Genomic DNA, 70,855 nt, shown 5'->3' with positions numbered 1-70,855 from the left:
AACAAGTTGGAAAACACTTTTTTAATGTTTAGTTATGTTATGAAAAATGTGCTGGAAAATAACGTATTAATATTTTTTTTCAAGTTTATTAAAATAATAAGAAACAAATCTTATAGATTAAAAAGTTAAATGTGAATGAAATTGAAAAAAAAACATTTAATAAATTATGTCAAATAAAATAAATTATAATCAAAATAATAGAGTTCAAATATAATAAATAAACAAAAATAAAAGATGATAAAATTAAAGTAATAATAATTACAATTTTATAAATTATTTCAAATAAAATAAGTAATAATCAAAAGAATGATGACCAAATTTAATAGATAAAAAATTTCAATTAAAAAAATTAATAAAAGAAAAGAAAATAAAAATCATAAAAATATGGATCAAAGTTAATATTAAAATTAAATTAAATCAAATTTTAAGGGATGAAGTTGAAAAAAAAAAAGAATTCAAACAAAATATATATCAATTAAAAGTTTGAGGACCAAATTTGATATAATTAGTAAATAATATAATATTTCTAAATTTTTTACAACTTATAAAATGTGTGTTTTACTCTTAAAATAAAAAGAAAAAACTTTTTTTAAAAATTAAACTAAAATTTTCTTCAACTAAAAAATATTTTTTATTGATCATTTAATAGCAAATAAATACCTCGTAATTATGCTAACCCATCAAATTTGGTACATAGCATAACGGGTCGGTTAAGGAAACGGGCTCCAAGGCTTCAGCAGCCCAGCATCGAAGGAAGAAAAAGGGCCGCAGCAGCCATCGCAAAACCACAAAACAAAACCCCTCCTCCGTTCTCTCGAGTACATTCTCCTCCTCCACTAAACGCTATCGCATAAGCCGCTGCTCTCTCCGATTCACCACACTCACTCACCTACCAAAATCTTAATCGTCAGCACATCCTGATTTGAAAAGGACGCCAACGCTTTTCGTTTCTCTCTAAGCTTCAAAGAAATGGCGACTGTAATGCAGAAAATCAAAGACATCGAAGATGAGGTAGTTTTTTATTTGGAAAAATATTTTGCTTTTTTCCCTACATTTCTCTATTTCTTCTGACGTGAGTTTTATTCTCTTTTGCAGATGGCAAGGACTCAAAAAAACAAGGCTACAGCTCACCATCTCGGCCTGCTCAAGGTATCTGCTTTTATTTATTTAACGATTATTAACTAATAATTAAATGAATTATCGTGTATGGAATAACTCATTCAACGGCGTTCGCTGTATGGTAATTATAGGCAAAACTTGCAAAGCTACGAAGGGAACTTCTTGAGCCATCGTCGAAAGGAGGTGGTGGTGCTGGTCAAGGTTTTGACGTTACTAAAAGTGGAGATGCTAGAGTTGGTCTTGTGGGTTTTCCTTCGGTTGGGAAATCCACTCTTCTAAATAAATTGACAGGGACATTTTCGGAGGTATGCCCTTTTTTTTCTTTTGTTCACGCTGGCTCTTTCGCATCTTGTTTGAAATGCAAGTGTGTAAATAATACCTGATATATGCTTATTAGAGCAAGACTATTATCCATTGTCAAGCGTAGTGTTACCTTGAGGCATCAAGGCTAACGAAGGTACCACTTCAGTGCCTTAATTGCCTACAGAAAAGGCAGTTCAGTAAGGCGGTAATGGATAATTTATACTGATTATCGCACCTTGGGACTTTTCTTGAGTATTTTTTTATGGGCTTCCTTTCTTTTAAGTACTATATATATAAAATTTATATTCATATACAATTAGTTATTAAATCAACACGCCACTTCACTAACTCGAGTGAGCACTATCAAGCCTTGTTGCCTTAATTGCTCTATCCTTGTAACAACAATGATGAAGCAGTGTGTTTGCTTTGTTTAAAATGCAGACATGAATGTATGTTGATTGGACCTGCAGTGCAGGATATCTGCTATTCATATCTCTTTGATGAAGGATTGGCTTAACAGTCTTACACGTCTCTCATATTTTGGTTCCCCCCCTTTGTTTTTGATTTGTTGGGGATGGGATTCAATAGGGGAGGATTCACTGCTTATTTATAGTAAAACCTTCTGTTTTTGCATAGATATGTCTTGAATTTAAACTCCCATTTGGTTCTTATCTGATTTGGGATTTCAAGAATTTCTTTTCGAGGATTTTTGGTTTCCTTATCTTTTCAGTTGAATATTAAATCTTTATATTGTATGAAGACTTATGATCTCTGTAAAACTCATTATAGATTTGCATTCCATGGAAGAGAGCATTAGAGGGTTTTAGAGAGGGAGCGTGTAGGCGGGGTCTGGGTTTGTTAGAGGCACTGCAGCTTCTAATTGCCTAGTTTACATGGTGATTTTTTCACTGTTTCAGTCTTTGGAGTTGGTCAATTAACTGAATAACTTGAATCATTAATATGTTCCTTTCGCTGTCTTCTTTTTTGGTAAAGCGAGCTTATATTAAGTTCATATACAACATGCTCTGAAGGCTGATTTTTTTCAAACCTTATGGATTATAGGTTGCTTCCTATGAGTTTACCACCCTAACTTGCATCCCTGGAGTGATCGTTTATAAAGGAGCTAAAATTCAGGTAATATTAGCTGCAAAATCTTTTTAGGTTTTCACTACCTTTATGACATATTGATGGTTTTTATTTTCATTTTTTTTAAATGATCCGGATTTGAATGCTTGTCATCAGGTTTCAGAATGGTTTTACATACCACGTCATTGTCCCAATTTGTGCATGAAATGATAATTTAAAATTGCGTTCGATGTACTAGCTCCTTTTTTTATTTCTAAATATATATTAGCTCTTAATGCTTCTTCTCTTATGATTTGCAGTTGTTGGATCTCCCTGGTATCATTGAGGGTGCTAAGGATGGAAAAGGTCGAGGAAGGCAGGTAGATCATGACATGTTTAGCATAGCTTTCATTTTTTTCCTGTTTTTGAATATTGATATAGTAGTCTAAGGTCCGGGTCTTCATTAACGAGTAATGATCTTTGTCTATAAAATATAGTTAATACATGACATTTGTTATTTATATGAAGTTAAGATATCATTTTCTGCTTTTACTCTTCATCTTTTGGCCAACTGCCTCTTTTAGGTGGAACCATTTTTGACAAGCTCAATGCATCCTTTAGTGCTATGATTCCAAACTGTAATGGAGTGAGGTTGTGAGGGGACTAGGACATCTTCAGCTAGTTTGGTGAATTTCAGGCCATGCGCTGCCTAATTGTTTCTATTGGTTTTCTGTAAAATTATGTCTTGCTTGGAGTGCATTTATGGTTCATTATCAAATTGATAGTGTGGATTTGGTAGCCAGTAAATGCTTGAATGTCAGAGTAATGAATACTAAAGTTTTTGGGGTTATGTGTACCTGGACATAGAAGGGCTAACAACCTCTACCTTAGAGAGTTCTTGCTTCATGAATGGAGAGAATTCTGTTTGGTTCTAAAAGAAAGTTTTTTTTTTTTAATGAAAATTCCTTGGAAGGATTAGGCAACAAGACCATTGTGCGATACTCATTATGGGCATGGATGTGCTCAGTAACATGATTCTGGAGACTACCAAGATGACATTAAATTTATTTTTGAAGGTTTAGGCTATATCTCAAATGGACACCAGAAGTGTGTGGTATGTATTGGATGCTGGAAAAATGGATATGGTTATAGGATATTTATTGAAGCACTGGCAACTGTAATCTCACCTGGAAAGTGAGATCTAGAGACTGGGGCACCAAATTTATCCACTGCAGGCATCAAGATCCTCACAGATGTTCTTAAGTGGTTGATATTCTTTCAGCAAATTGGCTTTTTACATTTGGTTGGCCAGTCTTGGTAGCCAGTAGTTTAAGTTTCAAAAATTTCTTCTAGATGGGAAACATTTCTTTGGACCATTGTGCATTTTCATGAATCTTGTACTGGAACACTTTCCTTTGGTCCAAACACCATGGAAAATTATGTTGGTATTTCTTTTTTCTGCTGAAATGCTGATGATATAGAAGTCTTCTTGTGACATTTTAGTGAACATTTACATAGTTAGGGCTATCAAAATACTGATGATATAGAAGTTACATATGAATGCTCACAGTATGTCATTCTTTGGTTACCTTCTGTGAATGATTCCTTTAGCATTGTGATCACATTTGGCTCACATGCATTATTTATATGTTTACCCATTTATATCTTTATATTCAATAGTGCTGTCAATTTGATTCAGGTGATCAGTACTGCTAGGACATGCAACTGTATCTTAATTGTCCTCGATGCAATAAAGCCAATAACTCACAAGCGTCTGATAGAGAAAGAGCTTGAAGGATTTGGCATAAGGTAATGACTACGTAGTTTAAATTTTATGGTCCTTATTTAATTTGTCTGCCAAAGTTTTGTTGGTGCAACTGTATGAAATGTTACTTGGATCTCTTTATTTTTCTTCTTTGTATATTTCTCCTGAAAACATTTGGAGAGCTTGTGCATGCCTCTTAAATCATTTACCATTTGGAAAGAAAGAACAAGGAGATCTAATTTAGTATCAGGAATAACCATTGATCAAGCACCAATTTTTCAAAACTTCTTTTTGAATGCTAACAATGTTCCCAGAACCATTAGAATAATATTTTAGCCTTGTGGATTGAAAACACATAAAAATTGATTAAGTTCATCTAATTGTAGCTGTTCTGTTTGCTCTGTATCATTCAGCCTCCTAACAGAATGTTTTGATATTTCCATATCCTAGCATGTTTGCTCTAAAAGCATTTTTGATGCGTGGTACCTCCTTGATAGACACTTTCTTTGAGTTTCTACTTTATTCTGTGTGTGTGTATTGAGGAAGGGTCTCACATTTCTTGATATAATATTTCGAAGCTTTTGTTGTGTTGTTCCATGTGTTTATTTTGATGTTTATACCTCATGACTTGACTTGTTTTTTTACATATTTATTCCACAAAATTCAACCTTTCAACATTGCAAACATACAATAGTTGTAGGCATGGCTTACATGTTCTCCTTTTATTCTACTCTTAGTGTTTAGTTATTCTATATATCATTCACTATGTTTTCTGGAAACAGGTTAAATAAGGAACCGCCTAATCTGACATTCAGAAAGAAAGATAAGGGTGGTATTAATTTTACATCAACAGTTGCCAACACACACCTTGATCTTGATACTGTGAAGGCAATATGCAGTGAATACAGGATGCACAATGCTGATATTACTCTGAGGTATGATGCAACTGCTGATGACCTCATAGATGTCATTGAGGGGAGTAGAATATACATGCCTTGCATCTATGTGGTGAACAAAATCGATCAGATTACACTTGAAGAGCTGGAGATTTTGGACAAACTTCCTCACTACTGCCCTGTCAGGTGACTTTTTATTGGCTTGAATTTTCTTATTAGAATTATGGTTAAAAATATGGTCCAACTCTTACCATACCATTTTTTGTTTAATTTCACATGTGAAGAAAATCAGTCTCATGAATCTGTTTTCAATTATCTGGATTTTTAAACCCTGGCGTGATTTTTCTATTGAGAACCCAAGCACATCAATATAGATGTGTTGGGAAGTGTAATCTGAGAATGAACTTTCTCTAGCCATTGTTGCTTGGCTTGGTTGATTGGTCGTGTCTGTTGCCATTGCTTCATCTACATGTTTTCATTGAGCAACTTCATCCCCCCTCCCTCTTTCGCTTTTTGTGTACATAGAGGCTGATCTAAACTGCTGTTGTCTTTTTTGCTCTTGTAATTTATTGGATATCTGGCTACAATCCATTTAGTTTTAACTGGTCATCATGCAGTTTGTTTTGATTGAAAATTTTCAAAACTGGTAAGCTCTAAAATTAATGAGGATAAAGATTTTCTTTCTTTCTTATGACTTGTTATCTTGAATGCAATTGCTGCAAGGTCTGAACTATTATGTATAGCATGTAATGTAGCTTACACACTGGTCTTTGACTTCATATCCTGTGTGTGCATTTTCTCTGATTTATGTTGGTAACTTTAGGTGACCTTATGCTTATTTTATTCATTTGCACATTTTGCATGTTAAACAATTCCTGTCCATATTGTTTGTTATTTTTGTTGGTAATTTTGTATAATTTATGTTTTTTTTTTATACGCTATAGTGCTCACCTGGAATGGAACCTTGATGGTTTGCTGGATAAAGTGTGGGAGTATCTAAATTTAACTCGCATATATACAAAGCCAAAAGGGATGAATCCAGACTATGAGGATCCTGTGATATTGTCATCGAAGAAGCGGACAGTTGAGGACTTCTGTGAACGAATTCACAAGGACATGTTGAAACAATTCAAGTAGTGAGTGTCTCTTGAATTTCTGTTATCTCGAAAGTTGTAGTTTGTGAAAAATTCAAAGCACCAGCTTTTTGCATACAAGAAGCAGTTTCATTCATATGGCCTTGTTATGGTTGGGACTTATGACTGTGTATCAAATCATGATAGTCGTATTGGACATGCATGAAATAAAAATAAAACTGCTAGCTGGCATGTCTACATCGAAGCATTTGAGTGTCATGGATAGTGCTCTTCACAGTGTCATTTATCCCAGTCAACCACCCCCCTAGTTTAGTTGCCGGTGGCCCTTTCCTCATTCGATTACATCCTTTGCAGATATTGTTGGTAAAAATCGATTTATAAATGGGGTTTGATTAGTTTATACCTTTTCATTTGCATACATAACAGAAAAGGACTGGTTCACATATCCTATGAATCCTTCTTATCTTCTCCTTAATTTTATTTTATTTTTTGTTATTTTTTTTCCAATTAACCCTTGTTCATGAAAATTTACTTTTGGTGAATGATATAGTGCTCTGGTATGGGGGTCAAGCGCGAAACACAAACCGCAAAGGGTTGGCAAGGTTTATTCTGAAACCTGATTCAGCATACTTGGTTTTATTTTATTTTTACTTTTGTTCCCCTCATTCATCTCCATTCTGTTGGATTTTTTCACTTAATGTTTATGTGCTGTCTAATATTTCTTCATGATTTTTTGCATTTCAGGAACATGAACTGGAGGATGAAGATGTCGTGCAGATTATAAAAAAGGTGTGACCATCAACACCAATATTTGCAATAATTCTCCATCGAATTTTCTGCAATATGAAAGCAGTTGTGTGAAAGAGCATCGAATTCTCTGCATTAGTAAGGTAATTGGGTAAAAAAAAGCTAGCAGACAGCATGATATTTGTAATTAATCCGTTTTGACGAGGGTTTTGTGTTGTTTCTCGTGACTTAGTCTATAATGGTGTTGTATGCTACCTCTAATGAGATTGAACACAGCAAAGAAAACTAGTTGAGATAAATTGGAGAAATCTTGAGGGAAAGAATTATCTCTCTTGTGAACTTTCCTTAGAGAACTAATCAGACGAATTCATGGAACTTCTGGAAACCTTGGTCGCATAAACTTGTTGAATGTCATGGCAGCATATGTATTTAAGACTTCCTACTAATGAAACAGGTGCCGCGATAAGGTTTGAGCTTTGTTGCCAATGCAATCTTCTGATATGTTTACCTGCGAGCACATTTATTAAACCTAGCCTAGCAGGTCGATCCGGTAGGTGAACCAGTTTGAATTTGTTAAAAAACTGGCTGGAGCAACAACTCGGCAAATCCTGATCAACTTGGCAGGTCAACCTATGACGCAGGCGAGCTCGGATGAGATCTGATTTTTTTTTTTCAAATATGGTTTTTCTTCTATTTTCTTCTTTATATTTTTTTAGTTGGTTATTAATATTTTTAAAAGTTCACTATATAAATATTAAAAAAATATCTTATTTTTTTAATGTGAGATTTGAAATTCGTTCATATATGTATTCTATGTTCATAAGAAAAAAGTTGTTTTTTCAATGTGGAATTTTAAAATCCTTTAATATATATACTATGTTTTCAAGAAAAAGATATTTTTTTAATGTGGGATTTAAAGTTTTTTTGTATATATGTTTTATGTTCATAAGAAAATAGTTATGTTTTGTCGACGTGGGATAAAAAAGTTTTTTGGTTTGAATACTTTAACTTAAAATGATAACATAATATTTTTTCAACGTGGGATTTGAAGTTTATTAATATATATATTTTATGTTTCTAAGAAAAAAATTGTTTTTTCAATGCGGGATTTGAAGCCTTTTGGTATATATACTCTATGGTCATAAGAAAAAAGTTATGTTTTTTCAATGTGAGATTTGAAATTTTTTAGTATATATATTTTATGTTTCCAATAAAAAAGTTATTTTTTCAATGTGAGATTAGAAGTCTTTTTATATATATATTTTATGTTCACAAGAAAAAAATTATGTTTTTTTAATGTAGTTTAAATACTTTAACTTAAAAAGGATACTTTATATTCCTAAGAAAAAAAATTGTTTTTTCAACATGGAATTTGAAACCCTTTAGTATATATACTATGTTTTCAATAAAAAAATTATTTTTTTAATGTGAGATTTTAAAAAAAATATATACTTTTTCAATATGAGATTTGAAATCTTTTAATATATATTAAATTTATTGCCCGTGCTTTGTTGGGGGCGGGCGTTGCAACGGATTGAGACATTAGTTCTATGTTTATATAAACACAATAAAAGCAAAATGCATTATTATTTTTTTTAACATGTTCAAGGCTATAATGCAAAACAACAAAGTAGCAATATGAATTGTTTCAAACCCTTCAAAGCAAATTACATATTTGAATTGTCTTGCTCAATTAAGCACGTTAGTCTAGCATGGCATGAAGTTTCATAATGAATATACATAACAGCCGTGAAAAAGTTGATGAAGGCCACAATTGCATCAACAAATTTTTTTTTGGAGCGGTGGTGCAACCTCTCTAGAGTTTCAGTTTTCCTATATAAAAAAAAGGTGATGTTATTCATGGACATTAATGAGATGAGCAAAAATAAATGGAGTGAAGGATAAGGCTAATCCAATATCAATAGTAATAAAACATGAAGAGAAGGAAATAAATCTTTGAATTAAAAAGGGCAAAGCAAAAATAAACCACCTAACTTGTTCTCTACTTTCAAGCAATACAACCCACAATGGTAAATATACATTCTTATGAATGTTTAAGATCTTCATTGAAATTCTAATCCAAAAAGCTTAATGGTTGTTATGTGTTAGAAATCACAACCTAATACGAGCATTCATACATCTTACCTATATGTTCTTTTCAAATTTCACCTAACTTGTTCTCTACTTTCAAGCAATACAACCCACAATGGTAAATATACATTCTTATGAATGTTTAAGATCTTCATTGAAATTCTAATCCAAAAAGCTTAATGGTTGTTATGTGTTAGAAATCACAACCTAATACGAGCATTCATACATCTTACCTATATGTTCTTTTCAAATTTCTGGACCAAAAAGTTCAATGGTTGTGCTGTGTTAGAAATTAAAGGTTCATAGGAGCATGCAGACTTGTTTCCTACATGGCTTTCAATATATAGGACCATTGTAACATACTGGAAGTTCATTGCCAGTGATAGTGATAGTGTTGATTATAGGAAGACCAACTATAAGAACCTTGAAAGCCACCCTTGTAACAATGCACTCACCACCTTTGATTTAACAAAAAGATGCATAACATAGCATTGTACTTGCCAAACTTTTTTTACAACCTATTTTCCATCAATGACCATATATTCCATGTGGTCCAACGTTAATTGTTGATGGTGTTGCAAACACTCAAAGTGATTTTGTGTTAGGATTGCAACCCAACTAACCACCAAGTTATACCAGCCCTATCCAAAGCTATAGTATATCATGTAAACTACTTGTTTAATGGTGAAAAAAAAAAAAAAAAAGGCAAAGGTAGGAAGCCATCAAAATCTTGAAAAGTCCAAGAATTAATTGATCACATTCTCATTGTTGAATGAAGGAAAAAATCTGATTAACCACGTAATAAATTGCTAGTTACATAGAATGATGTACACCACTTACCAAGTTTTCTTTCTAATCAACTTGTGCAGATCCCTGCAACTATATTGTTGGTCTAAAGATCCCTGCAAGCAAAAGTTGAAAAAACCTTAGACCCTTCTCTTTTCAATCAACAAAGATCTCTCTCTCTCTCCCCCCCCCCTCTCTCTCTCTCACGCACGCACACAACCCTCAACAACCCATAAAAATCCAATCTTTCCCTCTCACACTTTTCTTCAGCTAACAGCCAGTGGCAACAACAAATCCTTCAAACGATTTCAGTTATCAAATATTGCTATAACATAGGTTCATTCATCTGGATATAAGACTAGAAAATAACCTCCTTGCAACCTCCGCGAGAAAGAGGTCCATCCCAATTCAAGAAATAATTTCTTGAGGGCAAAAGTAAAGCCAAGAAAGATATCTTGTGCATGGTTAAAAAAAAGTCATAAGTCTCTTTGATATGCATATGGATTAGCTTTGATTCAGATCACTTGAATAATCACACCTCTTAGCATAACATGAAGGTCAATGCTTAGTGCTTACGCCCACAAACTTGCCATCCGAGATGATGCCCCAATAATCTACATTATAAAAAACAGTCATCAGCATTAGAAAGAAAAACAAAATTAACAAAAGACTTCTCTGTCATTACATTTAGGCATGTAACATCAAAGAAAGGCACAATTAATGATCCAAGACAATAGCTTCCCTACAATGAGCTTGAACTGTAACACATTAATAGTAATGTAATAGATCACACATGTCGTACATATAGTTCATTCTTTACTTTTGACACCATGGTTTAAGAGCACAAAATAAAGTCAATATTGTTGTCAACTAAATTCATGAAGTTACATGGAAAAAATCATAAATAATTGTCGATCATGATACATACTTTTACACAACTCCATGTAATATAACTTTCAAGCCACTACTTTTATTTCTCCACCCTGACCCAATAGCTATGCTGCAAAAATCTTCAATCTGATTACTAAGTCTGACTATGCAAATTGTTTTTCATAAAAACCAAGTTAGGAATTGCAGAAGAAATAATCAATTTAAGCTTGGATTGTTAAATATACATGGAATTAATCAAGATCAATGGTAAGCAATATAGAGATGTCAACAAATTGTGCACTTGCTTATTCAAAGATAAAGAAAATAGCATAACCTAACTAACAAATTTGATTCATTGATTAGCGATTAATCATGTCCATCATCAAATTCAAATGAATTAGCATTCAACACGAAAAAATAAAAGATGGAATTTGAAAAGGCAAGCCTAACCTTGGCGACAAAAACAACACATGACTTGGTCTTGCAGATACAACGACGACAATCATCGCAGATGAAATAGAGTCATGCCATGCATGTGGAGCAAACTTCACGATGGCAGTAAAGAACCCATTCTAGAACTACTACACAATAATAAATAAATATGCATGCTCATAAGGGAATTCAATTAAAATCATGAAAAATTCTTCATGCAGGAAGGAGTTTACAATAATTGAATAGAAATAACAAAAAGATCAATTTGTTTTTGTGAATGGAAGAGAGAGAGAGCGCCTGGTGTGTGTGCTTTTTTTGTTTAAGCACATAGACAAAGTGAATGGATGCTTCTAGGGAGTAAAGAAAGAAGAATATTTTACAACAAAGAAGCCATGTGTGTGAGAACAAAAAAGAAGTGAGATTGAGTCAATTTTGAGAGAGAGAGAATCGATTTCTTTACCTTTAGCCTTTATGACTTTTTTTGTTCTAAAGGGTAGGGTGACAGAGATAGGAAAAAAAAAAATAAAGAAGACAAAAGATAACAAATTGATCTTATAGATTGAAACTCAACTGAAATGCAGCTTGATTTAGGTAAGCCTAGTAACCAGTAATCTCCAGGGTTACAATAGTACACAAATTGCTCAACAACAAAAATTAAAGCAAAATCCCCGACTAAATACAAATAAAACCACCAGCTTTTTTAGTAATACAAAATTAAATTTTATCAAGTGGGCGTCACATTTAATGCACATAATGAGAACCCATACAATCTAAAAGAAATGTCTCCCAAAATCACGCTGGATTTTCTAGGTTGGTGCCCATGTTTTTGTTCTTTTTTTAAGCAAGTTCTCGGCTGGTTCTTGATTGATTCCAGATTCATTTTGGAGAGGCTACTTTTGGTCTTGTAAATATGATTCCTATGCCATTTGATTGTAGTCTCAACCCCAACATCAGTCTCATCCCCTGCAAACCTCACCTAACCATCCTAGCCCCAATAACTATCTCATCCCCCACAACCCACACTTAACGAATCCAAGAAACCGCCAACAAATAAAACAGAGATGAACACAATCAAAGAAAAATTGAGACACATAAAAATAATTAAAAAAAAAGAACAAAATTTCTCATGAAATTGAACAAACTCGCCATGAAAAACACTGTTTGAATCCACAATGAATCCACTTAGAATCTACAGTGTTTTCCTGATCTCTTTTAGTTTTTTTTTTAATACTCTATGTTCATAAGAAAAAAGTTATGTTTTTTCAATGTAGAATACAAAACTTTTTAAAATATTTTTTTTAAACTTTATTATTTATAATATGTATAGTCTACATTCACATGAATTTTTTCTTAATTTTCTCATATAAAATATTATAATTTTAAATATATTTTTTTAATTTTTCCTGGTTGACCCATGAAACTCGGGACTTGGCTCCTTGACTGGGTCAATCCCCAGGTCGGGTTTGATAACTATGTCTGCGATCCCCTATCCCTATTGAAGCTTGTAAATGACAATATTTCATCTTCTATCATAGCTAGCTGGTATTTCAGCTTGGACAACTTAGTTTGTGTTTTAAATTTTAATGCATGATGTTTTTTAAAATTATTATTATTATTATTAGCATATTAAATTCATCTAAAAATGTATTAGATTGATAATTTTTTTCAAGTAAAAAAACAATTTATAAAGAAAAAACTAATTAATCCATGCCTTGAAGTGGGTTGGATAAAAAAAATAAACAAAAAAAATTATTATATATTTAATATTAATAAAAATTTTAAAAAGATAGTACATATTTTTTTTTATTTGTTTATATTACGACATTTTTTTTTTATAGATAAGAAGAGTACTAACTTCATTCAAACAAATTAAATTGATAGAATAACTCATTTTATTTTTATTAATATCTCTTATCTCTAAAAAAGAAAAGAAAAGAAAAGAAGAGAATCTTTTTGACTTTTTATATCATTTATTCAATAAAAATAAAAAGGTAATCAAAACAAACATAAAAAAATCTTGGTCATTTTAAAATAAGAATACTAAACTACGTTCCATGAAATTTAAAAAAAAAAATATTTGGTTTAAATTTAATTTTTTTATTTATGTTTTTAAATCGTTTTGATGTATTAATGTTAAAAATAATTTTTTTTAAATAAAAAATATACTATTTTAATGTATTTCTATACAAAAAATATTTTGAAAAAATAACTATTAATACACTCCCAAACACATACTAAAATCTCTTTATCTTATTAACATGGTCAATTTTATTTTTCAGCCTTTCTTTTTATAATATTTGTTTATGAACAATATCTTAACATGAGCATAAAAGCAAGTTTTGACTAAAACAAAAACATTTTGATAACTTTGACGTGAATGTGTTAAAATATCTAAAATTAATATATCGTTCATGCTTTGTCCTGTGAAATTCTTTGGCAACGTTATTGAAACTTGCTTGACTTGGTGGGTTTACGTGGAAGCTTGACTTGGATCTTTACTTAGTTTAGGTTTCAAATTAAATTGTGTGGAAGTTCATTTAATATAACCTAGTTGATTTTATAAATTTAATTGCGACTCAGTCAACTTTGGCAAAACCTGGTTTGATTAAAATGAATTCTAGATGTTATTTTAATTTTTTTACAAATATTAACACGACAACATTTTAGGTCAATTTGAGTTCTCATGTATAACACAACTATCTTATTTGACATAGCCAAAACCTTATTTGCCAAAAACAATATAATTAAAAATAACATTGACCTAATATTTTTTTATAAAAAAAAATACTAGGACAATAACATTTTGAATAGACCCAGGTAATTAATATATTCAATCTATGACCTGGGTCATAACCCTTACATGTCTTTTAAAATCTTTTTTTTTTTTAACTCTTGAAGAGGGAGAATATTAAATTTATTTTGAAATCGAACAATTAACATTTTTATTTTAAAAATGAGAGAGAATTTAATTAAATTTTATATTAATTAATTTTTTTTAAAAAAAAACCAAGAGATATTGGGCCTAGTAGGTCACACCTAGAAAGCAACCCATCGGGCACATCTCAGCCTAAGAATTGAGGTCTATATACTTAGTTTAATTTTATTTTTTTGTGTGATCTTTTCTTTCATAGAAAATAGAGGATATGTCGTCTTGAACTCTAGTTTTTTACTGGTGATTGGAAATCAGGGTCCAAGTTTTTGGACCCAAAACCTATATTTCAACCTCTTCATCTTAAAAATATCTTAAAAACACTTTAAGAACCTTGATAAGCCTATTCACAATCCCAAAATATCATAAAATCTCCCTAATAAATGAAAATCAATCGAATTGAAAATACTAAATGAACTTGATCAATTTTTTTTCCCGGCATGTATATAAAAAAATATTACCGTCATTGAACTTGTTTCGAGAAGATAAACCTATTGACACTAAGAAATTTTTTTTTTTTATAGCCATATGTTGTGAATTGAACTTTTTGTTTTTCTCCTTCATTATTTTTTTAAGTGACTCTTTCTTCTCTCTTAAATATATATATTAATATATATATAAAAAAAATAAAAGAAAATAGCATAACCTAACTAACAAATTTGATTCATTGATTAGCGATTAATCACGTCCATCATCAAATTCAAATGAATTAGCATTCAACACGAAAAAATAAAAGATGGAATTTGAAAAGGCAAGCCTAACCTTGGCGACAAAAACAACACATGACTTGGTCTTGCAGATACAACGACGACAATCATCGCAGATGAAACAGAGTCATGCCATGCATATGGAGCAAACTTCACGATGGCAGTAAAGAACCCATTCTAGAACTACTACACAATAATAAATAAATATGCATGCTCATAAGGGAATTCAATTAAAATCATGAAAAATTCTTCATACAGGAAGGAGTTTACAATAATTGAATAGAAATAACAAAAAATAACAAAAAGATCAATTTGTTTTTGTGAATGGAAGAGAGAGAGAGAGAGAGAGAGAGAGAGAGAGAGAGAGAGCGACTGGTGTGTGTGCCTTTTTTGTTTAAACCCATAGACAAAGTGAATGGATGCTTCTAGGGAGTAAAGAAAGAAGAATATTTTACGACAAAGAAGCCATGTGTGTGAGAACAAAAAGGAAGTGAGATTGAGTCAATTTTGAGAGAGAGAGAATCGATTTCTTTAACTTTAGCCTTTATGACTTTTTTTGTTCTAAAGGGTAGGGTGACAGAGATAGGAAAAAAAAATAAAGAAGACAAAAGATAACAAATTGATCTTACAGATTGAAACTCAACTTAAATGCAGCTTGATTTAGGTAAGCCCAATAACCAGTAATCTCCAGGGTTACAACAGTACACAAATTGCTCAACAACAAAAATTAAAGCAAAATCCCCGACTAAATACAAATAAAACCACCAGCTTTTTTAGTAATACAAAATTAAATTTGATCAAGTGGGCGTCACATTTAATGCACATAATGAGAACCCATACAATCTAAAAGAAATGTCTTCCAAAATCACGCCGGATTTTCTAGGTTGGTGCCCATGTTTTTGTTCTTTTTTTAAGCAAGTTCTCGGCTGATTCTTGATTGATTCCAGATTCATTTTGGAGAGGCTACTTTTGGTCTTGTAAATGTGATTCCTATGCCATTTGATTGTAGTCTCAACCCCAACATCAGTCTCATCCCCTGCAAACCTCACCTAACCATCCTAGCCCCAATAACTATCCCATCCCCCACAACCAACACCTAACGAATCCAAGAAACCGCCAACAAATAAAACAGAGATGAACACAATCAAAGAAAAATTGAGACACATAAAAATAATTGAAGAAATAGAACAAAACTTCTTGTGAAATTGAACAAACTCACCATGAGAAACATTGTTTGAATCCACAATGAATCCACTTAGAATCTACAGTGTTTTCCTGATCTCTTTTTAATTTTTTTTTTAATACTCTATATTCATCAGAAAAAAATTATATTTTTTCAATGTAGAATACAAAACTTTTTTAAATAGTTTTTTAAACTTTATTATTTTATAATATGTATAGTCTACATTCACATGAATTTTTTCTTAATTTTCTCATATAAAATATTAAAATTTTAAATATATTTTTTTAATTTTTCCGGGTTGACCCATGAAACTCGGGACTCGGCCCCTTGACTAGGTCAATCCCCAGGCCGGGTTTGATAACTATGTCTGCGATCCCCTATCCCTATTGAAGCTTGTAAATGACAATATTTCATCTTCTATCATAGCTAGCTGGTATTTCAGCTTGGACAACTTAGTTTGTGTTTTAAATTTTAATGCATGATGTTTTTTTAAAATTATTATTATTATTATTAGCATATTAAATTCATCTAAAAATATCTTAAAAATGTATTAACTTGATAATTTTTTCAAGTAAAAAACAATTTATAAAGAAAAACTAATTAATCCATGCCTTGAAGTGGGTTGGATAAAAAAAAATAAACAAAAAAAAAATATTATATATTTAATATTAATAAAAATTTTAAAAAGATAGTACATATATTTTTTTTATTTGTTTATATTACGACATTTTTTTTATATAGATAAGAAGAGTACTAACTTCATTCAAACAAATTTAAATTGATAGTATAACTCATTTTATTTTTTATTAATATCTCTTATCTCTAAAAAAAAGAAAAGAAAAGAAGAGAATCTTTTTGACTTTTTATATCATTTATTCAATAAAAATAAAAAGGTAATCAAAACAAACATCAAAAAATCTTGGTCATTTTAAAATAAGAATACTAAACTACGTTCCATGAAATTTTTTAAAAAATATTTGGTTTAAATTTAATTTTTTTATTTATGTTTTTAAATCGTTTTGATGTATTAATGTTAAAAATAATTTTTTTTAAAATAAAAAATATACTATTTTAATGTATTTCTATACAAAAAATACTTTGAAAAATAACTATTAATACACTCCCAAACACACACTAAAATCTCTTTATCTTATTAACATGGTCAATTTTATTTTTCAGCCTTTCTTTTTATAATATTTGTTTATGAACAATATCTTAACATGAGCATAAAAGCAAGTTTTGACTAAAACAAAAACATTTTGATAACTTTGACGTGAATGTGTTAAAATATCTAAAATTAATATATCGTTCATGCTTTGTCCTGTGAAATTCTTTGGCAACGTTATTGAAACTTGCTTGACTCGGTGGGTTTACGTGGAAGCTTGACTTGGATCTTTACTTAGTTTATGTTTCAAATTAAATTGTGTGGGAGTTCATCTAATATAACCTAGTTGATTTTATAAATTTAATTGCGACTCAGTCAACTTTGGCAAAACCTGGCTTGATTAAAATGAATTCTAGATGTTGTTTTAATTATTTTACAAAATATTAACATGACAACATTTTAGGTCAACTTGAGTTCTCATGTGTAACACAACTACCTTATTTGACATAGCCAAAACCTTGTTTGCCAAAAAAAATATAATTAAAAATAACATTGACCTAATATTTTTTTATAAAAAAAATACTAGGACAATAACATTTTGAATAGACCCGGGTAATTAATATATCCAATCTATAACCTGGGTCATAACCCTTACATGTCTTTTAAAATCTTTTTTTTTTTTTACTCTTGAAGAGGGAGAATATTAAATTTATTTTGAAATCGAACAATTAACATTTTTATTTTAAAAAATGAGAGAGAATTTAATTAAATTTTATATTAATTAATTTTTTTAAAAAAAAACCAAGAGATATTGGGCCTAGTAGGTCACACCTAGAAAGCAACCCATCGGGCACATCTCAGCCTAAGAATTGAGGTCTATATACTTGGTTTAATTTTATTTTTTTGTGTGATCTTTTCTTTCATAGAAAAATAGAGGATATGTCGTCTTGAACTCTAGTTTTTTACTGGTGATTGGAAATCAGGGTCCAAGTTTTTGGACCCAAAACCTATATTTCAACCTCTTCACCTTAAAAATATCTTAAAAACACTTTAAGAACCTTGATAAGCCTATTCACAATCTCAAAATATCATAAAATCTCCCTAATAAATGAAAATCAATCAAATTGAAAATACTAAATGAACTTGATTAATTTTTTTCCCCGGCATGTTTATAAAAAAATATTACCGTCATTGAACTCGTTTCGAGAAGATTGACACTAAGAAAATTTTTTTTATGGCCATAATGTTGTGAATTGAACTTTTTTTTTTTCTCCTTCATTATTTTTTAAGCGACTCTGTCTTCTCTCTCAAATATATATATTAATATATATATATAAAAAAAATAAAGTTTTTAATCAAAACGCATAATGAAAAACCTTGAAAGATGAAAAAATAAATTGTAAAAAATCTTAAAGGTATTTTTTTGAGAAAAGGCGCCAGCAAAGCAATAATAAAAAAAAGTGGATGCACTCTATTTTTGTTAACCAACAAAACCAAATCCCATCTTGCCAAATCAAACATTTAAACATCTTTTTTATTCCTAGAGAACTCAATAGGAACCTATTCAAAATAAATTACGAGCTCAAAATCCCATTGAACTTAATTTACAAGGACCCAACTGATAAAAAAAAATATAGCTAAAAAACTAAAGGAATAAAAAACACAAATCACTATATATACTGAGGAAATCCATCGTGAATCTCTCTTTTTTATGTAATTTGTAATAATGATAGCAGGCGTGAAAATGGGCATCGACCCAGTGAGTAGAAAAAGGCGAGTCTAAATTAAAATTACCCACCCAGTAGATTAATATAGTCCATAAAACTTCCATTTAGGAGGTCTTGATCACGTCAAGAGACGGGCAAGTGAGTTCACTCCATTAAATTCTCCTTGAAATGGACAGGTTAAAAAAGAAAGGAGAGGTTTCGATCAAAGAGTTCTTTTCTTTGTTGCTGACAGCGAAGATTGCTGCAGTCTCCACTGTGGAATCATGGCCCTTGACGCCTGTCAATTGCTTCCCCACAAACCCACTTCATAGCACAAATGTATGGCTTTCGGGCTTAAAAAAAACCCTACCATGTCCAAAGATCGGATCACTAAGGAAACCTCTGTATATAGAAGTTAAAGCTTACCCCACAGCCGAAACCTGCCGGAGCTGGAACTCCGGTGCAGTCACTTCCGGGCAGTGCTGGCTTAATAAAGCTGATGATCTGCCACAAACATTCACGGCTCTCATTTTCCAGAGGCCATCCTCATAGAACACCTCCCATAGCCAACAAGGCCACAAGTGTCCATGCATCAGCACCATAATCACCGGGTCAGCCCCATGATTTCATTCAGTGCAAAACTTCTTGTTCTTCCTTTTGTGGGAAAAAAAAAGTGTTTTTCTAGCTAATCTAGTAATCAACCATTGCTCAGAGAGAAGAGAAGATGCATTGGAGCAAAGAAATATCAATCACCATCACTTTACAAAGGTATCATATGTTTTTTTTTTTTCATAATATGGAGGTAACGGGATGAAGAACAAAAACGATACCAAAAGAAAAACTAAAACCATAAAAAAGGCTAAACACGAAATGGTCCCCCAAGTACATCATCGTCACATGCGACACGGCACAAATAATTTGTCCTCTTGCCTCAGGCCTTCACACAGCAGTTGAAGTAGCTAAAAATGCTCCTCCTTGTCTGCAAGGGAAACCAACAGTGAAAGTAAGCCCTAATCCGAATTAAAGATAAGGAAAAATCCAAAGTACTAATTCAAGTGGTTGCAGTTTCAACAATCCCAAGAACAGTATTTCTATTGATGTATCAACTGAACACTTCCTGGATAACAACATCTGTCATGTTGCAAGAGATAAACCAGCAGAAACATTATGTTTCTCAAATTGTTTTGAAAATTCACAAGGGCTAGCTAGGATTTTGTTCAATGTTTTTTAAAATGGTTATTGTTTGGAAATATATTAAAATAATTTTTTATTTTTTAAAAATTTATTTTAAGATCGATTCATTCAAATAATCTTAAAACACTAATAAAAAAATTAATCTGTTATAAAAAAAAATCAATTTTTATAAAAAAAACAAGTTAAACGGAACCCAAAACTATCAATACATGTGCACCACTCGCAATTGCGTACAGTCTAGGCATGTCCAGGATAATCCTCACTTCCGTCTGTGGGCACACATATCTATAATTGCAACAGATGAAAAGTACCTTACAGATTTTTTAAAGTCATATAATTTATTTAAATGCTTGCTTTTAATTCTAAAACCTGCATCCGATCAGACAATAAGCATCTAGAATCACATGAAACAATTATTTAACAATCCAGATGCTCAATAGCCGTACATGATTTCTTTCGAGTTCTTCCCTCTTCTTATGATCTAAGTTTTTATCGAGAAAGGTACTGATCTGTTTGAAGTTCTAAGAAGATGTGAGAAAATCAATGTGTTAATTATTCTTTTGATAATCAAGAGGTAACACAACATACCTAGTCACTTCGAAATAAATTACGTTGAAAAATCACAATAGCTTTGAAAACCACAAAGGAAGACGTGTTTGAACCGCTCTACATTCTAATCATATAACATTCATATCCAGTTAATCAACCTAGTCAGCCGTCCCATGTACTGTTGCCAACCAGGCAGGATTTTTCTTCTCCCTCTAACTCTCTCTCTTCTTTATTTGTCATGTTAGATGGACTCATGGGAGGATGATGCCATCGCCAAGTGGAGTAAGCTTTTTATCAATGGACTCTATATTACCAAGTTGCTATATTGACCCACCATGTTTAAGAGCACAACCAACAATTCCAAACAATTTTCTCCACCATCCCACCACATGCAGGCCACTATCATCCAAGTATTATTTATCATGTTACTCTCTCTATTTCACAACGACCACGATATCACTGTACTTGCTACATCATGTTCAGTAAATTTGTTCCAAATAAAGCTAAAGAAAGAATCTTACTGTGGGGGAGTGATGGTGGCCCTCATGGTAATCGTGGTGGTGGTGATGATCTTGAGTTTGAGCAGGTTTTGCAGCGGTTGCTGTTGGATTGATTAGCTCTTCTTCATTGCCAATACTGGCTCTTGACACATCCTTCTTGTTCTGCTTCCTCATTTCCCTTATTTTTGAGAAATCAAGGGAGTAGTCTGGCAATTCACCCTTCTGGTCCCAGTCCCCAAACTGTGGTACTGATAGCCATGGAGCATTTTTCTTCATGGAAAATATGAAACACGTTTGAGTTATGTTTGCTTATACATAGAAAGAATCGTTAACAACAACAACAACTCCAGCATTCCAATACGTTAAAAAAACGCGTTGGAAACAAAGGCAACATAAAGTGACCTTTGACTGTTTCGTGGTTCCCAGCTTTGAAAAAAGTGAATGATTACTTGATTGAATGTTTCAAAAAGGCCACAAAATAAGAACTCAATTTGAGACCAAAAACGACAAAAACACAGATCTGAAAACGGAAAAAAGGGGGTAATTACACTTGCTAAACCATGCGAGAAACTATCTAATAGCTACACATTAAAAACTAAATAATGAAACTTGAAGGTTCTTGTAGTTCATTGACAGCAGAAAAAAACTAAACCAACGATAAGATTGATGAAAAGAAAAGAAACAGTGACTTGTAGTGGTAGTACCTGATCCTTACGATCCTCCATGAAAGCTTCTAAGAATTAATGAAGTACTATAAGAATGAATGGATATATGATAGCACAAGAGAGAGAGGGGCTGGTTTCAGTGCTGAAAGTTAGAGCAGAGAAGAGGGGCTTGGTTTGTATAGAGAATCAAAGAAAGAACAGTTTGAAGAAACTAGAGAAAGAAGGTGATCGATGGACAGCAAAATGACAGCCTGATTTTTTGCAGTACTAGCTAGTCATCTTATCCCATATATAGGACACGTATTTTTGTTATTTTTGTTGACTAAAATGGGTTTCTGTTCTTGTTTTTATTACTGGATATGCCACTGGGTTTGGACACGCTTTTGCACTTCTGCATTTGCTAGGTGTTTTCTAAGGAAAAGAACACATCCTCCTTAACGCGGCTGGTGGTTAGGTTTGCCTGCGATGGCGTATCGTTTCTTCTTTTTTTCTCTTTCTCTTTCTTGTGTGTGTGTGTGTGTTTCTTTATTTTTTCTTTATTTTTGGGGGTTGTGTAGCACTATTCTATTTTCCAAGTTTCTTAGTCATGCCTTGTCACCTTGTACCATTGAAAAAATAATTTTTTAATATTATTTGAAAATGTGATGTAAATGATATTTCATAAAAAAATTTAAATTTTTTTAATAAAAATTAAATTTTTGGATATGTTTTGGATTATTTTAATACACTGATCTTAAAAATAATTTTTTAAAAATAAAAAATATTCTTTTGATATATTTCAATATAAAAAACATTTTAAAAAGCAATCAAACTATATTTTTAAATAAACTCTTAATAAATGTTACATTTTAAAATCGCAATAATGTTACGTGTTTTATGCTACTGAAATATGGTATGTTTATTTTGATTTGTTTTTTTGTTTATTCACATAAATCAAGTGGATCCAAGACTAGACTTCCATGTGACTACCTTTACGTGTGCCAATCAGAATAGCACAGCATGCATGTCTCCCCTAATTAATAGAAGAAGAAGAGAAAACAAGCATGCATGAAGATGACCAACTTGGCTCTACAATCTGTGTTTAATTTGATGTTGTGATTTTGAATTGTGATATGAATTAATTATTATAATTGTAAATCATGATTTTTTAAGTGTTTTAAATGTTGTTTGGGAATGCGGTGCAAATTATGTTTCATAAATTTTTTTTGTTAAAAATTATTTGTTTTTAGTATATTTTGGATCGTTTTAATACACTCATCTCAAAAATAATTTTTAAAAAATTAAAAATATTATTTTAATATATTTGATACCAAAAATATTTTAAAAAATAACTATAATTACAACTACATTTTCAAATAGATGCTTAATAAATGTTATATTTTAAATCGCAATAATGTTATGTTTTTTTATGCCACTGAATTATGATATGTTTATTTTGATGCCCCATCATTAAAGAATGAGGATCTTTTTTAGTTTATTCACATAAATCAAGTGGATCCAAGACTAGATTTCTATGTTACGACCTTTACGTGTGCTAATCAGAAGAGCACAGCATGCATGTCTCCCCTAATTAAAAAAAAAAAAAAAAAGAGAAAACAAACATGCATGACGATGACCAACTTGGCTCTATGTCTTGCATCCATGTTACAATCTGTGCTTAATTTGATGTTTTGGTTTTGAAGCTTGACATCAATTAATTACTATAGTTATAAATCTTCTTTATTGCGTACACTAGCTATTTGACTCATTTTTCATTGTGAGCCGATTATTTTTTTAATAAAAAAATTTATATAACAATATTTTCTACATGTTTTTTAACATAAAAAATCTTTAAATTGAAAATTATATATATATATATATATATATTTAATTAAATAAATTTAAAAAATTTATACAACTAAAACAAATTATGAATCTTAATTCCTGATCAATTGAAGTTAACCATTAGAACCATGACCTGATTTATTAACTCAATCGGGCCAAACAATTTATTTTATCAATTTTTTTAATTTAAAATAGATATTTGTACAATTAAAAACCAATTAAATATAAAGATATTTATTTGAGATTGAAATACATCTACAAATATTAAGTCGAAACAATTATATTGCCTAATAAAAAATCAATAAAATATTAATAAAAATAACATCATTCCTTTTATATTTTATTTTTTTCCCTTTATCTTAATATTTTTAAAAAGTATACTTTACATGAATGTTCAAACTAAAAATTCAAATTATATATATATATATATATATATATATATATATATATATATAGTACTTAAAGGAACAACAGGACACCCAGGGGTGTTGTTTGCCCGGAAAATAATTTCATATGTTTATTTTCTATTAGAAAAGTTAATCAATGAAAAAAAAGTTTCAATCAAAGAAAAATTTAACTTGATTTTCAAGAAAGTGTTTTTCTTTTATTTTGGATGAAAAATATTTTTTAGAAGTTGTGAAAAATTTAAAAATATTATATTATTTGTTGATTATATCAAATTTAATTCTTAAATTTTTTATTGATATATATTTTGTTTGAATCTTTTTTTTTTCAATTTCATCCCTTAAATTTTGATTTAATTTGATTTTTATATTACTTTAATTCTTATTTTTATGATTTTTATTTGCTTTTCTCTTATTATTTTTTTAATTGAAATTTTTTATATATCAAATTTGGTCTCTATTTTTTTTATATTTGAAATAATTTATGAAATTATTATTATTTTAATTTCATCATTTTTTAATTTTTTTTAATTTGTTAGATTTGATCTCCATTATTTTGATTATTATTTATTTTATTTGAGATAATTTATGAAATTAGATTTTTTTCAATTTCATTCCGATTCAACCTTTTAATTTGTAAAATTTATTCTTTATTATTTTAATAAACTTTTAAAAAATTAAAATATTAACAAATAATTTGTCACCTTATTTTTTATAATAATATATTTTTCAACTCTTTTTTTATCATAACATTGTAAAATATTAGAAATTAATAGACTTTCTCTCTGCCCTCCACCAAGGTGAAAGAAAACCCCAATCAAAAGGCATTGATAAGCAAATGTTCTTTGATTCAAAAACCACAATCATTAGAAAACTTATTATTATGCATTCAAAAACAAAAACCTTCTTCACAATTATTTACTCTTTCTCTAACCAAACCATGACAGCTATAGTATATTTGATTTTCAAACAAATGGGCATGTCCAGTGGTTGCTACTCCATGGTAGTTGAGAAAAACAATTGTATCCAACCTAACGAGAGGGCCATGAACGGGTTGAATAATCAATGGTGAAGAAATAATAGATGGAGTTTTTCAAGGCGGTGCAAGGGCACTTGGTTACCATGGGTTTAGATTTGAAGAGAGTAGATTTTCAAGCAAAGATCTATTGGACCACTTGCCGCCTCCGGTTGTTCCTGTTATCCGACATCCCCCACCTTTGGATCGTGATAGTTCAGCAGGGAGGAGCTCAGGTAAAAATTCTAGGCGTGGAAGAGATAGGAGATCGGCGTGGAAGTTCAAGGCAACGCCGCAAGGCCACCGCGGGTAATGGGGAGAAACAAGCTTTTTGCAGGAGAGGTAAATGTAGGTTTTTCCCCATTATAAAACGAGGGATGATGGATTTGGTCATTAAATTTTGTTGATTTTTTTCCGTCAAAACTAGAGGATATAAAGTGTAATTTTGAGGGTGTAAACTGTAAAGTATAATTTTAAAAAATATAGAGACAAATAAAAAAAAATAATCAAATTACAGCAGTCTCAATATAATTATTCCAAAATACATTATGCAAGAAAAATAAATAAAGATTCACCTGTAAAGGATATATATTGTAACATATATTAAAACTACTTATTTTTTTTTACTGTGGACTGTACAATATAGTTTACAGCAAAAGCTGAGCTTTTTTTTTTTTTTTTGTGTTTTGATTTGTTTTTTTTTAAATTGTTTTTTTCTTCTTTTTTTTCTTTGTGTTTTTAATGGATATTTTTTTAAAAAAAGTTTTTTGTTAATGTTAATTTTTTGTATTCAGTTCTCAAACTCTTATAACACGTATTTAAGGTTTAACAGGTTAATCGAGTTAATTCTGGGTTAACCGGAAATGTTTTTTTTCCTAATCAGTTATCAAACTTTCATGACACGAATCTCAGATTTGACGGGTTAATCTGGATTTTTTTTTTGTTTTTCTTTTTAATTATTTTTTTTCGTTTAAAAGTTGAGGTTTTTTTTTTTTTTTGGCGTTTTGCTTTGTTTTTTTTTTTAAGTTGTTTTTTTCTTTGTTTTTTTAATGGATATTTTTTTAAAAAAATTTTTTTGTTAATGTTAATTTTTTGTATTCAGTTCTCAAATTTTTATAACACGCATTTTAGGTTTAACGGGTTAACTCAGTTAATTTTGGGTTAACCCGAAATATTTTTTCTCCTAATCAGTTATTAAACTTTCATGACACGAATTTCAGATTTGACGGGTTAACCTGGATTTTTTTTTTGTTTTTCTTTTTAATTATTTGTTTTCGTTTAATTTAGTTTGTTAATGTTAAATTTGTTTATTTCGTTATTAAACTTTCATGACATGGATCTCGGGTTTGATGGTTAACTCGGTTAATTTTGGGTTAACCAGTAATTTTTTTTTCCTATTCAGTTATCAAACTTTCATTACACGAATCCTAGGTTTGTCTGGTTAACTTAGTTTGAAGGGTTAACTCAGTTAATTCATATTTTTTTTTCTATTTCTTCATTAGTTTTTTTTTTCTTCATGCAGGCTTTTTTTTTCTTTGTTTTTTTTTTAAAAATTAATCTTTTTTTTGTTTAGTATTTTTGTTTTATTTCTGCTTTTTTCTTCCTTTTTTTTTAAATTTAATTTGTTAATATTAAGTTTTTTTTTCTATTTAATTATCAAACTTTCATGACACGGATTTCAGGTTTGACAGGCTAACCTAGTTTGACGGGTTAACCCAATTAATTCAGATTTTTTTTTCCTTTTTCGTTATTAGTTTTTTTCTTCCTATAGGTTTTTTTCCTTTGTTTTTTTTTCTTTTTAATTAATCTTTTTTTGTTTAATTTAGTTCATTAATGTTATTTTTTTTTATTTAGTTATCACACTCTCATAACATGAATCCCAAGACTCGATTTGGTGGGTTAACCCAGTTGATTCAGATTTTTTTTTTCTTCATTAGTTTTTTTCTTCCAATTTCATCTTTAAATATTGTAATTAACTATAATTAAAAGGCATCAACCTTTTTTCTTTCAATTTCATAACATGAATCTCAAGTTTGACGGGCTAAACTAGTTTGGCGGGTTAAACCAGTTGATTCATATATTTTTTTTTTAAGTAGTTTTTTTCTTTCAATTTCATCTTTTAATATCGATTTGATTAAGAATTAAACTTTATAATTTGTTTTGTTTACTGTTCATTGGATTATTTTTATCCCATGAGGAGATTTTAATGTACTCCTCCTTGCAAAGCACTATTAATCGAAATAATGCTTTACTTTATTGTTTTTTTTTCTATTCAATTAATCTTTTTTTTTTAATTTCATTCTATAATATTAATTTTTTTTTCCTTTTTAATTATCACACTTTTATAAACAGTCAGACTCATATCTAAGGCTCCGAGTTTAATATTATAACCAAACGCACCTAGACTTAGGTCATGCAAGTTTAATATTATTATTAATATTATAAATATAACTTTTGGGTCAGGCGTAATAGACAGACCCAATGCTTTTAGATATAGCTTTGGAGAAATACCTAACAATCTTAGATCTTATTTTTTTTAATATTTTTTATACAAAATAAATTGACCCGCAGCGTAAAGTGTTTGGGCCTCTAAACAAAAGGCTCAGGCGTGGACTTGAAGCAACCTATACATCAAGCTTATTTAATTTTTTTTTTAGGGTAGATGACCTGTCTCCACTCCTAAATATTTTTTTATAAAATAGGTATAAGATTCTAGGTGTTTTAATCCAAAAAAAATTATTTTTATTATTTTTTTTTACCCAAAACACTTTTAATATCTTGAAAAACCTATACATAATCTAAAACAATCTAAAAATCAGTAAAATAAACTAGAGATCAAAATTCTTCCGGAACTCGAATATATAATAAAGCAAAAAAAGCCCACATTGGAGGTAACACTCAGCCCACCAGAACTAAGAAAGGCTAGGAAATAAAGTAGCCAGCTGGATTTGTCTAGCTTTTTTTAATTAAAAAAGGACAAATTAAAAAAAGAAAAACGATTCTGTCTGTCCAGGCAGTTCGTTCGTAACTTGAGCACGTGGTTGGTGCCTAATCATAAGAAAAAGACACAGGTGTCAGTAGCTGACTGGGTAAATAGAATGCTCAATATTGGGTCAGGAGAATTAGCGCCACAGAACTTAAGAGTGTTTGTTATCTGTTTCCACAGCCACAAAAGTTTGCTTGGAGAAAAAAAAAAAAAAAAAACAGAGAAATGCATTTTTAAGGCTTAAATTTGTCAGAAACAAAATTGAATAATAATAATAATTGAAGAGAATTAAGAAAAAAAGAAAAAAAGAAAATTCTTACAGACACTAAAATTTATCTCCTTTGCAATTAAAAGTTGAAAAGCCTCTCCAACACACAACAGTATCTCTTTCTTCATGGGCTGAGTGTTTCTCTCCGCTCCCCTCCACAGATTCTCACTGCCCTGAGAAACACTCTCCCGCCCGAACCCATCATTATTTCCCCTCCCTTTTCTCACTAACCAGTCATGGACTTGTCCACCAAACTCCACTCTACCTTCTTCACCGGCTCAACCTTTTTCAATCCTCGACAAAAATCCATTCTTTTTAAACCAAACCCGTCTCTCTTATCCACTAAATACAACACTAATTCCTTCAAATTCCCTACCAGAAGATCGAATTATAAAACCAAAGCACGCTTATCAACTGCCACGGTGGAAACATCTGGTGCTGACTCCAAAACTGACATTGAATCATTGTTTTCGAGCAATTCGGATGTTGAGTTCGACAAGAAACGCTCAAACAAGCAATCAAACGGTGGGGCTTCAGGGATATCTTCAGGTATTAAGCTAGAAAACATAAGCAAGAGTTATAAAGGAGTTACTGTTTTGAAAGACGTGACTTGGGAGGTGAAAAAAGGTGAGAAGGTTGGATTAGTTGGTGTAAATGGAGCAGGGAAAACGACCCAGTTGAGAATTATAACTGGACAAGAGGAGCCTGATTCAGGGAATGTGATTAAAGCCAAAGCGAATATGAAGATTGCCTTTTTAAGTCAAGAGTTCGAGGTTTCTATGAGTAGGACCGTGAAGGAGGAGTTTATGAGTGCTTTTAAAGAGGAAATGGAGATTGCTGAGAGGCTGGAAAAGGTGCAAAAGGCTATTGAGGGATCTGTGGAGGATTTGGAGTTAATGGGGAGGTTATTGGATGAGTTTGATTTGTTGCAGAGAAGAGCACAAGCTGTGGACTTGGATGAAGTTGATGCAAAGATTAGTAAGTTGATGCCTGAGCTCGGGTTTTCGCCTGAGGACTCAGATAGATTGGTGGCTTCTTTTAGTGGTGGGTGGCAGATGAGGATGTCGCTTGGGAAGATTTTGCTTCAGGTATAATGTTATTTTGTTTTCTCTTTTATAACATGTTGGTTATAGTTTTGAATGATAAGTTTGAGTTCATTTTGTGTAGAAGGTTCAAGTATGACACCTTTGCTTGAATTTGATTTATTGCCAAGAAAATGGTGTGGGGATGTATTGTTTGCTTCCAGAAAATAGATTGGCATTAGTGTTGGTGAAACTGTTTCTTTTTTATTTGAAAATTTCTGAATTTGCAGAGCTTTTTTTTCCTGCTTCACCTCAATCATTGTTAGTGTTTAATATGTGCGTATTCTTTTGGAAGAAGTGATGAGTAGTGGATGCAGCTTGGTCATGACTGAAAACCGGGCTACTTTTTTTGTTTTATTGCCATCACTTTATGGTGTAAAGTAACTTACATTGAGTTTTGAAGCGACAAACAATGGCTGCTCGTTTACATCTAAATATGTTTTGCGATCTTTGGAACAAATGGTCTATAGTGGACTTAAATTTTCAATTGTACATTTGCAGGACCCAGATTTGTTGCTTTTGGATGAACCCACAAACCACCTTGACCTTGACACGATTGAGTGGCTTGAAGGCTATCTCCAGAAGCAAGAAGTGCCCATGGTCATCATATCTCATGACAGAGCCTTTCTTGATCAATTATGTACGAAAATTGTGGAGACTGATATGGGCGTGTCAAGGACATTTGAGGGGAATTATTCTCAATACATCATATCAAAAGCAGAATGGGTTGAAGCTCAGCTTGCTGCTTGGGAGAAGCAACAAAAGGAAATTGAGCACACAAGAGAATTGATAAGTAGGTTAGGTTCAGGAGCAAACTCTGGCCGTGCTTCTTCTGCTGAGAAGGTACAGTGAGAATTAAAAAGCTCCATCTTTTTTTGATCGAATTTCACTTTGAAATATTTTTTTCTTGGTTATTATTCAAGCATCCTCTTGTTGTCTAATGAGCTACTGTATTGAAAGATTCAGTCTATGCTTTGGTATATTAATATGTTTCCCATCTATTAGAACAACTCTGATACATTTCTTACATTCATCTAAATGTTGAAATTACGTTGTTAACATCACAACGCAATTGTGGAGAGAAATATTCAGAGATAGGCCTCATACTAATTTTACAAAAAATGTGAACCTTTCATATCTGCATCCTGTTTGAAATCAAAGACAATGGAGTTCAGAAAATCATATGTAATCAGGATTCTTTAGTTTCTTAGATTGAGATGTCTTCTTCCCTTTTTAAGTTAGCCCACTACATGTGTAGTGGGCAGTTTCTATGCTACCAAACTCACAACATGAAATTTCGTTGTGTTTTTAATTATTTTCTTGTTATTATCTCTATGATTAGATCATTTTATGGTAGTAGATTGACTGGTAACCTAGTAAGAAAAATTGATGCTGCCCTTGTTCTTTTTTCCTGCCTTCATATCTAGATTGTTTTTTTCCCCACCAGGTGAGGTCCTCCTCTACAGCCTGGCTCCTGTATTTTTTCCTGGTTGCTTCAGTGTTCACTTAACTTTTCCAAAACATTTACTTTTCATCATTACAGAAACTGGAGAGACTTCAAGAAGAGGATCAAATAGAGAAGCCATTTCAACACAAACAGATGAAGATCAGGTTCCCAGAGCGCGGGAGAAGTGGAAGATCTGTTGTTGCCATTAATAATTTGGAATTTGGTTTTGAGGATAAGGTGAGCTACTTTACAGGGAAGATGATGTTTGAAATATTGAGTTCTCTATTTCACCTTGATCTTCTAGATACATTATTGATAGTTATAGCTTGCTTTTGTACCAGGTGCTTTTTAATAAGACGAATCTTATGATAGAAAGAGGCGAGAAAATTGCTATTATTGGTCCAAATGGATGTGGTAAGAGTACTTTACTGAAACTGATCATGGGTTTAGAGAAGCCAACAGGAGGCCAAATTATGATTGGGGAACATAATGTACTACCGAACTATTTTGAGCAGAACCAGGTGTGCTTTCCTAATCAATCAGATGCCATTTCCCATCCAGTGACTCCTTCATGGTTTCTTGCTAATTTTAATTGTTAGACAGATCAACTGAGTATAGTCTGTTCTCTTTGTAGGCTGAGGCACTTGATTTAGATAAAACAGTAATTCAAACAGTGGAAGAAGTTGCGGAGGACTGGAGACTTGATGATATAAAGGGACTCCTTGGTCGTTGTAACTTCAAAGCTGATATGCTGGATAGAAAGGTTTTACTTTTGAGTGGTGGTGAGAAGGTAAACTAAACTGGGATTCTCCTATTAAACCTTAAATCTCATATATTTGCACTCTCTATGCGCTATTGTTTCTTTTACCTTGTGTTTGGAATCCGCCGAATTTAATTCATTTGAGAGGTTTTAATGAAATCTTATTTTTGAAATCATTTTAAATTTTTGAGTGTCAAGATTGAATTCTAAATGGAATCCAATCTCTAAACATGGTAAAAAGGTAAATCTGATGTCAACCTTTTTGATTTACTACATTAAAAAGAAGAAATTAATGTTAAAACTAGCTTTCCAAAATACCTATCTACCCATCTCTTGTTTTAGAGACCTTTGAAGAAATAAGATGAAGGTGATGAGCGTGATATAGGAAACAAAATGAATTGAATTCTATTTCTTCCAAACATGTGAATTCAATTTATTTATCAATTGAACTCAATTAATATAATTGATTCTAAATAGCATGTAAAGAAATTTCTTTTGCATTTTGAATCTTTTATTGAAAATTGCTTCCATTCTTTAGTACATATTATTTTGCATGGAGCTCATGATACTAGACAGGTTTAACATACATTATCTACTGAAAAATTGGATGAGAAAACAAATAATACTTCCTTCAATCTGTCTCATGGTCAATATATTTTTCTATTCCTTTTTAATGAGATGGATACTTGGCTTTCTTTCAATGCTATGTATCATTGCTGATGCTTCTCATTATGCGCTGCTGAGTTCAACAAGTCAGTGCAAGCACCATATAATTTCCTTCCTCACATAATAACAAGATGAAGTTAGGCTATATTCATCTAGCTATAATGCATATCATGAGCTGCACACCACTCCTACATAGGATGAGGCTCTTGATACATATAAAATTATGGACCAAGGAGAAAGAAGCTCGGCGAGAAGAGGAGTGTACCATGAGAGAAACAAGGAGGTCTCCTCTTCACAATCATTAATGGTTATTTTTGTTGGACATGATGATCAGGACTGTTGAGGAATCTGCAGAAGAATTTTAAATTAATCATGGTTTCATGAATGAGTTGAGTTATGGCTTGGTGGGTTTACATCAGGGTTTGCTAAAGAAGGTTCACCTTTTCTTGTCCATGCTCATGAATGCTCAAATCTCAATCACATGTCACTGTGACATAAATCATACTCTGGTTTCTTTCTATCACACTATTGGTTCTTTCTTATGGGTGAAGGCCACCTCTTCTATACACATAAATACACTTCCTAATTACATCATTTTCTACAATACTGTACTGCTACTTTGGATATTATTGTATCCATTGGATCTGCCTAATATGATATCTCCTGGCTCCCTGTGCATCGTCACCAATCCTCACCTGTCATGTTTGATCTTCCTTTTCCTTTTGATGAATAACTTTGGGTATTGAAAGCCACGTTTGATCTTTCGAAGTATTTCTTGCACATTTTTTTTTAAATTTCATGTTTATTATTGCATTACTTGCATGCAGCATTGCATCACCTCAATAATTATTTAATAACCAGCTAACATGCCCTTGTGTTAAACCTGAAAATATTATTTATCATGAAAAAGAAGTGAAATTATTATTATGTTGATATCATTAGTAAGAAATCAGTCTAATTTCATGACCAAATACAATCATCACAGTTTTTGATATGCTAATAAACCATTAAATATATCATTTTAGAGGTTAGTCTTTGATTAAATGTAATCAAAACTTGTAATTCTGTTGGTCTTCCTAGAATTTAGTTGGTCCTTTCGCTTTTAATCTAACTTTTCATTCTCTCATGGACTTATGAATGTTAAACTCATTAGAAGTAGAGTACTCAACTGATAAAATCACAAAAATTACAAGCTGTTGATATCCCAGATTGAAAATATTTTAAACTCATTAAGGTGTAAACATATTTGCACTTCTATAAATAGCATAGATAAATTCAGTAAGGAACCCATCACCTTAATTAATCATATGCTTTTTGTGATGAATAGGCTTTTGTTACATGACATGACAACTAGCTTCTTGTTATTGGTTGAGCGGGTTCATTTCTACAACTTTGTATCACTGGAACACAGATTATACCAGCCATGATTTTCTATACTAATTCTTTTAATTTTGCTCTCTTACATTTTCTATTATTTTTTCTTTTAATGAAGCTTGAAGTTTTGAGTGTTGTTTTTCTGTTTCGTTCAGGCACGTTTAGCATTTTGCAAATTCATGGTAAAACCTTCAACTTTACTAGTTTTGGACGAACCAACTAATCACTTGGATATACCTTCAAAAGAGATGCTTGAGGTTTGGTCTTTTCCTTATTTCTTTCCATTCCTTCTACATTTTATTTTGCTTTAGACATTGCAGTCAATTTATGCCTGTTTATGACATCAGGAGGCCATATCAGAATACAGTGGCACAGTCATTACAGTTTCTCATGACCGGTACTTCATAAAGCAAATAGTTAATAGAGTAGTGGAAGTCAAAGACGACAAGTTACAGGATTATGCAGGCGATTACAATGTAAGTCCGTTTACTTCTCTCTCTTCCCTCACCCACAACTATACATCTTTGGGCGTGCTATTCACCTAGAGTAATGGTAGCAAAGTCGCAAGATTCACATCTAAAACTGGGTCGATTTATTTTTCAAGCCTGTTTCATGTTGAAATTGTATGTAACCACAACGAATATTCATATGAATGTCTGATTAGCGAGTTCAAAGTTTCTATTATGGAACTTTGGTGATTAGGCCTCATTTATTTTTACTCGGATCTTGATATATTGAAGATTAAGTAACCAGAGTTTCTTACTAAGGCGGCGCAAGTAGAAGTCTGGGGTTTATTTTAATCTTAGACTTCGGATGCTAATGGTTTTGTGGCTCAATTTTTGTGATCCACAGTATTATCTAGAGAAAAACCTTGACGCAAGGGAGAAAGAGCTTGAACGTGAGGCAGAGCTTGAGGACAAGGCTCCCAAAGTAAAGGCCAAATCCAAGATGTCAAAGGTGAGTTCTATCCTCTTGTTTACTCCCACTGCAAAGTAAACAATGGCGGTAATTTGAGCCATAGTTTTGTCGTCTTTTATTACAGGCTGAGAAGGAAGCTCGAAAGAAACAAAAAATGAAGGCCTTTCAAGCTGCCAAACAAAAGTCAAAAGGGTTGAAGAATTCCAAGAGATGGAATTGACAGCTATACACTAAAAGATTGAACATCACACTTTGTTAAACTAATTTTATCTTGTAAAGATCCTAGGAAGTGAGGCGGCCTGTTTTGTGCCCGGAACTCGACCTTTGTATATAAGATCAATAGAAAGGCAGGTCTTGGTTCAAAATTGTAATGGGAAATCTTGTGATCCAAGTTTCTGCTTTTGGTTTGACCATGTTATAAATTGTCTTTATCAATCTTATGTTACGGATTAGATTAATTTTTTTAATGCAAAAAATAAAAAAAAAATCTAGATGTTGTTAATGTATTTTCTAGTAGGAAAATTTTTAAATTATATGAGGGTTAACTTGATATTAACTAATCAACTTGATATGATTCAAAAATAACTCAAGACAATCATTAAAAATATAGTTTAAAAAAAAATACTTTTAAGATATTTTTTCTAAAATATTGAAACTAAAATATATTGGATTAATTTAGTTTTAACTTGAATTAACTTGTTAAATTTACGACTCGGGTAATGAGACCGAGATAACTTCATAGAAAACATATCAAAATAAATTATAAAATTTAATTCTCAATCAACCCAACATTAAAAATAAAATTGAAAAAAGCCTAAAAACAAACAATTTGAACTAATCTAGATTAATTTTATCAAACTTTAACCTCGTTATATGATTGAGACAATTCATAAAAAACAAATTAAAAACAAATTATGAAACTTAATTTTCAATCAATTTAATATTAAAAATAAAAATTAAAAAATAAAATAAAAAAAAAAAAAAAAAATCAACTCATAAAGTCAACTTAGTCAAACCACCAAACATGTAACTCGTGTTAATCCATCAATAAGAAAAAAAAAATCAATATTAAAAGTTTAATCATATGTCAAAGGATGAGAAAATTGCCAGAAATAAAGTAGTAAAAAATAAATAATTTACATCCTTAAGCTCTGGCACACATAAAAAAATCAATAAAAAATATTGAATTATTTACAGGTTTATTATTATATTTTATTTAACTACTAAAGAACTTTTATGATAATAACATTAAGACTTTTCTATTAAACTAAGATTTGATATGATTTCTTATTAAGATTTCTGTATTCGTAAAAAAAAAACATAACCCAGAAATTTACAATCCTACTATTTATTACCAATATAGAATAAAATTAGAAAAGGAGATGAAAAGGTTTATATCTAGAAAATAGCAGACAAAACAAGGAAACAAGTATAGTGCAAAATCATTAAAAAAAAAAATTGTAAGGACTCAAGTTTTTATTGTGGATTTCAATAGTAAATGTCAATTTTACCATGCCTTTTTTTAATGATTAAAAAGTCATTAAAGTGAGAAGCTGATCATTCTAGCAAAATTAAAAGATAAATGTAAATGTTTCACACTAATTATCTATTCTATTTTACCCATTTTTATTTATTTTAAGCTAGAGGTTAATTTTCATTGTTAATAACAAATATTTTTTGTTTAAATACAACTCTTTTATATATATAAATATAAATAATAATCTCTTCAAAGCATTATGAAATTAAAAAAATACATTTAAAAAGATTAATCACAATTTAAAAAAGTTGAGCCAAATAGTTTAAAAATAAAAAAAGAGCTTATTGATCAAATAAGAAAACACAATGAAAGAAAAGGAGAGACAAAGGTTCAATCCATGTTGAACTCGTAGGCTAGGCTTGCGCTATTTTAAATAAGTGACTATCAGTAGACTAATTTGGAATATTGAACTCTTTTAATTTTAAATCAAGTGATAATCACTTGTTGTAGCAGGATAAGACTTATTCGAAGAAAGGTGATTTAAACATCAAGGATGTTACAATGTTTTGATTTTTGAAAATGTCAAAACTATAAAACATTGTTAAAAATAAGTGAACATTGATAAATTAATTTTTAGTGAATTTGCTTCACTCACCCTTGAACGCGTTTTTTTTTCATTCTTGTACGTAGGTTTTACTTCGAAGTTTCATGTCTGAATCTAAAAATTTTAAAAAGTCATATGAATTGAATAAAAAATATTTCAAAAATTAAACATATATATTTTTTTTTTTTTTTTTAAATATTTTTTATAGTAAAAAAATGTAAACTATACAAAGGCTAATCTAATATGAACATCAACTTAACAGGTTCAAAATCAATTTAGATGATTGATAAATATATTTAATTAAATAAATATTTTAAAATATAAAAATAAAAAAATCTTAATATTAAAAATAAAATTTAAAAAAATAGCTCAAGTTAACCCGAATTAACCAACTAAATCTAAAAACTCAGTTTAAAAAATTAAAATATCCTTATAAAAATTAAATCCAAATAAATTATAAAATTTAAATTTTAATAAACTTCAATAAAAAAAAAACCCAAAATACTATTCCAATGGCCTATGAATTGTGAGGAGGTGAATAATCCTGCTATTTTAATTCTTTTAATTTTTTTTAATTAATTAATAATTAGTATACGATTCATAAAAAGAAAATCAAGTCTTTTAATTGAATAGGATCTGAATAAAGAGCAAAAATAAATAAATAAAGAAAAAAAAGAAGAAAAAAAACAGTGCTTAAAAATAAAACGGTGCGTTGGTAGCAGTGTTAAGTTGTTCTGATACGGAAACCAGCAGCAACCGCCGTTCTAAGAAAGGACAGAAGCCTCGAAGTAAACTTCGCTAGTTTCATGGCCATATTTAGGTCGTTTCTTTTGTAACGGAGGAAGAGTTAAAGAAAAGTAAAAGAGAGTGATGGGTGGTGGTGGTGGAGTACTGCTAGGCATGCCTGGACCATGGGCTGATGATAATCGTGAACCATCTGATTTTTACACTTCCAAAATCGGTGGACTCCCTGTAAGTCTTTTTTCTTTTTCTTCAAAACATCCCCTTCACTTAATCGTACTTTGCTATTTACTTTTTTTTTTTTTGATTGAATGAATTGTGAGCATTCTTTCTCTTACTAAACAGGATTGGCCTTTTCCTGCCGAGAACTTAGCACCCAATTTGCTTATTTGTGGTACTTGTGGAAGTAAGCTCTGTCTTGTTGCCCAGGTTTGTCTTTGTATATATTTTTGAAAGTGAATTGATGGGTCTTTTCTGGAGAATTATTTTTGTTAAAAAAGTTTTGTACTTTCTCTCTAGGTTTACGCTCCAATTTCTAGTGGAACCTTAAACATTGAAGATCGAACTATTTTAGTGTTTGGTTGTATAATACCAAATTGTGGGAACACCCCTCTTAGGTATTTTCAGTTTCAGTATTCTGTTAATCATTTGATTTTTTTCCCTATCTACAATGTTGTCTGATTTGATGTGGTAGTTATTAGTACTATTTGTTTGATTCTGTTGTTTGCAGCTGGCGAGCTCTTCGTGTTCAGAAAGTGGACGGCGAGAGCGAGTCATCTGTGAGTACAGAAGAAGTGGTCCCTTCAACTCCACCAGTGTCAGTTTCAAAAACTAACTGGCTGGATGATGATAGTGATGAAGACATTGATCTTGAAGCTTTGAGTAAAGCGCTTTCTGAGGCTGGAACATTGGCTTCTCACTCCAAGAAAAAAGATGGGAACCGACGATCCGAGTCTGTTGTAAAGAATTCCACTTTGGTGGCAAGGACAGGAGTAGACATGGAAACACCTGGTAAAGTTTTTTTTTATGAGATTAGTCTTGACATGTCATAAGAAACCCGTAGGCGTGTTGCGTGATTATAATATGTTAATTGGAGATTCATAACCTTGCATCAGCCTCATTCATTCTAACCAAGGTAACTTTGTTTGGAATGGGTCTGACAAGAGAGTGATTGCCATGGTTGATAAGGGTACTTACATCTTTTCTTTCTTCCTCATGCCAAGAGTCTGTTAAGCATTTGCTTCTTTTCAATATTTGGCGACTTCTTGTCTAACTTTTGCTTTTATCTTCCCCCCTTAAGTAATGACACTTTGTTTATTAAGTTTCTCCTTGGTTCATTTTTGTTTGGTAATTGCAGTGGTTCCTTGCTTTTATATGTATACCCAAGAACCATCCTCAAAGGACATTGTTTCTTCCATATGTTCAACTTACTCTGAACTTTCCGTTAAGGAGGAACAAAATTGCAATTACAATGATGATGAAATGGGAGATGCAGGGGAACAGGAAGCGTATGAATATGATAAAGCCTTAAGTGCTGACAGGACATACCTCAAGTTCAAGAAGCAGTTGGATGCAAACCCAGATCAATGCTTCAGGTATTGACTCGTGGAAGTTATATTTTGATTAGCAGACAGTGATAACTTGCCACATTAGCTATATTTGAGTACCACTGTCACGATTGATGATTGTATAGTCTCGGGTTATAGCTTGTTATCACTTAAGGAGCTTTGGGCTTCTTGAACAAGCAAAAATCAGGGAAGACATCCGAACAATGTTGCCTTTAACAGGTTGTGACATGAAGTTTAGACACTTTAGATATACACAAGGGGTTTCTTACTTTATCGAAAAAAATGTTGAACAGATATTAGGTTCTCTTTTCTCCAATTTCATCACTACCCTATATTAGGGATAGCCATCGCCATTTTTAGCATCACTCCTGGAATCAGGCTCCTTCTCATGTGAGGCGTCAATTGTTTGTATCTTTAAAAGATTTATTAATACTGTGGTGGAGTTGATCCGATGGAGATCCCATGAATTTTTCATTAATTTGGGTCTTTTGGCGCACCTTTATACCTGTTATGCTGACGGAGACATCCCCTTTTCACCTTGATCTGGTCAAAATATTAGAAATTTCTAGCTTGTCATGCTTATTTTTGGCACCTACTTGATGATTTGGAGTCTTCCACTATGAGCTGGAAATACAGGCAGCAAATAAGCCTTCTACAGTTTTACATGGATATTAGAAATTTGTTTTCTTTCCTGTAAATCTTTTCCTTGTGGGTTATCAATTACCATTTCTTGATCCCACAGCACATTTTACATCTCAGTTCTAATCTTCCCCTATCTCCTTGTAATTGTTCTTCGGTTGTTTACTCAGGCACTCGTATGGTGGAAAGCCACTTCTCGCCACAGCAGAGCTGGGAGACCCTGGCAACTGCAAGTTGTGTGGTGGTTTCAGGCACTTTGAGATGCAACTCATGCCCCAATTAATATCTTTTCTACTAGATGGGGCTGATGATTGTCAAAAAAATGTACTAGAGAATTGGAACTGGATGACCCTTGTCATCTATACTTGCTCCAAGGTGAGTTTTTTTTACTTTCCTTTATTCTGGGTTATAGTTTTTTTCTCAGATAGATTAACTTTGGTCCTGTTTGTCTTGTTTGAGAGCGTTGTAGAAGTTACTTTTCAAAAAGCTTTTCGTTAAAAAATGTATCAAAATAATATTTTTTTCTAATAAGAATCTAAATAGTTAAGTAATAATTACTTAATGCATCTAAAAGAATTAGGTGTCAACTCATCTCTTCATCATGAACAGTGAAGGAGTTTTTTTTTTTATTTCTCTTTTTTTTTTCTTGTTTCTCCCTTTTTTTTTTGTCATTCTTTTCATAATTTCGTCTTTAATATTTGTTTTATTTTGAATGTCTTCATAAATTATATCAGTCTACTTTCTATAAGGTTATTATAATCTGAAACAAACTTCCCGATATTTAATTTGTGCCTGGATTGTGCTCGATTTTACAAGTTTTTTTTTTTTTTTGTTATTGTTTATTTAAAATCTTTTTTTAAAAAAGTTTTTAAACTCGGATTATGGGTTTGATGTGTTAAGTTGTAAAGCCCGAGTCAATTTAACATGTCACTGTTTTAATATTAAAAAAAATTCATATTTTTTAAAAGCTAAACCATGTTTTTAACTGGTTGTTCGAGTTTATCTAGGGACTCTCTAAGTCGACTAGGCCATGTCGTGACAACTTTCACAATTTAATTTTAAAGATGTGCTAGTTAAAGAATCAGGTTAGAAAATTTCAAGGTAGATTTAATAAATCAAGTTTTACAACTATCAAGTTTTATGGATCTTGATTTCTTTTTTCTTACTTTCAAAAGAATTTGTTTGATGCGTAGAGCAGCCCTGGAAACTAGTGAAATTCAAAAAATCTTAAACTAGAAAGAAAAAAGTAATAACGCGCCTGTCTATTGACATATCATAACGCACTTGTAAATATGTAGGGCTATTAACCCATGCTTATTGACGCATTAATTACATGTCAAATAGAACACTTGCTCGTACACCATTGAGATTCCCGTGCAGTCTTTGGCTGATTGAGTTTTAAATCCTTACGTTCTATATTTATTTTTTCAGAGCTGTTCCAATTCATTTGATCGAGAAAAATCCACAACCAGTGGGTGGATTGTGGCAGAGGAAGCTGTTTTGGTACAATTTGAGAAAGCCCTGCACGAGTCAATTCTCCCTGGTTATTTCTCATGATGTGTTACAATACTGCTGGAGTGAAAGAGTAGAAATCCAAGATACACTCTTTTTTCTTCCTCTTCTGGGTGCGCTTGATTAGCATTAGTGATTTATCCTTGTCTGGTGTATTTTGTTCTCGGTTTCTGTAGAATTAAATGGTTGATGTGTAGAAAGAGGGGAGTGCCTGTAAAGAAAGGCTGGAAAGAGCTCCGATGCAGAGATTGGAGACTGGACTGGCTTTTTAAATTTTGATTGTTTTTTTGCTTAAAATAAATTAAAAATTTGTGTTTTTAGATAGTTTTGATTTGATGTGTTAATATTAAAAATAATTTTTAAAAAATAAAAAAAATTATTTTAATATATTTTTAAATAAAAAACACTTTAAACACCACAACTGCTATTACAATTCCAAATTAAAGTGGCTGTTGAAGCTCTGTAACTCTTGGTTTGGTGTTTTTGACATATCCTTACGTTGAAGTTGTTATGGTCGAAATCTCATTCTTGTTTCTCTCCTAGATTCAGCAACTTGTCTGTGAAAATCTATCCATTTATTAATAAAATTATTATTCAGGTTTTATCATTCAAGTTTTGAAATGAACATGTCTCTATGCTCCTTCGCAAAGGAGTGGAGTTTTGATAATCTATGAAACGCAAACGCGTCCACAGGGAGCGAGCATCATGTCTGCCTCCAATCAATTTCCTTTTAGCTGGAGTCAAAATTCGGAGAGAATAACCTCTCACCAAACTTCTCCAGTCTTGGTTTAGGGAATTGAAAGAGACCAGAAAACTCCAAGCTCTAAACACCCGTTTGTTTTTTTTGCAGGAAAAATGTTGATTTCTTCCATCAAAACCAAATAGCCAACTTAAAATAAGCAACAGTTTGTGAATTATATGTTCAGTTCGTCTTTCATCATATAACCATTAATAAACGGGCAGAATCAAACAAAACTATAATATTTGAGCATCATGAAGTTGATATCTAATACAAGTACTGTCATGTTAGAGCAGTATCACATCCCGAGCAACACCACACAGCCATAAGGATTTGATGCAGATAATATTTTGAACAATATTGATTGCCATCAATAGCTTAAATTATCCTCTTTCTAATAATAATTAAAAATCTTGAACATTCAGATGACAGACATCCAAATTTGAAATGGATGAGGATATACTGGCCACTATTCGAATTTCTTGATCAATGACAGGTCATTCAGCATTTTTTCGATTGCTTCATCATCATGAGCTCGGCCTTTGGTCTACATAACACAGACATTTGGTTAATTAACATTAAAATCAATTTTCTTAATCAATTACAGTTCATTCAACATTTTCTCAATCGTGTCATCATTTGGAGCCTGGCCCTTATGTGCACATTACAAAGGCATTTGGAGGACAAACATGCTTTGAATGATGAGAATCACATATTATAATGAACACAACACTTGTCAATTCCTTTTTCGAGTAGTGCCTTGTGATACTGTAAGAAAAGGCTGAAAACCAATAAAAACCCGACAAGATGATTAAACATAGCATGAGTTTTTGGTTTGATTTTTGTTCATTATGTAAATGGGAGGAGGGCGGAGGGATCCCGGATTGGTAACATGCATCAATTTATTTTGTTTGTCTCCACTATTAATATCATTATAACTCCATGTTGATCTATATAGAAGTACTCTTAAATAGAAGGACAACTAACCTTGATAGAAGGTACCATGGCAATAGCTTCCTCCACTGTTTCAGGACAAAGGTTGCCAAGAACACAAAGCTGCACCAAAAAGTATAATATCTAATGATTCTTTTACCAAGAGGAAACTTGAAAATTTCAAATCACAAGTAATTGTGCAATTTACCTCGAATTCAGCCAACTGGTATCGGCTAAGAATTCTGAAAATTGGTTAAGTTTACACACACCGCTGCAAGATACTAGAAATTTGAACAAACTATAAACCAATACATGCATCATCCTCGAACTAACAAATCCACCCCATCTTTTATTGATGAAAATCAATTGCCATGCTCCTTTGACCAGCCACTCAATAAAATCAAGTTCAATCATAGAAACTTAAATCCAAGGCAACCAAACACAACAAGACAAGCAAAAGGAAACCCTCAACTTTATAAAAAACATAAGTATTGGATGCTATTTAAGTCTTATGCAACATGCTAATATCATCATTTCTTTAAAGTTCAAGGATACTCTCGAACTTGTCTCACAGCATCGGGATTTTTGTAGCGGCTAAAGCGCTTCACATACTGCAGTGATTTCTCAAATACTCTGCAATGCAAATACAGACATCACGTAAACTTGTATACAAACAATACATAAACACATTTACTAATAGAAAAGGTAGTTTCAGAGCATGCAAAATGTTGACAGTTTTCATCCTTGCTTGAGAAACCACTGGGGGCAGATCTTGGATTTATTTATTTATTTTCTTTTTCCCAGCAGGGGCAAACTGCACTGGTAGTATTTAATTTTTACAATGAGGTTACCACAAAACATTGCATCATTGACCTCCTAGTTCTTACATTCACAATTTAGACTAAGCATGTATATCAAAATAAACAACCGACTCATCATAATTGAGGAAAGAGGAAATCTGGGATTAGCAGCTACATGAACATAAGCTTCTCACAGTCATTAAGATGAATTAGATAAACTCAACAAAAAAGGAAGAGATTGGAAAGAGATTTGCTCATTTAGCTAAATCAAACAAAAGAAAGAAGAAACTTTCCATGATTCTTTCATCATCTCCCTCTGAAATCAACTCATGCCATTCAACTTAGGAAGTCAGTTTGCAAATTTATGCTCACCTCAAAACAAGTTAAAAGCTACTCAAGCAAATATAATCCCTTATCACAAGGAAAACTTGAAAGCGTTGCATAGCGCGGTAATATACCAAGAAAGTAGCAATATAACTTACTGGGATACTTGATTCATAGGATCATCAGACATCTGTTGAAGCTGCTCATACTTATGCTCAAGAATTAAAGCAACCTCACAATTCATTAAGCACTTGGCCTTCAAAAAATCTAAAAAGAAAAAGAAAACCATCATTACAAATTTTTAAATTGCAAATAAAAAAATTGATATCAAAACACAAAGATAGATTATGACCATCTCCGATTTTGAGCTCGGCCGCATTCTCTTCCTCTTCTCCAGACATACTGTGACACAAATAAACCAAGCACAGCCAAATAAACAAAAAGAACAAGAGGAACAGATTTCTTATTTCAAAGCTCAATATTTTTCGAACTTCATCATGAACCCTAAAGACAACCGGTTTTCTAAGATTTCAGACACAGAAAGCTGTTTGATGATGATGTCAAGGAATCGAATCCAGATTAGATGAACTAAAATAGTTTTCAAAGATTACCTTAGACTATTCTTTTCAGGTTTTTCCCTTAGAGAGAGTGAGTGAGTGAGTTTGGGATGATCAATTTGGGGTTGAAAAGTGAATCTATATTTCTGTATTTGTGGGCAGGGAGGAGCACGTCAATGGCTTCTTGGTCCCTTTGAACACGTTCTTGCCTCTTCCAATAGTAACTTGCCCCTCTCTCTCGTGCTGTTGCATTTTAAACATTCTGGCGTAAACGGGGATTAAAATCAAAAGGGCTCAAAGCCCACAAATTCAAATTGGTATATAGCCCAACTAATAAACAGGCCTCAAAGTTGATTAATGTCTCCCCCCCCCCCCCTTAAATTATAAATAAATTTTTAGACCTCCCAAATCTCTCGCCGGTTGAATTTTAAGTACACAAAATCCTATTTTCTCGTCTTTTTGGGATTCATTAGATCTTCCAAAGAAGAACAAGGTGTTCTCTTGAATAAATCAATTCATTTGAGACCTTGCAGATCCACTCCTTCAATCGAACTGTGTGGTGCATTATTTTTTCTGATATGGCTATCATTTTTTTGATTTTTTTTGTCAATTTCTTTTTTTTCCCTTTTTATTTATTTAAGCTTTCAATTGAAAATTTTGGGTTTACCTTTAATTTATTTTTATTTAAATTTTTACCCTTATTTTTTTAATTACAATTTTTTTTTTTATTTTAGATCCTTTTACATAATTTATTTTTCTCCATTCATCTCTTAGCGTTTGATTTCTTAGAATTGGCCTTCATGATTTTTTCATATATATCACTTGTGGTCTAATGACCCAAGTCACTGATTTAAAGGGTCAATATAGGTCGGCATCCTTTTTTGGGTTTTTTTTTTTTTATTTCATCATTCAACATTAGTTTTATGTTTTTTTTAAAGAATGACTTTGTAGTTTTTTTTTCCATTAAGTTATTCTAATCTTTTAATCTGGATCATGGGGTTTTGCGGGTTAATCCAGGTTCGATCACCCTATATTGCCCAGGTTAATTGTCTATTATGCTACCTTGTGCTTTTTTTTTTTTTAATCTAGTTTTGTACTTTCAAAGGTTTTTTTCTCCAAGCTATCATTATTTTTTTTCCTAGAAGAATTTTGTTTGTTTACTATAGTTGCCTAAATTTTTATTGTTTAATTAATATAAAATCAACTTATTAAACTTGTTTTTCTTATTTCTTTGAAAGGTGCTTGCAACACCTGTATCATCGTTAACATTTTCTTATTTTCTTATTCTAATATTGATTCCTTCTTTAACATGTGTTATATATATATATATATATATATATATATATATATATATATATATATGTTTCAATAATATCTCTCCTCTATGATTTTTTTATTTTATTTTGCATGTTTAGCCTTTTTTTAATACAGTTTTTCTAAATTATTTTTATGCATTTATTTTTTGAAGATATTTTTCTGATTCAATTATATATATATTTTTTATTTTTATAAAAATAAAATTTAATTTCAAATAGAAAAATTTTATTTTTAGATAATATTTCTAATAGGTCCAGCCTTGCATATTTTTTTTCTTTTATTTTATTCGATCAATTTCATGTGTTTGTCTATTTCTATTATTATTATATTGAATATAAATTTATTTTCATAAATAAATTCAGTAAACACAATCAAATAAATGTCCCATATTATTTGATCAATTTCATGTGTTTGTCTATTTCTATTATCATTATATTGAATATAAATTTATTTTCATAAATAAATTCAGTAACCACAACCAAATAAATACGATCAAATATTTTAATTTTCACTTGATTTTTTTTCAATTTTCTTTTAAGTTATTGTTAACAACTTTTTATTTATTTATTTATATAGATAGTTCTTGATTTATTTAATTAGATGTTTGCATAAACTTTTTTAATTTACATTTTATAATTTATTTATGTAAAGAAACACATCATAAAAGCTTATATATCCAACATTTCTCCCATGATTTAGGTGCGTATGTTCAATAGCTAGTAATAATTAATTAATGTCAATTTTGTATTAAAGGGGTTGAAACCGTTTTACTTCGTTGTGAACTTTAAACATATTCCCAAGCAGAGAAAACATGTCGTTGATCCTTTGGCCATGAGTTTATTTTTATTTATCTCATAGTTATGTTTATGTTATGATTTAGCCAATTTTTCAAGTTTTGGTTTTATTTTGTATAGTATCCGATACTATGTTGATTGTTCTTTTTTCTCATTATGTTTAGCCATGCACTACCTTACTGGCTATAACATATAGCAACGAATCTCTCGCCTTTGATAACAAAAAATTAATTAATATAATATCGATGTCTGTAATGGTGGATATATTTATAACAAAAATTAAAAAAAAATTGTTTGGTTTCTTTGGTTTGGGTTTTTGATCAAGTATGCCCATCTACTATGAAATTTGATATCATAGATGTTAAACTTTTATTAATTGGTCATGTGTGATCCCTCTAACCTCATCTATAAAGTAATCAAAAGATGGATGATGATATTACTGACACATGAATAATGAATGTCACACGTATACGGTGTCGCGGTGAAATGGTTCCATTTCAAATCTAAATGTAAATATCTAATGTATCTGGCAAATATGGGAAGACAAGAAATTCTTGTCGTTTATCGGTGGAAAATAGAGTGGGAGTTATCACCTAGTATTTTGATAATTAGAAACCCTAACTGGTCTCAAAGATCGAGTACGGAGACTGATTGCGTAAAGAAAAAGTATTAGCACTCCAAATACGCCTTACCTAAGGTAAGCTGCATTGTTTGATTGTCTGATAAAAAACTTAAGTGTTATTGTATTTCTAGTTGAACAAAAATATTTTTTTAGAATTTTTGAAATATTGACCTCGTTCTCATGGCTCTAACAAACTTGTTATTAAAGCCAAAGTGCATGCTAAAACCTTTTTTTTTTTTTTTTTGAAATTTTTTGTTTCATGTTTAAAAAACAATAAGATTTTTTTTGAAATGAAAATACGATGTGATGATTTTTCTTATCTTTGAGAAACTTGGCCGTATGCATAAAAACAAAATATTTTTTTTGTTTTTTTTTAAACTTTTTTTGCAATGTTTTGATGAAAACCATATATTTTAATACTAGTTTTGTATCTTTACGGTATAAAAATACAAACCACTATTAAGCAATTTTGATAAAAATATGCAGGAAAATCAACAAATTTTTTAAAGGATTTTCAGAAATTTTAACAATTTTTTGTGTGTGTGTATTATAAGTAGGTGGGCTGGCCCGGCCCGGCCCAACTAACTGGGCCGGATTCAGCCCAAAAGGTTTGGGCCGATCTCGACCCAACAATTCTCTCTTTTTTAGTCTGGGCTAGACTCAACCCAGATAGCAAGGCAGGGCTAGAATCAGTCTGGTTCACAAAACATCAGGGCTGGGCTAGAACCAGCCTAACCCAGAGAAGGAAACCCATCAGTGCTGGGCCAGAACGAACCTAGCCCAACAACAAAAAACCAACGGGGGGGGGGGAATTATTTCCCCCCTTCCATCCTCCTGCATGCAAAACGAATGTTCTGCATACAGGAGGAAACGCAGGCAACGAAGAAATGCGGGGGAAGAAGAGTTTACCTGGCGCGGAGGAGGTGGTGCCTTGCTGGTCGGACTGCTTCGCTGGCGGTGTTGTAAAATCTGAATTTTAGCATCGCATTTCTACGCCTTATATCTTTAATACCTGAGGGTGTACTTTATTGTATAATTTCACAACCCATAAATATTAAAGTCTACATCTAGATCCTGAAACAAAAATTGGAAAAAGATTTTTGACATGTTGGCCAAATCCTAATGGATAATCATAAATTGGTTATGATATTCATTTTTGGATTTATTTAAACATGAAAAAGATGCAGTTTGTTTTATGAACAATATGCTTGTAAAAATTTCAGGATTTGGCCGTATGCAACAAAATATTATTATTTTTTGTTTTTTTGCAAATGTTTTGAAATTATTTTTTTTGAAATATTTTTTTTAAAAACCAATATTTTAATACCAGATTTATAATTTACAATGTAAATATACAACCCGATATTATGCAATATTGGTAGAAAAATATGCGATTAATTCACAATTGTTTTTGAAATGATTGTTTTGAAAATTTTTGAATTTTTTTTTTAAAAAGGCATAGTCCACTACATGAACAGTGGACGTGAATTATAATTCACACTCACTGTTCACTAAACAGGGGCAGCGAAAAAGAAGAAGAAGGGGAAAGGGAGAGAGGGCGGACAACCTGGCATGGTGGTGGTCTGGCCGAGGATGATGGTGTGCAACTGGTGGTTGCAGTTGTGGAGGCTGGCGTCGGCTACTGGAGGAAGAAAAAAAGTTGCAGAAGTGAGAGAAACACTGGTTTCTGGAAGGAGAAAAGGGAGAGAGTCGTGGAGGCTGTTTGGTGGCCGGTTGGTGGTAGAAATGGTGAGTGGCTGTCCTAAGGACGGTGGCTGAGGCTGTGACAGAGATGATGGCCGACGGCAGAGGAAGCAAAAGAAGAAGAAAAAAAACACGCGGGAGGGGCTGCAACGAGGAGAGAGAAACCGACGGTGGCTCTTGGTGGTCGGCTGGTGGTTGTGTTGGCTTTCTATGGTGGAGATGATGGTGGGAATACCAGTGATGAGGGTGGTGGTGGCTGAAGGCCACGGTGGAGAGAGAAAGAAAGAAGAAATGTGCAGAAATCGGAAGAAAAACTGGTTTTTTGGCTTAGTTTGGACCCTTTAGGTAAAATACTTTTTGCCTATTCAATAATTTTATCATAACCAGTCTCACTCAACCCATAATCTGACTTGATGGTGAACATATATGTAATGATTGATAATTTACTATGATTTGTGTAACCATCCTATAATGGTTCATCAAAATATTTCAAAAGATCAAAAAACCTGGTTGTATTTGTATTAGGTTTTTTTTTATCTATGATTGAATATTGACTGACATGATCCTGATTCATTCTCATTGTATCCATAACCATAGTCCTATAAGGATTGCTATTGTCATCTACAACTTCATGCATGTTGCTAGCACTAGAAGTTGACCCAATCATCATTTCAATCATGGTCTTATAAGGAACATATGGTTCTCTATATGCATACCAACACATGTATTGCTCCATAAGCTTTTTTTGTAGAACATGTATCGTTACAACATCTGGATCGAGAAACTTTTTTATTTTTACATCTCCTATATGGACATCTAATATCGCCTCCACTAATATTTTTTGAATTAGATATTGCGTAATTAATACAATCCCGAACCCCATTATAATAATACATCCTTTGCAATCCTTTGGGTGAATCTTGATACATCCATGAACAATCATCCATCACTTCTATTGAACTTAGATAAAATAATGATGACAACTTGTATTAATTAACAACATCAACTAAATAAATTTGCAAAAATATTGGCTCAACTCAAGATTATTCAATCTATTTTAATACTTCTCTTAATTTATTATCAATTATCTACATAAATTTAAATTTATACACATATACTGGAAATTACAACTTAGCAATAAAATTGACAAAATATAAAATGGACCCATTAAATAAGCCATTATTTAATTCATCACAAACACCTAAGTTAAATATTCGACATAAGTTTCATCAATTTATAAACAAATACAATTTTACAAAATCTAAAGCAAACCCTAACATGTACAAATCATAAATCCAAACAATAAATTTGTTTGAGAAAAATTATAAAACATGTAAACACCTAAACAAAATACATATACTAAAAAAATATACAAAAAAATTAACATTTTAAATTTTGTTCGAATAAAAAAATGGGTGTAGATTTGCTTACTTAAGATGGAGAATTCTCAATAAAATTTAAATTAGAATACGAATGTTGACAAATCAAGTATTGTGGTTGCCGAATTTGTTGTGGGAGGTTGAATTGTGTTAAGAATACATAAGGAAGAAGTAGAAATGAGGGAGGGAGAGAGGAGGGTCGAGCGCCAGGTCATAAATGCCCCATCATTGTATGATTTATCTTCTTGAATCCCACTGTAATATCCTATGTAATGTTATCGGTATATACCAAAAAAAGTTCTCCATCACCAAAAAAAGTTCTCCATCAGCATATTCATGGAAGAAGTTTACCATCAGGTTTATTTTGTTAGTAACTTCATCCGTAAAACTTACAAGTAATAGTATTGTTTGATTTTTTTTTAATTTCTTCTTTTTTCACCGCATTTCCCTTATTATATACCGTAAGAATATTCCTATCGGTGTTTGCTAATATATTTAGCGATGGAAAATTCAGTCAGTAAATGTCACAACAATATACCGATGATAAAATCCCTTTGGTATTTTCATTTATATTTGTCAATTTTCAGTGGTTCTTCAATATACCATATTGCTAAATTTTGTTGTGACCATCGGCTTGACAAGTTGTTGGTTATTGAGCCACACACTAGTATTTGTAATCAGAATATTTTATTACTTGTAGCTCTACGTGAAATGAATTTCCTTATAGAAGAAGAATTGTTAGATTAAATAATATGGCCACAATAAATGCCAAGACCACTACAATAACCATTTGGAACTATTATCCCACATAATAGCTAGATCATAATGATAAGCCACGCAGATCAACCAGGGCCATTAGGCCAAATTCCAAGTATATATGATGAAGGAAAGTAATTGCATAAGCCATGCAGCAGTAAGGAACGTGAACAATATTTACATGGACATGCAATTATACAGAAAGAAGAGGAGCGGTTTCAATACAAGACCGAGTCTTGTAATTTATCAGTTATTGCTTTTATTTTAGTTGTTACAGTTGTTGCGATTAATATTCAGCACGTTACAAACTTTTCCTTAATTATAGACGTTATCTGTAACGGCTTTGCTTACTTAAAGCAGCCGGCTTTGCTTATTTAAGGCAGCAAGAATTATGAAGAGGCAGTCAATTTGATATTAAACAATTTGTGGTTCTTTCTCACCTGAAGAGAAACAAACAGTTTCAGCAATTACTTGATAGATAATTGTTGAATCTATCATTGGTATCAGAGCAAGCAAAGGATCTTATGGGCATTAATAAGGAACGCATTGAGCAATTGAAGGAGGGGTTGCACCGAATGGAGCTGGGCATGGCTGATAAGCTGCAACATCTGGAGGACACGCTTAACCGACTTTCTGATGTATTGCTTGCAAATCAGGAGCCTCCAAACCAAACCAACCAGCAACGTGAAGGACAAGAAGGGGGATGATTAATTGTCTCATCCAAGACAACAAGGCTTGAGTTTCCTAGATTCTCAGGAGATGATCCCACTGAGTGGTTTAATCGTGTGAATCAATTTTTTTCATTTCAAAACACTCCAGAACTGCAGAAGGTTTCCCTGGCTTCTTACCATTTGGAAGGGGAAGCAAACCAGTGGTGGCAATGGGTTCGACGATTGACTGAAGAAGAAGGAAGAGTTTTATCATGGGTAAACTTTGAAGAAGAACTCGGGGCGCGTTTTGGTCCTTCAGAATGTGAGGATTTTGATGAGAGTCTTTCCAAAATAAGGCAAGGAGGTTCACTGCGAGATTATCAATGTGAATTTGAGTGCCTGGGCAACCGAGTACGCGGATGGACACAAAAGGCCCTCGTAGGTACATTTATGGGTGGTTTAAAAACAGAGATTTCAGATGGAATACACATGTTTAAGCCACAGACACTAAAAGAGGCCATTAGTCTGGCCTGAATGAAGGATGATCAGCTTAACCGACAGAGGAGGTTCAACAAACCAGCACCATCACCACCAATGAGATCTATCATTTCTCTTCCCAGTTTCAATCGAGCTGTCCCAACAGTTCCTACTACTCCTATTCGGCGCCTCACTTGGGAAGAAATGCAGAGATGACGAGCTCAGAATTTATGTTTCAATTGCAATGATAGATTTACTGCAGGACATAAGTGTCGTGAGCCTCGCATCTTAATGTTAGAAGGGTACGATGACAGTAATACACTGTTATGTGATAAGGAAGGTGACGACCAAGCATTTCAGGAGAATGCTGAAACAATAACCGAACCAGAAATTACACTACATGCATTGACAGGTTGGGCTGCACCTAAGACCATGCGCATCACTGCAAGAATTGGATTGAGCGATGTCATTGCACTTATTGACAGTGGATCAACTCATAACTTTATTAGCGAAAGATTGGCCAATGCATTACGTATACCAGTCGTGCCTACAACATCCTTCACCGTGCGAGTTGCAAATGGTGAAAAGTTGAAATGCCAGGGACGTTTTGAAGAAGTCAGAGTGGACCTACAAGGCACCCATTTTTCATTAACTCTTTATTCTCTTCCACTTACAGGGCTGGATTTGGTGCTGGGCATCCAATGGCTAGAAATGCTAGGTTTTGTGGTCTGTAACTGGAAACAGTTAACCATGGAATTTCAGTGGAATAACCAACTCATGCTGTTACGTGGAATGGGTGATGAAGGCATACAACTTGCGTCTATCTCTGAATTAACCAAAGCAATTCACCAGCACAATGCCATTTTTGCAATCTGTTTACAGATTAGTCCTGCGAAATAAAAAATACAGCCAACACATCCTGATATGGAGGCCATATTGCATGAGTTTGCAGACATTCTTAAAGAACCAACAGGTCTACCACCTGCCAGAGGGGTTGATCACTGCATTTCTCTCAAAGACGGCACAGAACCTATTAATGTTCGGCAATACCGTTATGCATATTATCAAAAGGAAGAGATTGAGAAGCAAGTTCAGGAAATGCTAAATTCCGGCCTTATCAGACACAATACCAATCCTTTTTCATCGTCGGTGCTGTTGGTGAAGAAAAAAGATGGAACATGGCGTTTTTGCACAGATTATAGGGCTCTCAATGCTGCAACCGTGAAGGACCGCTTCCCTATCCCTACAGTTGACGATATGTTAGATGAGCTCTATGGTGCTTCATATTTCACCAAGCTTGATCTTCGAGCTGGATATCATCAGGTATGGGTTAATTCTATGGATATACCAAAAACTGCTTTCCGCACTCACAACGGACACTACGAATATTTGGTTATGCCTTTTGGGTTGTGTAATGCGCCCTCGACATTTCAAGCTATCATGAATTCAATATTTCAACCTCATCTTCGAAAATTTATATTGGTTTTCTTCGATGATATATTAGTTTATAGTCCTACGTGGGACATGCATTTGATGCATGTACGGCAGACTTTTGACATATTACATCAACATCAATTCTTTGTCAAGGCTAATGAGTGTGCCTTTGGAAAGCAAGAGCTGGAGTACTTAGGGCACATAATCACCAACCATGGCGTGAAGGTAGATGAAAATAAAATTACAGCAATGGTGGCATGACCACGACCTACTAACATTTCAGAGCTTCGTGGTTTTTTAGGGTTGACAGGGTATTACAGGAAGTTTGTTAAAAATTATAGCATTATGGCGCGGGCTCTCAATAATCTCCTTAAAAAAGGCCAATTTGGGTGGCATGAGGAAGCTGAAACTGCCTTCCTCACGCTCAAACAAGCCATGACAACGACACCAACGTTAGCAATGCCTAATTTCAAAGATGTCTTCACTGTAGAGACCGATGCCTCAGGTGATGGTATTGGCGCCATCTTATCCCAGCAAGGCAAACCAATTGCATTTATGAGTAAGGCACTCGGAGTGGCAAAGAAATCTTGGTCTACTTATGCTAAAAAGATGCTAGCTATTCTTGAAGCAATAAGATTGTGGCCACCATACCTATTGGGCTGAAAGTTCTATATTCAGACGGATCAATGCAGTCTAAATTTTTTTCTTGAGTAACAGATCATCACACCAGAGCAGCAAAAATGGGTAGTCAAACTCTTAGGCTATGACTATGAGATCTGCAGCTGATGCTCTCTCTCGTAAACAGGGAAGTCCTATTCTTCATCATCTTGTGGTGTCTCAGGTTACTTTGTGGGAGGACATTAAACAGGCGGCAAAGACAGATTTATATATACAATCCATGAGTCAGTTCACCGTGGATCAGTCGCACAACAACTTTGTGTGGCGGAATGGTTTGCTTCGTTACAAGGAACGGGTCGTCATTCCTGCAGACCCTACTCTACGTGCAAAGCTGCTGCACGAAATGCATGATACAAAAGTTGGTGGCCACTTTGGTGTTCTGCGCACTTACAAGAAATTGGGGCAACAATTCTATTGGCCAGGAATGCGTAAATCAGTCCAAGACTATATCAAGAATTGTGTGGTCTGCCAGAAAACCAAATCAGATACATTGGCTCCTGCAGGTCTGCTCCAACCACTGCCCATTCCTTGCCAGGTATGGGAGGACATTACACTTGATTTCATAGAACGTTTACCCGCTTCTCAGGGCAAGGATACCATCATGGTTGTCGTCGATAGACTCATCAAATCAGCTCATTTCCTGCCATTAAAACATCCATTTATAGCTAAAAGTGTTGTAGAGAAATTTGTGGAAGGTATTATTAAGCTTTATGGCATGCCAAGGTCTATAGTCAGCGACCGGGATCCAGTTTTTATGAGTCATTTCTGGCAGGAGTTCTTTAAGATGTCAGGAACAAAGTTGCAGCTCAGCTCCTCATATCATCCGCAAACGGATGGCCAAACCGAGGTTGTCAATCGATGTGTTGAACAATATTTGCGATGTTTTGTTCATCAGTGGCCAAAGAAGTGGAGTCTCTACTTACCATGGGCAGAATATTGGTATAATACAACATTCCACATTTCAACCGGAATGACTCCTTTTCAGGCACTATATGGTAGGCTTCACAAATATTCCATCATACCATGACGGTCTATCACCGGTGCATCAAGTGGATCAGCAGTTGCAGGAGCGAGATGAGTTACTTCAACAGCTCAAAATCAACTTGGCACGCTCGATTAATAGGATGAAACAACTCGCGGACAAAAAGAGAAGAGATGTCTCATTTGATGTGGGTGATTTAGTCCTTCTGAAACTCCATCCATATCGACAACATACGGTTTTTAAACGAGAATACCAGAAACTGGTAAGTCGCTTCTATGGACCCTATGAAATTCTAGAGAAAATTGGACCTGTCGCTTACAAACTCAGGTTACCAGCAGAGTCACGTATTCATCCAATATTTCATGTCTCTTTGCCTAAACAGTATCACACCAACACAGAGGAACACAACCACAACACAAAGATACCGTCCTTCAATGATGATGGAGAAGTTCTGCTGATACCACAAGCTGTTCTTGATCACCGCTGGGTAAAACAGGGTGCCAAAATTGTCGAAGAAAGTTTAGTTCACTGGAAATATCTAACTGTCGAAGAGGCCACATGGGTATCTACCAAACAACTACTAGAACTGTTTCCAGATATCAACCTTGGGGACAAGGTTGCACGTGATGGGGAAGGTATTGATAAGCCACGCAGATCAACCAGGGCCATTAGGCCAAATTCCAAGTATATATGATGAAGGAAAGTAATTGCATAAGCCATGCAGCAGTAAGGAACGTGAACAATATTTACATGGACATGCAATTATACAGAAAGAAGAGCGGTTTCAATACAAGACTGAGTCTTGTAATTTATCAGTTATTGCTTTTATTTTAGTTGTTACAGTTGTTGCGATTAATATTCAGCACGTTACAAACTTTTCCTTAATTATAGACATTATCTGTAACGGCTTTGCTTACTTAAAGCAGCCGGCTTTGCTTATTTAAGGCAGCAAGAATTATGAAGAGGCAGTCAATTTGATATTAAACAATTTGTGGTTCTTTCTCACCTGAAGAGAAACAAACAGTTTCAGCAATTACTTGATAGATAATTGTTGAATCTATCATTGGTATCAAAGCAAGCAAAGGATCTTATGGGCATTAATAAGGAACGCATTGAGCAATTGGAGGAGGGGTTGCACCGAATGGAGCTAGGCATGGCTGATAAGCTGCAACATTTGGGGTTGCTATCTTTCTCTGGTTCTTCCATGAATTTGAGTCAGCAATAAAAAGCCCATCTCCAAAGATGTCAAATATTTTCTGGAATTCTGGTCCTTTAGGGTAGTTGGACAAGCTTGTGCTCATTATATGATGCACGTTGGCAGGATCTGTGGTGGCCATAATGTCCATGTTAAAGAACCAGGGACATCTGATGAGATAATTGCCGTTATTTCGCTCTACAAGTTCGGTGGACCAAGGGAGAAACCGGTGGACATTGAGAAAAAGATCAGGTAGCATCCCTACCAGAGGCCAGTCAATGCAGAATTCATTGCGGTTCCTAAAAAATACGAAAAATAAGTAGGATATGATAGCCAAGAAGATTTCGAAGATCCCTATGAAGGCCATGGCTAGCTGATAATATTGCTTTTAGAAGGAACTAAATTACTTACATACTGCTTATTTCTGTATATTTATGCGCAACAGATTAATGATTGGGAAATGTATATATATATATATATAATATAGAAGGCCTGAAAGTAAAAACGAGCACGAGCACTGTCGGCGCTTTGAATCATTTTTTTTTTAATTAAATAAAAATAAAAATATGCAATTGTAAATGTGTTTTCTAGTAGCAGTGATTATGAATTTAAGATTTGAAACATAAAAATTTGACCGAGACTTATATACTTTAATAAAATTGAAAAAGAAATTGTTAATGCTAATTAATAAAAGTAATGAAGAAATCTTTCACAGTACTGTTATTAAACTTATTTTTTCAGAAAAATGAATTTATGAAGAATATTTTTCATTACCAGAACATGCATGGTCAAGCAAACATTTTTTATCCTCCTTTTTTTTCTTGTCATTACTCTCTCTCTTCTCCCTCAAGCTTAAGGGCTATTATGTAAAGAAAATAAGATTTTAGAATAAAACACAATTAAGAAAAAGAAATGGACAAAAAATGAGATTCTATAATTAAGGGAATTTATTGAGGAAAAGCGCTAATAATATAGTTTAGGGGTGAGCAAAAAAATAAAAAAATCAATTAAACTGAGAAAACCATATAAAAATAATCAAAAAAACTAAACCGTGAAAAAAATCGATTAAACCGATTACAATTTTAAAAAAACCGATCGGTTTGGTTCAGTTTCGATTTTATAAGCCTGAAATCGAAAAAACCGAACTATACCCAAACTGGAAAAAAACCAAGTCAAACTGGAAAAAAACTAGTTAAACCGAGCCAAATCGGTTTGAACAGGTTTTTGTCCTAAAAAATCAAATCAAAACCGGTCGGTTTGAACAGGTTTTGGTTTTTTTATTAATTAAATTAAAAACATGTCCAAGTGACATAAATAAATTAAATGTCAAACACATTTGTAGTTTATAAGCTTAAATAAATTTATTTGAGGGCGAAGCAGAGGAGGGACTAGAAAGTACCCCAAGACCATGAGGAGAGGAGACCAATGGACGATCTGAACCTGCATCATAAGGGTTAGATAAGCAAGCATGGGATGATGGCCAAGAGATGGGTGGAGGCTGTGGTCGGGTGGCTGTTTGGAGTGGCAAAGCAGAGTGTTGTGGGCTGTTTGGGTGGCTAGTGAAAAGTGGATGGCGGGGGGTGGGTTTAAACAAATTTGGAAAGGTGACAAGTAGCGGGTGGGGTGGGGGTTGTTGTGGAGACCTTTGCAATCTGTTCAGAATTATCAAATGAAAACACATGTTCATGGAAGCGGACATGACGGGAAATATAAATACGGTGAGATGCAATGTCAAGACATCGATAACCAAGATGCGAGGAGCTATATCCAAAAAACACACATGGAGAGGAACAAAAATCCAATTTATGATTATTATATGGACGCAGAAAAGGAAAACAGAGACACCCAAAGGTACGCAAAAAATGATAATCAGGAGACCGTTGAAATAAACAATCAAACAGAGAGCGATGGGCAAGAATAGGAGTAGGCATGCGATTTATAAGATAAACAGAGGTTTCAAAAGCATAATTCCAGAATCGAAAAGGTGCTTTACATTGCCCTAAAAGAGTAAGACCTGTTTCCACAATATGCCTATGATGACGCTCTACTGTTCCATTTTGTTCATGAGTGTGGGGAAAAATCAGACGATGATGAATACCATTGGTCTGAAAAAATATGGATAGTTTTCGGTATTCACCGCCCCAATCAGTTTGAACATATTTTATTTTTAATGAAAATTGACGTTCGACAAGAGTCTGGAATTGATAAAAAACAGAGTAAACATCAGACTTGACAACGAGAGGATAATACCATACATATTTAGTATAAGCATCAACAAAGATAACAAAATAACGATAGCCATCTGAAGAAAAAAGAGGAGCAGGGCCCCATACATCACTAAAAATTAATTCAAGTGGAGCAGAAGTTTTGTGACCCGTAGGTCCTAAAGAGAAACGTGATGATTTTCCTAAAAGACAACTTTGACATTGAAAATTAAGACATTTATTGTTACAAATGATCTTATTTTTCAAGATTAACAATTGAAAAATACGTGAAGTAGGATGACCTAGTCGACGATGCCATAAATCGGCAGAGGCAGAAGTGCAGAGAGACCAATATGCTTGAGGAACTGACGTGCAGAGAGACTTGGTCAGGGCATAGAGACCATCTTTACTCTGACCTGAGAGAAGGACTTCATGGGTGTTGAAATCCTTGACATAAAACACACGAGGGTGAAATTCAAAATAAACATTATTATCAAGATAAAATTTCTGAATAGAGAGCAGAGGTTTTGTGATTGCAGGAACATGAAGAACATTAGATAAGGTGAAAGAACGATGTGGTGTATATATTTTTGTATGACCAAGATGAGATATAGGAAGGCCCTTACCATCACCAACATGCAAATTATCATTACCAAGATACGATTCTGAAGCGGTCAAGGTGGCAAGATCAGGTGTGACGTGTTGATTGACACTGGTATCTGGAAACCAATCAACAGAACTGGTTGAGGAGAGATTGCGCTATACCAGGTTGGCAGTAGGTTGTTGGCCATAACCTCGCTGCTGGAATTGAGGGCAATGGGGAGCTATATGGCCGAAATTCTGACACAGTTGGCAGCGTGGATTCTGCCGCCTTTTGCGCTGCCAAGAGCCCTGCCTATTGTCATCGAAGGAGGAGTTTTGGAAGCTGCAGTGATCAATTCTGGAGCCAGCAAATCGGTTGCCTCTGCTGTTGGGATGCCAACCACTGTTGAAGCGGCCCCTATTGCGGCCAGAATTGCCAAAAGTCTAGCGCTGCGCAACAAGAGTAGAAGATGGAATGCTGGGTGTGGGCAGCAGAGGAGCATGTATGGAAGCAGAAGATTTGTGAAGAAATTCATGTGTGAGATGGCTGTGAAGATCTGCATATGATAAAGGTTCAACCTTGGTAATAAGACTGGCAACTAAGTCTTTAAACTCTCCTCGAAGACCACGAAACACATATAAATTGAAATCTTCAAGTGAAACTGGCCGACCAACAATGACCAATTCATCAAATAAGGCCTTCGCTTTTTGCATAAATTGAGTTACTGATTCATCACCCTGTCGAAGATCCTGAAAAGAGTTGTGAAGTTGCATAATACGAGAGTTGGAGGTGGAAGCGAGAGCTCGCTCAAGAGTGCCCCAAGCTAAACAAGAACTTTGACAGCCAACAACAAGATGAAAAACTTCCATAGATAGGGAGGAAAGAAGAGCACTTAGAATGAGTTGGTCTTATTGTTTCCAGGTTTAAAAAAGCGGATTTACCTAAAGAGAGATACAATCATGGGTAAGAACATGTGTTGATGGACATGTGTTGGAGCCATCAACAAAACCAAAAACTCCTTGGCCTAGGAGATAAGGCAGCATTTGCATACGCCAATATAAATAATTGGTGTTTGTTAATTTGAGGGAGATGACTTGATGAGTGTGAGAAAGGGAGATAATGCTTGCGGCAGCAGAGGCAGCAAACATGGGTTGCAAGAGGAGGCGTTCACCAGCCATGGTAGAGGAGAATCCAAACGGTGACGCAACAAAGGAAAGCAAAGGAGGCGCTGCAAGAGAAAAGGACTGCACTGTCGGAGAAGAAGAAAGCTGGACTGCTGGTGCTGCAGAATTTGAAGATGTATGTGGCGGCTGTTCCATTGAAGAAGGGAGGCTGTGAGAAAATTAGGTTTAATTTATTTTAAGGTTTTGTGGCTCTGATACCAAGTTGAGAATAATGGAATGTGTTGGGTTGTGCTTTAGCCAACCTTCCTATTTATATAGAGGTAGCAGAACACTGCAGTAACTGTAATGATTACAACATCCTATATTAGAATCCTATTCTGATAGATACATGAGTAACTGTAATGATTACAACATCTTATATTAGAATCCTATTCTATAATAAAAATAATATAAGAGGAAATAAATGAAATGTGTCATAAATAGACATTTAAAATATTTATTTTTGAAGAATATTGAAATATGCTTCAAACAGGTATGCAGGATAATTGAGTTGAAGAGTAATGCAACACAGATGAGTATACAAGATTAATATAGTTGAAAGGAACAATTGACAGAGTCAATTAGGTGTTTAGAGGAATTCACATTATTATTTGTCAAAGAACCAACTCAACTCAATAGTTTAAACTGTTAGGTGAGGTTCCAGGATATGATTTATATTATTATCTAACACATCCCCTCAAGTGAAAGCCTTTTGGGCTTGAAACTTGCACAAATCCACATTACCTTGTGCTTAATTTTATCAAATAAATGGAGATTGTGAGATTTGAACTCGTGACCACTAGGTCATCAAGGCTCTGATACCATGTCAAAGAACCAACTCAACTCAATAGTTTAAACTGTTATGTGAGGTTCTAGGATATGATTTATTTTATTCTCTAACATTATTTGAATGAAATAAATTATATGATTGAAAAAAAAATCAGACGGCATTATAGTGTTTGTTAAAAATGGTAGAAAAAAAATGGAGGTGATATAAATTAAATATGTTGTGAATTAAATAAAGATGTGAATTAGATATGATTACACAATGAATTATGATATTCATTAAAAGTGGTCGAGAGAGGAAAAATATTATATGACTTGTATGTGTTGAGGGAATAAATTGTAGGGTAAATTCCATGTGTTGCAAATTAATAATGTTAATATAAACATAATATATCCATGAAGTGAAAAGAGTTATGAAATAAAGTAGATGTAAAAAGGAATGCTATATGAAAGTGTTTGTGTGCGACTAATCAATTTTAAAAATGAAAGGAATAATTAATATAGTGACGAGTTAAATTAAGTTATGAACGAAATAATTATCATAATGTAAAGATGATAATGTGATGAAATTTATATGAGATTGATGAAAAATGTATAATGTTGGGAATTGTTATAAGATTAATGTTCTTAAGGGAAAATCTATGAAATGAAATTTTTTTACCATTTATGCTTAGCAGTTGAGATGTAGCAAATGTTTAATATGCTTTGTTTTAAATTGTTATGTCTGCCACAAGTAAACTACTTCGAGGACGATATATTCTAAAAGTCACCGAGTTACCTAGTTTCATACAGAAATGACATTTGTAATTTTGTAAGTCTATTGAAAGATTGATGAGACTTTTCTTGTAAGAAAATAATTATCCAAATTTTAACGTGTAAGGTCAATGGTCTAAAGTATTATTGCATGGTAAAAGTACGGGTTGTTATAGTGGCATGGCTACTAGAGAACCCAAGCTTAATTAAAAAGGAGCTGAAACGTTGAAACTGGGCACGAGGGGTCTATTTCAAACCATATAGAGCTTTCTTGGGGCCTATTTTGAACTATATAGAGCTTTCTTGAGCGCAACATGTTTAAGGAAACGAGGATTAATATAATTGGAGGGCTGATTTATGTAGACATTTTCTTGCAAAACACCATTAAAAAAGAAATTCATGACATCAAGTTAGCGGAGTGGCCAACCTAATTGCGAGAGAAAGAACAACATGAATAGTAGTCGCCTTGACTACTAGACTGAAAGTATCAGTGTAATCAAGGCTAGGGAGCTGAGTATATCCCTTTACGATAAGAACACCATTAAGACATTTCATAGAGCCATCAAAGTGGTATTTAGTTTTGAAAACCTACTTGGATCCCATAGCATTGGTGTTCTGAGGTTGTGGAACCAAATCCCATGTGTGGTTGTTATGAAGTACTTTAATCTTATCATCCATAGCTACAAGCCAAACAAGATTCTTAGTAGCAGACTTGAAACCACGAGGTGTTGAGGAGCATATCAAGGCATGAATGAGACAAAAAATATGGTGACTGAGATAGGCAAGATTGCGTGGCCTAAAGACACCTGTTTTGGCATGGGTGACCATTAGATGGGTGGAAAGAGTGACAGGTGGTACGAGTTCTGCAAAAGCAAATCGATCAACACAGTCGTGGATTCAATATAGGAAACCTACATACGCCTAGCAAACTGATCAACACAGAAACAATAGGGAGTTGATGTTGCTTGGACAATAGAATGAGGAAGAATGTTGGATGGGAAAAAGGCAATAGGCAAGGAAAAAGAGTTAACCTGCGTGGGTGAATGAAAGGTGGAATAGTCTAGTATAGTGATGGGTTAAATTAGAGAGTTGGTAAAGAGGGAAATTGTTTTCATCAAAGCGAGCATGGTGAGTAGTATACATTTTTATGGTAGTTGGATCCAAAACTAAAAAACATTATAGGAAGGACTATATCCACAAAAAAAAGAAAAAAAGAATGCTACATTGAGAAAATTTATAGGGAGCATAGGCACACAAGAAATTGTATTTTGAAAGGAGAAATGTCGACAAAAGAAAGGATGAAAAGTGATAAACTGAGAAGCCTTACCATATAGTATTTTGAAAGGAGAAATGTCGCCAAGAAATGGTATAGGCAACCGGTTAATGATGTAAGTTTAAAGGCGTCAACCCAATAACAAGAGGGGAAACATGGATGAAATAAGAGAGCAAAACCCATTTCAGTGAGGTGACCATGCTTATGTTAAGCATGTCATTTTAGGATTCCTGAAGAGTGAAGATGAGGCTGAAATTGTAAGCTACAAAACTCATCACCATTGTTACTTTGTAAAGTTTTAATTCGACAAGAGAATTTATTTTTAACAAATTTATGAAATTAATGGAAAATGGCATAGAAAATCAAATTTTAACTTCATAGGTGAAGCCATGTGAACCAAGAATGGGTCATTATTATGGAATGTTTATTATGTATATTTATATTTATCATGTATTTACTTTATATAGGATTCTGATCATGTGTAGTATATTACATGGTTAGTACTATGTACAACCCTAAACCTATATATATATATATATATATAATATATATATATATATATATATATATATATATATATATATATTACATGAGGGAGGGCTGATTCATTCAATCACAGCCTCCAGAATATACTCCAAACACGTCTTCTCCCTTAACTTCAACTTGGTATCAGAGCAATATATTTTTCATCTACAACCCGCGCCTCCCCTTCTCCTTTTAGTGTTCTGTTTCTAGTGTTCTGTTTTTTCTGCAGTATTTACAACCAGCTAGCACTCCTCAATCATGGATCCTACTGCACTTCAATCTGCTCCTCTCCAATCTGCTGCTACTCTCACAACAAACACGCAATCTGCTCTTCCTGCAAATTCTCCAACATTGCAATCTACGTCAGGTTTTTCAATGACACCTCCACCTGGATTTTTTACGCCATCATCTGTTCATTCACTTGGATGTAGTTTTCCTCTAACAATGGCAGCAATACCTTCCTCTGCACTAACTATTTTGACACATTCCGGACTTCGTTCTGCTGCATCAATTGTTCCCACAACACATCTTCATGGTGCTGCGGTAGTCCCTCTCTCAAATACTCATCAGGTTATCTCCTTGAAATTGACCAACAATAACTACCTATACTGGAGAATGCAAATGAAACCATATTTGTTGGGTCAGGGTGTGTATGCTTTTGTTGACGGGTCTTATCCTTGTCCTGCACTCTATGTTGCTACCACCGAGACAGCAGCTCCTGCTATCAATTCATTCTTCCTTTCATGGAAGCAACAAGACCAATTAATTATGAGTGCTCTCCTCTCTTCTTTATCTACTGAAATTCTACATCTTGTGGTTGACTGTCACACATCTTATAGCATCTGGCAGACACTTGAAAAATCTTTTGCCTCCCCGTCACATTCAAGGATTATGCAATTACATGGTTCCTTTCAGGATTTGCGTCAGGGGGATGATTCAGCTAACATTTATTTGCAGCGAGCTAAGGTCCTATTTGATGAGTTGGTTGCCGTTGGTCAGCCTCTTTTCTTAGAAGATTTTAATCTTTATGTATTTCGGGGCTTACCCAGTGATTTCAAAGATTTAGTGACCAGTTTGTCTACACGGGCAGACCCTTTATCATACTCTGATCTTCATAGTTACTTGCTCACTCATGAATACCTTAATAAGAGCTCCCTTCAATCCACTCTTGGCTCCCCTATGACAGCACCTCTGCTGCCCACACCTTCACATCCCACGGCTTCAGCATTCTTAGCCCAGCGTAGTGGTTTCGGTGGGTCTTCTGACCATTCCTATCGTGGGCGTGGGCGTCACCGAGATGGATGGAGAGGTTACCGTAGTGGAACCCATGACACCTCTGGATCTGGATGGCAGTAAACATCTGGGTTCGGTTTTCAGCAAGGTTCTCGCGAGTCTAGGACTAGTTGGCAGCGACACTCTTGTGGATCCAATAATAGTTTTCGAAATGTCAATTGTGTTATGATTTTGGGCATTCAGCAAAATACTGCTCTCAATTCACTTCACAGCATCTACAGGCTACCGCTAACTTGGCATTTCAAAATTCTCAGCTCACCTTTGCAGGTCGGTTTCCTAATACGAGTGCTAATCAACATGTGACACCGGACCTTTCCAGTATGACGAGTTCAGAGCCCTATACTGGTAGTGATCAATTGCATGTCGGGGATGGTAATGGACTTGTTATATCATATATTGCTCATTCTAAACTTTATACTCCCAAACACACTTTTACCCTATCAAATGTTCTGCATGTCCCACATATTAAAAAACCATTATTGTATGTTCATAAATTTTGCATTGAGAATAATGTATTTTTTGAATTTCATTCATCTGTGTTTTATGTTAAGGATCTAATAACCAAGGAGGTGCTCTTTTCCGGTCAGAGTAGGGATGGTCTATATGTATTATCCGAGTCTTCTGCAACATCCATACCTGAAGCTTTCCTATCTACATTTGTGTCCTCCACTGCTGATGTTTGGCATCGTCACCTTGGGCATCCTAGCTCTCGTATTTTAGGGTCTCTAGTATCAAATAATAAAGTTGCATGTACTTCAAGAGTGTTTAATTTTAGTTGTTCATCTTGTCCTTTAGGCAAAGCATCGCGTCTGTCGTTAGGCTTTACTGGTCATAAAACTTGTGCTCCTCTTGAGCTTGTTTTCAATGATGTTTGGGGACCTTCTCCTATGTTATCTACTGACGGTTATCGGTATTTTGTGATTTTTATGGATGCCTATACTAAGTATGTCTGGTTCTTTCCTTTAGCAGCTAAATCTGACGTGTTTAAAATTTTTCTTCAATTTCAAGCCCTTGTTGAACGAAAATTCGACACCAAAATTAAATTCGTTCAAACAGATTGGGGTGGTGAATATAGGAAATTAAACACATATTTTAAAACCATTGGAATCCATCATCGTTTAATCTGTCCCACACACATGAACAAAATGGTACTGTTGAGCGTCGTCATCGTCACATTGTTGAAACTGGCTTTACGCTACTTGGTCAGTGTAAGGCTCCATTAAAATTTTGGAGTTATGCTTTTGACACGGCTGTTTATCTCATAAATTGTATCCCTACTGCTGTTTTAAATGGTTATACCCCTTTTGAACGTTTGCTTAAATCTTCTCCTAATTACAGTTTTTCTCGTATTTTTGGGTGTTTATGTTTTCCTTTTCTTCGTCCCTATAATCGACATAAACTAGATTTTTGGTCAACACCGTGTGTGTTTCTTGGCTATAGTTCCTCTCATTTGGGTTATCGTTATTTTGATTTGTTAACATCTCGTATGTATATTGCACGGCATGTTAAATTTCATGAAAATACATTTCCCTTTGCATGTTTTGAACAGACAAACGTCCTTGCCTTCTTCATCTCTACAAACAGCACTCCCAGCCTTAACTCTTTTTCCTACACTTATGACCACTCCATCTACCCCATCTCTGCCACTTTCTCCAACACTGCTTATAGGGTTGTTGCCTCACCTCCTTCACCCTGTCCCGGTGAGTAAACAATCCCTCTGCTTCATCTCCACTTTATTATGCTACTGATCACTCTCCAAGTATGGTTTCTGTTCTTTAGGTACGGTGATCCACTGTCAGTAGACTCCTCTCCGGTTGTGTCCCCATCTCGGTCTCCTAGTAGTCTCACATCGGGTCCTTCCTCTGGCTTATCTCCTGGCTTGCATTTAGTAGTGGATTTATCTAACTTTGATCTTCAGCAGGTTTCTCAGAATCCATCCCTTCTACCAATTAACTCCTCTCGTAGCCACCACATAACACTTCGTCCACGCCAACCAAAACAGGCGCATCTTAGTGTGTCTCAGTCCTCTTCTCCCGTGCGTTCTGCTCAGTCCCCTGCTTCCATGTGCTCTATATTTCCTGAGCATGAACCCCTCACGTTTAAAGACACCACTCAGCACTCGGCATGGCAGTAAGCTATACAAGATGAGATTCGGGCTCTGCAATCAAATGGTACGTTGACTTTAGTTCCTTATTATTCCTCTATGAATGTTGTTGGTAGTCGCTGGGTCTATAAAATCAAGCGGCGAGCGGATGGTAGTATTGACATGTATAAAGCCCGTCTTGTTGCCAGAGGGTTCACTCAAAGAAGGAATATACTATTCTGAGACTTTCAGTCCGTTGTTAAGCTTGTAACTGTGAGGTTAGTACTTACCATTGATGTGTTCCCGTGGGTGGTTTATTCATCAACTTGATGTTCACAATGCTTTCTTGAATGGGATCCTTCTAGAAGAGGTGTATATGAGCAACCACCTGGTTTTTCTCACCCTACTCTACCATCTCATATTTGTCACCTGCATAAGTCTATCTATGGTTTAAAATAGGCTCCCCGGGCGTGGTATACAGACTCAGTGATTATCTCATTTCTCTTGGTTTTCGTGCCTCTAATGCTGATCCTTCTCTATTTATTTACTCTGATGGCTATGATCTCATTTACTTGCTTGTGTATGTGGATGACCTTCTTCTACTGGGAACAATTCCACTCTGCTGCGTCACTTGATTACCTTACTGAATTCAGAATTCAAAATCAGGGATTTAGGCTCTGTGCATTATTTTTTGGGAATTGAAGTCACCAAGACTGCCATGGGACTTATGCTCTCACAACATAAATATTACTCTCGATATCATTCAGAGAGCTGGGTATGTCTTCGTGTAAAGTTGTTGATACGCTTGCTTCATCCTCTTCTAAGCTATTGTTGTCCTCGGATACTCAGTATTTTGATCCTACTCGTACCGACAGATTGTTGGTGCTTTGCAGTATCTCACTTTCACTCGCCTGGATATTTGTTATACTGTTAATAAAGTATGTCAGTTTATGCACTCGTCTACCGATGGTCATTGGTCCCTTCTCAAAAGAATTGTCTGGTATCTTCAAGGAACGTCATCTTATGGTCTACACATCACTCGAGGTTCCTCTTTTTCCTTACATGGTTTTATGGATGTTGATTGGGTTGGTAGTCTTGATGACAGAAAATCCCACCAGTGGCTACTTGATATATCTTGGCCGAACACCTATTTCTTGGAAGTCTGAAGAAAAAAACGCACAGTGGCTCATTCATCGACTGAAGCAGAATATAAGGCTCTTACAGATGGTACTACTGAGATTTTATGGATTCGGGCTCTGTTATCTGATCTTCATTTCTCCTCTGCTCCTACAACTATCCTTTGGTGTGATAATTTGGGTGCTACCTACTTGTCTGTCAATCCTATCTTTCATGCTCGCACTAAGCATGTTGAAGTAGATTATCACTTCGTTCGTGATCGAGTTGCTAAAAAGGACATTGAGGTTCAGTTCATCTCCTTCAAGGATCAGCTTGCTAAAGTTCTTATCAAACCTCTTCCTCATGCGTCCTTCACTTATTTTCGATCCAAGCTTCATATGGATTCTCCTCCTTCAGCTTGAGGGGGCATATTATGGAATGTTTATTATGTATATTTAATATTTATCATGTATTTACTTTATATAGGATTCTGATCATGTGTAGTATACTACATGGTTAGTTACTATGTACAACCCTAAACCTATATATATATATTACATGAGGGGGAGGGCTGATTCATTCAATCACAACCTCCAGAAATATATTCCAAACATGTCTTCTCCCTTAACTTCAACTGGTCATCAATAAAGAAAACGTAGTATGAAAAAACTCATTATTGGTTTTTACTAGAGAAAGACCCTACATATCAAAGTGTACATGACAAGACCCAAATAATAATATTAGAACGACTAGCATTTGTTGAAAGCAGGAGCTTATGGTTGTTGACAAGAAGATATGTAGAACAAAAGGAAGAATTGGGTAGTATTGATGTGAAAATGAAGCTATCGTTTTTTATTTAATAGAGAGATAACATAATGATGGACATGCCCAAGATATGCATGTCACAAATCATGGGATGCCTTAAAGGCATATTTTATCGAGGATATAAATAAAAGAAGTATTGCCATGCTCTATTACATAGAGGCCGCTATCATGTTTTTTTAGTTGCCACCATCTTTCATGTGATACGATTCTGAACAACAAAGGAAGAATCAATAAAAATAACTTTATAAAAGGAAATCAAAAGTTTGCTTGCTGATGGATAATGAATTTTAGGTGAGACAAGGAACGACTAAAACATCAAGTGAAGGCAAATTAGAAAAAATGAGAAGAGCCATTGCGCGTGATAAGTAAGGAGGCCTCATTTTAACAACATTGTATTTACCACCATATTGTTCAGAATAGTTCAGGGATGTCGCATTTGGTATCATCTGAGCAGAGGCACTAGTGTCAAAATACCAATCAGAAAGGGAAAAAACCATCAGTTCAGGAACAAGAACTTTGGAAAGCTTCATCAGGTGTGTAGAAGGATATGACCTACTATAGTGATTCTTGTACATATCAGTAGTGTGACACTAGTTTTTGTAAATTTGGCCATTTTGAATTGTAGGGAAGTCAATTGCAACTAGAAAGAGTAGAGTGATGACTGTTGTTAATTACTAGTGAGATAATGTCCTGATATGCCATGAGAACCACTGCGAGGGCGACATTTTTTAGGACCGATGTCCATGACTTGATGAGTTACGTGTTGCTATAAAGTTGTAGAAGAGAAAGAGTTAGATTCCAATGATTTTTTGGAAAATGTCATAAATCTCATCCAATGGAACTGGATCATGGAAAGGAGGCAGCGAGAAAAACGCCACTGCATGGAGGGGGAAACCAGAAAACTCAGTGCCAAGGCCATAGAGAAATCAATGGGATTTCTCAGTTTCATCCACAAGACGTCCAATGGCCAACAAACTGATCACAATGGGTTTTGAAATCTTAGGAAAATATTGTAACTATTCGAGATCCTTTCTTCATCAGTTGCAACTCATCTTTGAGATGTATTTCATGAGTCTTTAATCCATGGTTGAAGACACGCTCAAGAGCCAACCAAACATTATAGAAGTCCATGGTTGAAGACACGCTCAAGAGCCAAACAAACATTATAGAAGATAGTAAAGCTTATTGTGACAACTATGGCTTCTTCAGAGAGGGAAGGGAGAATGAAACTCAAAATTTATTGGTCTTTAGCTTTCAATTTCAGGAATTTCAGATTTGTTCTTGACAAAGATCCTTCAATGGTTTGGTAGGTTTTGGCAGAGATCCATTAATGAAATTAAAAAGGTTTTGACAGTAAATAAGAGGAGTAAGTTGGCTCTTCTGAAGCAAGTAATTTGTCGCTGGAAGTTTAATGGTAACCATATGGACCGTGGTATTAAAAGAGAAAGTCTTGGCCATGAGAAAATAGCATGAAACATATCAAAAGATGTTAATCTATCGAAGGCTCTGATACCGTGAAAATGTTGCTGATTTCCTTAATATATATTATGTGCTGTATGTAGTAGAAATTTTTTCATTTTCTTTCATATTATCCATCACTTTATTATTTAATTAGGGAAGTGGTAGGGTTGGTGGTGTAAAGAGAGAGGAACATATGGGTGTGGTTTCATTTACCTGGTTTAGTCAGGCAATATAGAGAGAGAAGGAAGGAGGGAGGAGAAAGATACAAAAGTATAAAAATGGGATAAAAAGGAAAAAGAGATAGAAATTTGGATAAAAAAATAAAAACCAAGAGATGGATATTTTTATGTTTTCACTAAAAATTTAAGTTGGCATTGACCTAGGATATAAAACATAATTTTTTAAAATATAAAGCAAAAAAATATTTCCATGCTCAAAACATATGGTGTTTAAGTAAT

At 33.5% G+C, this 70,855-nt stretch overlaps 7 protein-coding genes across 7 annotated transcripts; 5 read left to right on the top strand and 2 right to left on the bottom strand.

The window, feature by feature from the left end:
• The first annotated feature begins 743 nt into the window (after positions 1–743).
• Positions 744–7,374, top strand: LOC118043602 (developmentally-regulated G-protein 3). The gene is made up of 10 exons (XM_035051621.2): positions 744–1,011; positions 1,096–1,149; positions 1,251–1,424; positions 2,485–2,556; positions 2,808–2,867; positions 4,187–4,296; positions 5,035–5,334; positions 6,093–6,284; positions 6,793–6,844; positions 6,987–7,374. The coding sequence occupies exons 1-10, from the start codon at positions 970–972 to the stop codon at positions 7,035–7,037; spliced, it is 1,107 nt and encodes a 368-aa protein (XP_034907512.1). The 5' UTR covers positions 744–969; the 3' UTR covers positions 7,038–7,374.
• A 12,132-nt stretch (positions 7,375–19,506) lies between these two features.
• Positions 19,507–21,976, bottom strand: LOC118043601 (uncharacterized). The gene is made up of 3 exons (XM_035051620.2): positions 21,746–21,976; positions 21,063–21,311; positions 19,507–19,777 (listed from the first exon to the last, which is right to left on the bottom strand). Exons 1-3 carry the CDS (start codon positions 21,764–21,766, stop codon positions 19,730–19,732), a joined length of 318 nt encoding a protein of 105 aa, XP_034907511.1. The 5' UTR covers positions 21,767–21,976; the 3' UTR covers positions 19,507–19,729.
• Positions 21,977–28,287: 6,311 nt separating this feature from the next.
• Positions 28,288–34,885, top strand: LOC118043600 (ABC transporter F family member 5). The gene is made up of 9 exons (XM_035051619.2): positions 28,288–29,291; positions 29,787–30,128; positions 30,829–30,969; positions 31,074–31,253; positions 31,367–31,522; positions 33,688–33,789; positions 33,880–34,008; positions 34,385–34,489; positions 34,575–34,885. Exons 1-9 carry the CDS (start codon positions 28,440–28,442, stop codon positions 34,668–34,670), a joined length of 2,103 nt encoding a protein of 700 aa, XP_034907510.1. The 5' UTR covers positions 28,288–28,439; the 3' UTR covers positions 34,671–34,885.
• A 2,364-nt stretch (positions 34,886–37,249) lies between these two features.
• Positions 37,250–41,315, top strand: LOC118043598 (uncharacterized). Its single transcript, XM_035051618.2, has 7 exons — positions 37,250–37,503; positions 37,618–37,701; positions 37,792–37,889; positions 38,003–38,283; positions 38,630–38,867; positions 39,650–39,854; positions 40,911–41,315. The coding sequence occupies exons 1-7, from the start codon at positions 37,402–37,404 to the stop codon at positions 41,034–41,036; spliced, it is 1,134 nt and encodes a 377-aa protein (XP_034907509.1). The 5' UTR covers positions 37,250–37,401; the 3' UTR covers positions 41,037–41,315.
• A 638-nt stretch (positions 41,316–41,953) lies between these two features.
• Positions 41,954–44,584, bottom strand: LOC118043597 (DNA-directed RNA polymerase II subunit 4). The gene is made up of 7 exons (XM_035051617.2): positions 44,399–44,584; positions 44,140–44,189; positions 43,946–44,054; positions 43,219–43,296; positions 42,872–42,905; positions 42,718–42,786; positions 41,954–42,277 (listed from the first exon to the last, which is right to left on the bottom strand). The coding sequence occupies exons 2-7, from the start codon at positions 44,186–44,188 to the stop codon at positions 42,200–42,202; spliced, it is 417 nt and encodes a 138-aa protein (XP_034907508.1). The 5' UTR covers position 44,189; positions 44,399–44,584; the 3' UTR covers positions 41,954–42,199.
• A 3,380-nt stretch (positions 44,585–47,964) lies between these two features.
• LOC140955771 (uncharacterized) lies at positions 47,965–54,140 on the top strand. Its single transcript, XM_073410335.1, has 9 exons — positions 47,965–48,014; positions 48,597–48,826; positions 51,424–51,600; positions 51,736–52,008; positions 52,306–52,623; positions 52,720–52,917; positions 52,996–53,366; positions 53,592–53,702; positions 53,877–54,140. The coding sequence occupies exons 1-9, from the start codon at positions 47,965–47,967 to the stop codon at positions 54,138–54,140; spliced, it is 1,992 nt and encodes a 663-aa protein (XP_073266436.1).
• Positions 54,141–63,877: 9,737 nt separating this feature from the next.
• On the top strand, positions 63,878–68,533 carry LOC140955770 (uncharacterized). Its single transcript, XM_073410334.1, has 9 exons — positions 63,878–64,928; positions 65,096–65,295; positions 65,464–65,623; positions 65,708–65,855; positions 66,692–67,042; positions 67,133–67,207; positions 67,477–67,575; positions 67,763–68,080; positions 68,164–68,533. The coding sequence occupies exons 1-9, from the start codon at positions 63,878–63,880 to the stop codon at positions 68,531–68,533; spliced, it is 2,772 nt and encodes a 923-aa protein (XP_073266435.1).
• Positions 68,534–70,855: the final 2,322 nt, after the last annotated feature.

This window comes from Populus alba, chromosome 7 (genome assembly GCF_005239225.2).
Source record: "Populus alba chromosome 7, ASM523922v2, whole genome shotgun sequence".
In the NCBI taxonomy this organism is placed as follows: Eukaryota; Viridiplantae; Streptophyta; class Magnoliopsida; order Malpighiales; family Salicaceae; genus Populus; species Populus alba.
The sequence above is the reverse complement of the archived record's forward strand: the minus strand, read 5'-3'. Positions and strand labels throughout refer to the sequence as shown.

Bases quoted from the DNA above. Each gene is read 5' to 3' on its own strand.
- LOC118043598 (XM_035051618.2), top strand. From the start codon at position 37,402: ATGGGTGGTGGTGGTGGAGTACTGCTAGGCATGCCTGGACCATGGGCT. The intron at 37,890-38,002 runs GTATTTTCAGTT...TGTTGTTTGCAG, and splicing joins TGTGGGAACACCCCTCTTAG to CTGGCGAGCTCTTCGTGTTC. The intron at 38,284-38,629 runs GTAAAGTTTTTT...TGGTAATTGCAG, and splicing joins AGTAGACATGGAAACACCTG to TGGTTCCTTGCTTTTATATG.
- LOC118043600 (XM_035051619.2), top strand. From the start codon at position 28,440: ATGGACTTGTCCACCAAACTCCACTCTACCTTCTTCACCGGCTCAACC. The intron at 31,254-31,366 runs GTGTGCTTTCCT...TTCTCTTTGTAG, and splicing joins ACTATTTTGAGCAGAACCAG to GCTGAGGCACTTGATTTAGA. The intron at 33,790-33,879 runs GTTTGGTCTTTT...TTATGACATCAG, and splicing joins CTTCAAAAGAGATGCTTGAG to GAGGCCATATCAGAATACAG.
- LOC118043602 (XM_035051621.2), top strand. From the start codon at position 970: ATGGCGACTGTAATGCAGAAAATCAAAGACATCGAAGATGAG. The intron at 1,425-2,484 runs GTATGCCCTTTT...TATGGATTATAG, and splicing joins TGACAGGGACATTTTCGGAG to GTTGCTTCCTATGAGTTTAC. The intron at 6,845-6,986 runs GTTTATTCTGAA...TTTGCATTTCAG, and splicing joins AACCGCAAAGGGTTGGCAAG to GAACATGAACTGGAGGATGA.
- LOC118043597 (XM_035051617.2), bottom strand. From the start codon at position 44,188: ATGTCTGGAGAAGAGGAAGAGAATGCGGCCGAGCTCAAAATCGGAGAT. The intron at 44,055-44,139 runs GTCATAATCTAT...TTTTCTTTTTAG, and splicing joins CGAGCTCAAAATCGGAGATG to ATTTTTTGAAGGCCAAGTGC. The intron at 42,906-43,218 runs GTATCCTTGAAC...ACCAATTTTCAG, and splicing joins GCTGTGAGACAAGTTCGAGA to AATTCTTAGCCGATACCAGT.
- LOC140955771 (XM_073410335.1), top strand. From the start codon at position 47,965: ATGCGGGGGAAGAAGAGTTTACCTGGCGCGGAGGAGGTGGTGCCTTGC. The intron at 52,918-52,995 runs GTTTACAGATTA...ATGAGTTTGCAG, and splicing joins CAATGCCATTTTTGCAATCT to ACATTCTTAAAGAACCAACA. The intron at 53,367-53,591 runs GTATGGGTTAAT...CATGTACGGCAG, and splicing joins TTCGAGCTGGATATCATCAG to ACTTTTGACATATTACATCA.
- LOC140955770 (XM_073410334.1), top strand. From the start codon at position 63,878: ATGGATCCTACTGCACTTCAATCTGCTCCTCTCCAATCTGCTGCTACT. The intron at 64,929-65,095 runs GTTACCGTAGTG...TTGGGCATTCAG, and splicing joins TCACCGAGATGGATGGAGAG to CAAAATACTGCTCTCAATTC. The intron at 65,856-66,691 runs GTATGTCTGGTT...TCTGTTCTTTAG, and splicing joins TTTATGGATGCCTATACTAA to GTACGGTGATCCACTGTCAG.
- LOC118043601 (XM_035051620.2), bottom strand. From the start codon at position 21,766: ATGGAGGATCGTAAGGATCAG. The intron at 21,312-21,745 runs GTACTACCACTA...TTTTCCATGAAG, and splicing joins TGGAGGATCGTAAGGATCAG to AAAAATGCTCCATGGCTATC. The intron at 19,778-21,062 runs GTAAGATTCTTT...TTTCCCTTGCAG, and splicing joins GCCACCATCACTCCCCCACA to ACAAGGAGGAGCATTTTTAG.